This window comes from Xiphophorus couchianus, chromosome 11 (genome assembly GCF_001444195.1).
Source record: "Xiphophorus couchianus chromosome 11, X_couchianus-1.0, whole genome shotgun sequence".
NCBI lineage: Eukaryota > Metazoa > Chordata > Actinopteri > Cyprinodontiformes > Poeciliidae > Xiphophorus > Xiphophorus couchianus.
The window spans coordinates 32,049,412-32,103,751 of record NC_040238.1 but is presented as its reverse complement, the minus strand read 5'-3'; the positions used below and the strand labels follow the sequence as shown (position 1 = coordinate 32,103,751).

Sequence of the window (54,340 nt, the reverse complement as noted above, 5' to 3'; positions counted from 1 at the left end):
TAATTCCACATTTTTTATTTTAAATAGCTTTTTATTGGCCTGATGTAAAACTACTTTAAAATTGTTTTCATTACCTGTAAGTCAAAAATCATCATAATTAACAGGAATAAAGGGTTTCAAACAATCTATAACAATCTATCATAATGTTTCACTTAGCGATGTTTCTGAAATAAATGGGCTCTTCAATTATATTCCAATTTTTGTCATTTGCAAATATAAGTAGACAAGGTAATGGTAACTGTTTTTCACCTCAATTTATTGAAACAGAAGTTAATAGCAGTTAGATCTAGCAGCATAACATGTCAGTGTGTCAGTGCTTGTAGGGAACATCTATTCCAGCTTGATGACAACGTCTCATGTTACTGACAAGTGGATTTATTGCCTGCTGATGAATGATACTCCTCTCCCTTGTTAAAGGAGTTAGTCTTGCTCATGCAGGAGAACAATAAATGGATTCAAGTTGTTATTCAGATCAAATCATTTCATCACAGGTTACATGGTGCAGCAGAGCGACATCTTGTTTCTGCAAGCATGTGTGGTTCCTCCCGTGCTGAGGCGCCGGTTTCAAAAGGGCGCCTGAGCCTGTTGATACGGCCTGAGGCTGTATCAACAGCCTGTTTCTTTTATCAGTGATACCAAAAAGCAAGTTATCAACTTGGTAGGCCGCACCCTGTTTTGCAAATGTGAATACATGTGAGATCTCTTAAAATGATCTGGGGAAGTTTGCATCAGATGAAAATCCCAATTAACAAGCAAACTGCACAAAAATGTCAGGCAAAAGGCTGTTTCAATATATCAGAAAGCTTTTGCCTACCAGTCTGCTTTTTGACAGCTGACAACACATCAGGTTTTTATCTGTGTGACCACCAGCTCAGAAACCACACCCATCGTAACCACATGCTGCTTAGATACATCACTTTGGCTTATTCTCAATATAGTAACAGGAACTAATGGAAAAACCCTCAATTTACATGTACAAATCCAGAGACTTGTAAGAAAAATGCATTCATTTAAAGCTTATGTTGCCATTATCTCTCCAACCAACTTACTGAATAATCTAGATGATTACTGGAACGCTGGACTTGATTGGTAATTTCACCATGAACTTAGCTTGTAATATACCACTTGTAAAGCTTGAATGTTCTCTATAGAAACAATGATACAGAATGCCTGTTTCTTCTAATTAAATAAAAAGTAAAATACTGAGTGATTCTGCCTAAATTATATTTATGTTGAAATAATTTTTTTCTGAAGAAACTTTTCTAGAGTTTTATTCACTCCAACAAAACTTCAGTAGTACTAAGTGTTGCTGATAATAAAAAAAACTAAATTTAAAAAAAAAATCCCTTCTTGAGGGAAATGTAACAAGGAAACAAAATAAAACTGAAAGTATTTCAACAGTCTCATTCATGAACTAACTCCTTTTATTGCCACTATTTCCTATAATCTTGTGTTTCTTTTCCTCTGATGGTGCTTTGAAAATGCTGGCTCTGTAGTACTGCAGCTCCTTAATACTCTCCTTTATGTCATCTAAGGCTCTGGAAAAACAGAAAATGGGAGAGTGTAAGAGAGTTTTAAAGTGACCATTGTTTGGTAAAGTATAACTGTTACTTATACAGCTGAGAAAAACAATGATGTGGTTACCTAACTTTCTGCTTAATAGCGCATCACATTCCAACCCCATGCCTCATATTTCACCCCTTATAGTGAAGTCAGTGCGCCACTGACTGCCGTCGCTATTACTGGGCGTTCATTTTATCAGCTTCCTTCCTGTTATGATCTTGTGACAATACTGTCAGCACCTATTGCTGAATAATGTTAAAATTGATCCATAAACAGCAGAATCCATTATTAGTGCCATAAACAGAGTGCTACCGTGTGATGTCAGCATTCTTCTTTTATGCATGTGGGTTGCTTTTTCCTATCGCTAAGATTTTCAGCAGTGAGAGTTTCTTCATTTCCCTCTGCATTTGACATGTAGATGAATACAACTAATACTACACATGCAGTTAAAGAGAAAAAGGTATAAAATACATTAAATATGTCCTTAATCCTCCCGTGACCTTAAGAGACAGGGTCATTTAGGCCCCATAAGTTCTTTATCCTGTTCGCAGTCTGGCAGGATCAAATTGATCCTGTGTGCGCTTTTTTTACAAGGGTTTTTTTGTGTGTGCGTGTGTGTGTATGTGCACGGGGTTTTGGAAACCATGCGATGGTCTGACGGGACAACTCCCAACTTCCCCACTGTCTGACTGTGGTATTTGCTGCACTCCTCCTGAGCATTATGCTAACACCATGGGAGAGACAAAGAATTTATTCTAGCTTTTAACTTAAGTTTTGTTAGTGAGGGTAGCCATAATAACCACCACTCAGAAGACTATTCATCTATTTAATCTAAGCACACAGTAATACCTACTGAACTACAGCTCTATTGCATTTTATGTCACATTGATTTAATGATTGATAAAGTTGTAATTTCATGTATTTTATTTTTATTAACCTGTGGGCTGCGCTCTTATGAGGTGCCATCTTAAATTCTTCTGGGAACCACCGTCTGTAAACATTCAGAGCAGAAACAAATCACAGCATTCATTTTTTGAAATATATCAAAACAAAATAAATAATTCAAACGCAGATATTTTAATACCATAACCAGTTATGTTTTCATTCTTAGTAGTATTAGCAGAAAATATTAACATAACAGAAGTCAATTGAAAAATGTTTAAAAGAAAAACAGAATATAAATTAAGTGTTTTAAACTCAGGATTTTGCCAAAAAAATGAGGTTTTTGATCAGCGCTTAAAAGACAAAGCAAAACATCAAAACCCCACCCTGAAAAAAAATAGAAGCTACCAATATTTGTGTTGTGGACATCTCATAACATGAAAACCAGGGTTTCATGATGATTGGTTGGTTTTAATAAACACTTACACAAGTGATAAATTCTGAAGTAGTGGTGCTTTAAGTGCTTCCTCCCCCAGTAAAAGGTAAGCACAGCTACCAGACTAGATGGTGAGACTGACCAGGTCTCAGCTGCTTTTCTCTTGCACTGTAAAAGTCACTGCAAGTAAAGCGCTCTAAGGGTTCATGTCCAAGTGAACCAAGACCAACCCCAAGACCAACCCCTTCCATGCAGATCAGAAATCACATCACTGTTCAAATTAACTTTCTCACCATGCCAAACACATTGTGGTCAGTTAAGATGGACTGAACACTAATGTGGTGTGAAAGCAAACTAAAGCTGCTGAAACCTGAATGACTTCAACTACAGACCACATTTCAGTATGGGCCTTTGAATATGTTTATGTTGTACTTCTTACATTTTAACTGTTTTTTTTTATACTACAAATTCAAGTGTTGACACCTGCTGGCCTCAGGTTTGCAACCAGCTTGTGACTAAGAAACCAGTAACCTTCTCCCAGATGATGACATAAACTTGTTAGTTCCTCTGTCCATTGTAGTAGCTGATATGTTGTGAAAATCCGGTAGAAATGATGCACTAATCGAGTCATGTTTACATAGAAACAACGCGCCGCGAGGTTTTGTTTGTGAGACTTGCGGTCATGTGGGTTGGTTGTGGGCGGAGCTTGGTAAGGTCCATAGGCCTGTCACCATAACAAATTTTGCTGAGCAATTAATTGTCTCAAAAATTATTGCGATAAACGATAATACTGTCTCCTCCATGGGCTGCCACCTTATCGTGGTGGAGGGGTTTGAGTGCCCCAATGATCCTAGGAGCTATGCTGTCTGGGGCTTCATGCCCCTGGTAGGGTCACCCAAGGCAGACAGGTCCTAGGTGAGGGACCAGACAAAGTGCAGCCCGAAGACCCCAATGATGAAGGAAAACCTTGGACTTGGTGTTCCCTCGCCCGGACGCGGGTCACCGGGGCCCCACTCTGGAGCCAGGCCTGGAGGGGGGGCACGATGGCGAGCGTCTGGTGGCCGGGCTTTTACCCATGGAGCCCGGCCGGGCTCAGCCCGAAGAGGAAACATGGGCCCCCCCTCCCATGGGCCCACCACCCGTGGGAGGGGCCAAAGGGGTCGGGTGCACTGTGTGATGGGTGGCGGCCAAGGGAGGGGACCCTGGCGGTCCGATCCTCGGTTGCAGAAACTGGCTCTTGGGACGTGGAATGTCACCTCTCTGGTGGGGAAGGAGCCGGAGCTAGTGCGTGAGGTTGAGAGGTTCCGGCTAGAAATAGTCGGTCTCACCTCGACGCATGGCTCTGGTTCTGGAACCAGTCTCCTTGAGAGGGGCTGGACATACTTCCACTCTGGAGTTGCCCAGGGAGAGAGACGTCGGGCAGGAGTGGGCATACTTGTTGCTCCCCATCTCGGCGCCTGTACGTTGGGGTTTACCCCGGTGAACGAGAGGGTAGCATCCCTCCGCCTACGGGTGGGGGGACGGGTTCTGACTGTCGTTTGTGCTTACGGGCCGAACGACAGTTCAGATTACCCACCCTTTTTGGAGTCCTTAGAGGGGGTACTGGAGAGTGCTCCTCCTGGGGACTCCCTTGTTCTGCTGGGGGACTTCAACGCTCACGTGGGCAACGACAGTGAGACCTGGAGGGGCGTGGTTGGGAGGAATGGCCCACCCGACCTGAACTCGAGCGGTGTTCTGTTGCTGGACTTCTGTGCTCGCCATGGATTGTCCATAACGAACACCATGTTCAAGCATAAGGGTGTCCATATGTGCACTTGGCACCAGGACACCCTAGGCCGCAGTTCGATGATCGACTTTGTCATCGTTTCATCGGATCTGCGGCCGTATGTCTTGGACACTCGGGTGAAGAGAGGTGCGGAGCTGTCCACTGACCACTACCTGGTGGTGAGTTGGCTCCGGTGGCGGGGGCGAAAGCCGGTCAGACCTGGCAGGCCCAAACGTGTTGTGAGGGTCTGCTGGGAACGTCTGGCGGAATCCCCTGTGAGACGGAGCTTTAACTCCCATCTCCGGCAAAACTTCGAACACGTCCCGGGGGAGGTGGGGGACATGGAGTCTGAGTGGACCGTGTTCCGTGCCTCCATTGTCGAGGCGGCCGATCGGAGCTGTGGCCGCAAGGTTGTCGGTGCCTGTCGCGGCGGCAACCCTCGAACCCGTTGGTGGACACCTTCGGTGAGGGATGCCGTCAGGCTGAAGAAGGAGTCCTATCGAGCCTTTTTGGCCTGTGGGACTCCGGAAGCAGCTGATGGGTACCGGCGGGCGAAGCGGCATGCGGCTCGGGCGGTTGCTGAGGCAAAAACTCGGGTGTGGGAGGAGTTTGGAGAGGCCATGGAGAAAGACTTCCGCACGGCTTCGAGGCGATTCTGGTCCACCATCCGGCGTCTCAGGGGGGGGAAGCGGTGCAGCACCAACACTGTTTATAGTGGGGATGGTGTGCTGCTGACCTCTACTCGGGACGTTGTGGGCCGGTGGGCAGAGTACTTCGAAGACCTCCTCAATCCCACCAACATGCCTTCCACTGAGGAAGCGGAGCCTGGGGACTCTGGGTTGGGCTCTCCAATCTCTGGGGGCGAGGTCGCCGAGGTGGTTAAAAAGCTCCTCGGTGGCAAGGCCCCGGGGGTGGATGAGATCCGCCCGGAGTTCCTTAAGGCTCTGGATGTTGTAGGGTTGTGTTGGTTGACGCGACTCTGCAATTATAGAGGGGTCACACTCTTAAGCCTCCCTGGCAAGGTCTATTCAGGGGTCCTGGAGAGGAGGGTCCGTCGGATAGTCGAACCTCGGATCCAGGAAGAGCAGTGTGGTTTTCGTCCTGGTCGTGGAACACTGGACCAGCTCTACACCCTCAGCAGGGTCCTGGAGGGTGCATGGGAGTTCGCCCAACCAGTCTACATGTGTTTTGTGGACTTGGAGAAGGCGTTCGACCGTGTCCCTCGGGGAGCCCTGTGGGGGGTTCTCCGGGAGTATGGGGTACCGGGCCCTTTGATACGGGCTGTCAGGTCCCTGTATGACCGGTGTCAGAGTCTGGTCCGCATTGCCGGCAGTAAGTCGGGCTCGTTTCCGGTGAGAGTTGGACTCCGCCAGGGCTGCCCTTTGTCACCGATTCTGTTCATCACTTTCATGGACAGAATTTCTAGGCGCAGCCAAGGTGTTGAGGGGATCCGATTTGGTGGCCTCAGGATCTCATCTCTGCTTTTCGCAGACGATGTGGTCCTTTTGGCTTCATCAGATCGTGATCTGCAGCTCTCGCTGGATCGGTTCGCAGCCGAGTGTGAAGCGGCCGGGATGGGGATCAGTGCCTCCAAATCCGAGGCCATGGTCTTGAGCCGGAAAAGGGTAGAGTGCCTTCTCCGGGTCAGGGGGGGTGTCCTGCCCCAAGTGGAGGAGTTTAAGTATCTCGGGATCTTGTTCACGAATGGGGGAAGAAGGGAGCGGGAGATCGACAGGCGGATTGGCGCAGCGTCTGCTGTCAAGCGGGCGCTGTACCGGTCCGTCGTGGTGAAGAGAGAGCTGAGCCAAAAAGCGAAGCTCTCGATTTACCGGTCGATCTACGTTCCCACCCTCATCTATGGTCATGAGCTTTGGGTCATGACCGAAAGAACGAGATCGCGGATACAAGCGGCCGAAATGGGTTTTCTCCGTAGGGTGGCTGGGCTCTCCCTTAGAGATAGGGTGAGAAGCTCAGTCATCCGGGAGGGACTCAGAGTAGAGCCGCTGCTCCTTCACATCGAGAGGAGCCAGTTGAGGTGGCTTGGGCATCTGGTCAGGATGCCTCCTGGACGCCTCCCTAGTGAGGTGTTCCGGGCACGTCCCACCGGGAGGAGGCCCCGGGGAAGACCCAGGACACGCTGGAGGGACTATGTCTCTCGGCTGGCCTGGGAACGCCTCGGGATTCCCCCGGAGGAGCTGGAAGAAGTGGCTGGGGAGAGGGAAGTCTGGGCCTCCCTTCTGAAGCTGCTACCCCCGCGACCCGACCTCGGATAAGCGGAAGAAGATGGATGGATGGATGGATGGATAATACTGTCTGAAGACCTTTTTACACTGATTTAATGGAAATGACATAATAATGCATGCGATTTCCTGCCAAAGATAGATGCACTTTATTTTCAAAAGAATATTTAACACTGGAGCTGATAAACAAAATAAACAAAACAACCAAAAACAAAAATAAAATGGATTCTCAGTCTCCATTAACAAAAAATGTACTTGAATAAAACCTAAACAACATAAAGCCAAAGTGGAAATAAATACTGCTTTCAACCAAAAGAGTGCAGATTATGAAGTCTGTATATTATTTTGCCCTTCAGTAATAATTAGATTTAAATAGAGAAGATGGGCACATCGACTACGTGATGCAATAGTTCACACTACATGATTTTTTGCCCCGATTTTCCCCTTACGACAATCTTAGAGTGTTAGGCGTTCTAAGATTGTTGCTTACGATTTCGTAAGCGCTCATTCTGTAGTGTGTGGTGTGTTACGGTAGATGTTGTGGCCACTACGCAGCCTGTTGAATGTGACAGGTAGCCAATCAGAAAGCGGATTCTCCTCCAGCTTTCTGAGGGGAAATTACAGAGGGGAATCCCAAACAGCTGACACAGCGCAACCTGAAGTCCAGCGGACATTGGAGATGATATGTGGAAACAACATTAATGTTTATTCAACATTTCGTGCAAAGAATATACAGGTAAAAGCCAGTAAATTAGAATATTTTGAAAAACTTGATTTATTACAGTAATTGCATTCAAAAGGTGTAACTTGTACATTATATTTATTCATTGCACACAGACTGATGCATTCAAATGTTTATTTCATTTAATTTTGATGATTTGAAGTGGCAACAAATGAAAATCCAAAATTCCGTGTGTCACAAAATTAGAATATTACTTAAGGCTAATACAAAAAAGGGATTTTTTAGAAATGTTGGCCAACTGAAAAGTATGAAAATGAAAAATATGAGCATGTACAATACTCAATACTTGGTTGGAGCTCCTTTTGCCTCAATTACTGCATTAATGCGGCGTGGCATGGAGTCGATGAGTTTCTGGCACTGCTCAGGTGTTATGAGAGCCCAGGTTGCTCTGATGGTGGCCTTCAACTCTTCTGCGTTTTTGGGTCTGGCATTCTGCATCTTCCTTTTCACAATACCCCACAGATTTTCTATGGGGCTAAGGTCAGGGGAGTTGGCTGGCCAATTTAGAACAGAAATACCATGGTCCGTAAACCAGGCACGGGTAGATTTTGCGCTGTGTGCAGGCGCCAAGTCCTGTTGGAACCTGAAATCTCCATCTCCATAGAGCAGGTCAGCAGCAGGAAGCATGAAGTGCTCTAAAACTTGCTGGTAGACGGCTGCGTTGACCCTGGATCTCAGGAAACAGAGTGGACCGACACCAGCAGATGACATGGCACCCCAAACCATCACTGATGGTGGAAACTTTACACTAGACTTCAGGCAACGTGGATCCTGTGCCTCTCCTGTCTTCCTCCAGACTCTGGGACCTCGATTTCCAAAGGAAATGCAAAATTTGCTTTCGTCAGAAAACATGACTTTGGACCACTCAGCAGCAGTCCAGCTCTTTTTTTCCTTAGCCCAGGTGAGACGCTTTTCGCGCTGTTTCTTGGTCAACAGTGGCTTGACACGAGGTATGCGGCAGTTGAAACCCATGTCTTTCAAGCGTCTCTTGGTGGTGGATCTTGAAGCACTGACTCCAGCAGCTGTCCACTCCTTGTGAATCTCCCCCACATTTTTGAATGGGTTTTTTTTCACAATCTTGACTATGGCGCGGTGATCCCTATCGCTTGTACACTTTTTCTGACCACAGTTTTTCCTTCCCTTTGCCTCTCTATTAATGTGTTTGGACACAGAGCTCTGAGAACAGCCAGCCTCTTCAGCAATAACCTTTTGTGTCTTTCCCTTCTTGTGCAATGTGTCGATGGTCGCCTTTTGGACAGCTGTCAAATCTGAAGTCTTCCCCATGTTTGTGTAGGCTTCAGAACTGGACTGAGAGACCATTTAAAGCCCTTTGCAGGTGTTTTGAGTTAATCAGCTGATTAGTTTGTGGCACCAGGTGTCTTCAAAATTTAACCCTTACACAATATTCTAATTTTGTGACACACGGAATTTTGGATTTTCATTTGTTGCCACTTCAAATCATCAAAATTAAATGAAATAAACATTTGAATGCATCAGTCTGTGTGCAATGAATAAATATGATGTACAAGTTACACCTTTTGAATGCAATTACTGAAATAAATCAAGTTTTTCAAAATATTCTAATTTACTGGCTTTTACCTGTAGAAATGACAAGAGGAGGAGTTGGAGCTAAATTACTACCACAGTTGATAAACCCGGTAACTTTTCAGTTGTTCTTCGTTAAGGTGACGTAAATAGGTTATAATGATTTTCATTCAGTCAGGACTTTACGCTGACACTAGCCACATGCATTGCAGGTAGATTGTAGTAAAGCATTGATTAATGCCTGGTTTTAAAATTAGTTCACTGAACTTGTAGTCATTATTTTGTGGCCATTGTTGGACACCACACGGCAGGACCGAACCCGATCGAACCGTTATACCTAGGATTTCTGTCGGCTAATGTGTGGTCTGTCAGGTTTTGAAAATGGGCCGACAATCGGCCGACAGCTCTAAGATCGTGTCGTCTGCGCTGGGCTTTACACTAAGGAAATGAGGTCAGAGGTCAGTGGAGAGCACCGGAGTTGAGCCTTTTTTAATTCAGTGTCATCAACTGAAAGAGAAAAAGGTCAGAAGAGACGATAAAGCCGATAATTAAAATGAGGTTGATAGTTTTAATTTATCATACGATTAATTGATTTATCGTTTATCGCGACAGGCCTAGGAGGAAATGCAACTTTTGATGTGTGTGAACAAGACTGAATTCTGGAAGCTTCACAACTCATTGGATGATCAAATCCTTACCTGCAGAGCTCTTTGATGGTGCTGACATCAATGATTCTGTAGTGAAGATGGTACATGAATTGTGGCATGTACTTGTCCAGGAACCTTTTGTCTGCATGCACAGAGTTGCCTGGAGAAGAAATAATAAAACATGAATATTAAGGCCTTGATGCAACAACATGATAGCAAGACAAATTCTCCCTTTCATGAGGGTAAAAGGTAACACACAACAAGAGGACATTTAGCTGTGAGCTAAAGTGGTGATCTGTTTTTTAAAAGAGTTATTATTAGATGTACCCATTATTAATTTGGTCACTGGTCAGACAATTTGTGTTAAACACATTTACCATACTGAGTATGATGCTGAAATAGTTCAGTAGAATCATACTCTGTGTAGTTCTCATGCATTCTGACAAATACAGTCAGAGCTGCAAAGTTGTTCCACACCACAACACAGCACACTTGTGTATGAGTCACTTAACGCGAATGTGTTTCTATAGCTTTTCTAGACAACCTACTGTAATATTTACATGAATCTATGAATAGTTACAGTTAAAGAAAAAGTTAAACTTACCGGCAAGGGGGCATTGTCCAGGTGGAGTGTGCTGCCTGACAAAGGACAGAAATTCATACTCTGCTTGTTCCAGGGTCATTTTACTGTTTTGGACAGCCTGGATCAGCCCTGACTGATACAAACAGATAAAGTAGTAGAACAAAGCAGCAAGTATGACACCATTCATAGAAATGCCTGAATGGATGGATGAACGGATGGACTAGTTCATTAGAAAAAACACAAACCAAATGCTAACAGACACAGTTTGTGGCAGTTTTCATGGGTGTTTACCTTTCCATGATGCTCTTTACACCAGTCTGACATTCCATCCAGAAGCTCGTCTGGTTGGTTGATGATCATGGATGGTCCCTAGTAAGCAACAACAAATGAGCTTCATTTCCAAGACAAACGGAAGTCATCACACACTGAAGCACTTATTGTTTGTATTACCTCTGCTATAATGTTCAGATCAGAGTCTGTGATGATGCAGGCCATTTCAATGATTTGGTCCTTCTCAACATCTAAACCTGTCATCTTTAAAGAATAAAAATAGAACACAATAACAAGAAAAACTCAAATGTGTCATAATTTAGTCTCCGACTTTATTAAAGTTTTTAACAGAACAAATATCTTTTGAGCAGAAGTTAATGAGGGATTTTCCATGGCTTATATTAATATATAACCCATGCATGTTTGAAAGCGTCCTTTTCTGAAATGCTCTGTTTTACTTGAGATGTAACAGAACATAAACCTTCCAAAAAGCTTGCTTCTATCTCCCCAGGCTACACAACATTTTCCAGAAGTATTGGGGATCATCAAAGTGTGATGGGGCTTTATGTTCTCTTTGCTCAGTAGTTGTTATGGTCTTTCAACTCTACCATGGATCCCATCTTTGCCAACATTTTTATTGCTGAATCATAAACTCTGACCTAAAACTGGTCAGGTGAGGCCTGTAGAGCTTTAGGTCTGGTCCCAATACTTGCACTACACTCTACCCCTCTCTGTGAAGTGTGCACTCAGTCAAAGTGAACATAAGTGTTCAGGTATGCAGGTTACAAGCATGCAAAAATTTGAGAATTGGGACAGTACACCTCTGTGTCCCAACTTGGACTTTCAAAATGGCGGAAGCGGTCACCATTTTGGCACTTGTGCTGCTAAAACGTATACCTACAACAACAAGAAACTATTTTTTTAATGTACAGTATAGGTATTTTTGCTTTCGAAAGTCATTGCAGGAGATATTTGGCTGTTCAAATGTGTTTTGTTATGACTTGTTGAATACGGAGCAAAATTTGATACTATTCAGTAGAATATAGTACAGTAGAGTGAAACAAAAATGATTTCAATACTTTTGTTGATTATATTTTTGTTTCAAACACAAAATCAATTGTTTAAAAACTGATTTTTCAACAAACAGCTTGCACAGTGAACAGTGCCATATTTCCGACGGCAACTTTTTATTGTATGATGATTTTGTCAAAAAAAATTGCCTTTAATAGAGACTAAAAGGAAATTCCTCCAGCTATGATTGAGCTAATTAATGGTATGATTACACATTCGGCTGTTACTCCAAAAGAACTCTGATTATAAATGGCGGTGAATCTATAAACAAAACATTTTATAATAAATTCATAAGGAACACACTGATGTCAACTTTCTCCCCATATTCCTTGAGAAGAAAACGTTCGATTAAAAAATAGATCTCTTAAGAAAATGAATCCACTTTTTCCTACTTCCACAAAAAATAAAGAAATTCATTTCAAAATTATGTAAGTTGAACTTGTAATGACTTTCTGCAAGAGAAATTTAATATAAATACCAATTCTTGTGCGCTATGTGACGCAGATATCAAGACAGTAGAACCAATTTTTTCAATTGCAACTTCAATAATGTTTTTGGAAAGATTTTCAAAATTGAATATTGTTTAAGAGATCTATTCCTCTTTCACGTTTTGATATAATAAAAGTTGGTCTAACAGGGGATGAAGAGTCAAATTATGACATTAACAATTTAATCCTCTGGCTAAGATTTTATTCATAAATGCCACTTTCTACTTTCTCTTCGTTTTTAATTTTTTTTAAAGCGAAATATATTTAAGGACGTTTTATTTAAGGAAGTGCATAAAAGCCCAATATTCATTTGGCTTTTTAATATTTAGCTTAATTGAACATTTGAAATTCCTCATGTAACATTTTCTGCCTCACTTTCCTCATGTTGTTAGTTTGTGTGACTCATTTTTTTATTTATTCTTTTTTCTGCTCAGCTTATGTCATACTTTTCTGTTACTGGTGTGTGCCTTGTCATATTATTTTCTTAAAATTTTCAATATACCAAAAATAACCATTCCCACAAATTGAAAACGTCACATGCAGTGATGAATTGTGGTGAAATACTTTACCGAAGTCTTAATGGACACGTGTAAACAGGACGCAAAGTGGGCGGGGTTAAAGACCCATAGACCGCTCAGGTAACTACCCAGTGGTGCCCAAACACGGTCAGCTCTCAAGAACAGGTGTTCTGTTTATCTGTGCTACCCATAAATCCGTCCTACCTTGTGGTAATGCGCATGCCCACATCGATGCTACATCACATACTGCTTACTCAGCAATTTTTTTAGAAATACGTCCTACCTGTTGAAGTTTCGTTGCATGCGTTTCATTTAATCGCAGATCACAGTAAGTTTTATTTGTTTTATGCCTAGCTTTCATGAAACTGCTTTATTACTTCATGTTTTTAGTTTACATGACAGCAGCTTATAAATGGCTTTAGTTTACCGTCTGCAATGTCGTTACTACTGTAAACAAGTCATTGTTTGGCGGTTAATCAGGACACAATATGTTGTTTTGTGGGCTATTTTGTCCCTATACTTTAAAATATTTTAGTTTAATTACACTCGGGTTTTTGTTTTTTTTTTTTACTAAACCTTGCTAAATAGATGTTGGTAAAGATACTATGTGACATTGAAGCTGTGTAATAGCGGTGTAATATTAGTGTATATTAAGCCTATCCTATCATTTCAGGAGCACAGTGACCTGCGCAGTTCGGTGACACATTGTGGCTGCGCTGCATCTGATAACAGACATACAACGTATTAATGCGCAAAAAAGAGTTACGGTGATCTGGATTTGTCTGGTTTAATTTAAATCCAATATTCAGATGAAGGAAGTTATCTTCTTGTGGTTTCGTCATGTATATAAATTGTTCCAATGCTAAGCTAAGCATAACTCCTAGCTTCCACTTCAATCCTGTCACTCAAATAATGTTATCCAATATATTTAACTTCACCACAACCCGCTATAGTTTTCAGCTTGTAAACATGACAGTAGCAGTTTTGGACGCGTAGCACTGACAGACAGACTTAGCCATCTATCCGTGCTACAGTAAGAAAATCTGACAAGGTCGCACTGATAGTCTATTCTGTTCGCGTGTCGGGAGCGCGCACTGCAGCCAGAGAGGCGGATCTGACCATTTTCACGGCGCTTCTGATCAATTTCTCAGTAAAACAACTCGTATGATCATGTCAAGGTTGCAACATTCAGTTTAATCAGCAGCTGTTGTTTCAAAAAGAAGCAATAACAAAATTGTAAAATAAATAAACCAGGTATTTTTACGCTGTTTTGTGTTATTATTCTAAACGCCAAGACAATCGGTCTCTTTTCAACTTTTGTCACTTAAGCCTGACAAATAAAAGTAAGTAGCCAAACACAGTTTTCCAACACGTAGTGTGTAATTTTTCATTGCTGATATAAGAGGAGGGAAACTGGCTAATAGCAGGGCACAAAAATGAAAACTTTGTGAAAAGATGAGAGTGTAGACTTTCTGGTAAATCCCGTTCTATATGTAAAATATGACAATTACTGGATTAAGGACATTTGTAGTATACTATATGCTATCACACATAACAATTTTTGAGAATTTGGAAACAGTTGCTGTTTATTTCCCAAAGTTATGGGGGGAGGAGAGAAGAGAATGGATATTTCAGCTGCCTGAAATAATCTGTTTCCCCTTCATAAAATGGGAACAAATTAATTTACCAACAAGTCTTTAACTCTGTTTATTCCTCTCTTCATCAACAACAAATCCTGTGGATTTGGTGACATTTCATCATTATTATTTATTATTATCTTTTCATTCCTGCTACTCCCTCTAGTGGCGTGAGGGTGGTAACACAACTAATGTAATTGGATTACAAAGTTTTTATTATTTATTAATTTTCTTAAGGATGTAGAGCTAATTAAATGACCTAAACAAGACCTCAAGGTGGTTCCAGTTTCTCTCAATGGCCAATTTGTTGAAATTGTGACAAATTGTAAATACCTTGGGTCATTCCTGGACAGTCAGCTCAACTTTGCTGAAAACACTGACTATATTTCTAAGAACTGTTCTCAGAGACTATATATCTATATTTTAAGAAGACCTAGTGATCTTGGGGTTACCCAACTAGAGGTTGTGTACAAGACAATGTTGAGTGTTTTAACTTTTCATCTTCTCTGCAGGTTTGGTCACATGAGCTGCAGAATGACAGACAAACTTTTAAGAATACTTTCAATGGCAACTAAAATAGCAGGAAAATAGCAGTGAAACCCAAAACAACTCTGTCTCAACTGTTTGCTGAAAGAACATTTCAGCAGATAGCATCCATCCTCTTTATTAATCAGTTTGAATCTCTGAGCTCCCGTTTCCCTTGGGTACCTAAGAACATTGATTAGAAGTCATTTATTGACAGTGCAATAATCATGTTTAACCAAACTGAATGATAACATTTAACTATGGCATCCAAAGGTTTTTACTCGATGCATAAATTGTTGATATTGTGGTTCTATGAATGTGTTTTATTTTATCATTTTAGAGAATTTCCATCTTGATAGACTAAATAGTTTCATCTTATTTTTTCTTATATGTAAGACTCTACCAACTAAAATATCTCAGAATAATATACGTGGCACCATACAAGCAAAAACGTGAATTTTTGCTTGTATCTGTTTAACAACACTGTAAACATAATTCATTTGTTCCTTATTGACTTTTGCTCAATTAAGTTTCTTATGTATACGTTGTAACTGGAATTTTTATCATAGTTGGTCATGTTGCTTCTAATGTCGCCTTATTTTTTTTATTTCTCCTATAATTGATGGAGATATATAGATATTATTTATAATATATAAAGGTCTTGTGTCATTTAATTAGCTCTACATCCTTAAGAAAATGAAAAAATATTTTGTTTTATAAGATAATTTATCTTGTACGGTGCCAGTAATGCCGGAATTAATAGCAAATAAATATTTAGCAATATAATTATATTAGTTGTGTTACCACCCCCACGCCACTAGAGGCAATAGTAGACCCGAAAAGATGCAACGAAAGAGCAGATTCAGAAGTACAGTCTACAGAATTTACGAACTCTGAGCTGCGCTGAAGTAAATAAAGGAGAGAAGTTCAAATACATACTGAGAATGAAACTTCTTCCTAAAGCTGAAGATCACAGATTTAAAAAGAAAATAAAAACTGAAGACCGCGGATAACAGGAAATAGCGACCCTTTCTGTTTGCTGCAGCGAGGTGCACAAGTACGAAATACAAGTTTGTATTTTCTATAGAATCTACTGAAATCCACCTCCATATTTGAGCTTTTAAGTATACATGTCATTTTATGTGAGCCTTTTTACATAAGCAGTTTCTAAAGCCTGACCACATAAATGCCATGAGCAACAGACTTGCCTCCAGGTCCACCCACACCATCCTGTGTGACATTGACTTGGAACACATCCTGTCCAACTGAACAGCTGAAACGCAGCCAAGTGATGAAAACCGTCTGAAAGCAGCTTCTGGATAAACAAAGGCCTTTAGGACAGCTCCAGCGTGCTGCTGCGATCCTTTACTGCGGTGTGAACAACAGTGTCTGGAAAAGAACGAAGACAAAAACGGTTTCTTCCCGCATCCCAGTTTGAACCTAGCTAAAGTCCACGCGATGTTCTGTGACAGAGTGGTCATGCTAGAAAGTTCTTCTTCTTCTTTCCGGTTAAGACAGACGGAAAGCGCACCGCTGGAGTACTGCTGCCACCCTCTGTTCCGACAGAGGGTGGCAGCAGAGGCATTCTTCATAGAGGCTGTCTAATTCTGCAATCAAGTTTGAATATTACCTCTGATTTTTCTTAAGCTCTCCGCTGATTTCATATAATATGTCGTGTACGTTGAATCAGAAACGTTTAGGAGCTAAAGCTTTGACTATTTTCCTTATATGAGGGTACAAACTTGAAAACAAAGTTTGTACCCTACTTTTAATATAAAATACCTGCTTGGTACAAACTACCAAGTCAGCCCAGTAGTTGGCAGTAGAGCATCTGCTGGATACAGTGGTGGAATAACTATAACTATAAATTCATAATTCATCATGTCACTGTTATTCTATGTAAGCAAACACGTGTACTATCAAGGTACCAGCTAAAACTTTTAGCCTGTTCAGTAAAACGTTATGACCAGTGGTGTTCTATTTCATGTGTGTCAGCATGACCATTGGTATGTTTTGATTCTCATCTTAACAGCTATCTATCTAGATAGATAGATAGATAGATAGATAGATCATCACGAACCATACTCCTTACCAGTAAGTGGCGGTAATGCTACTAACAGTTTGTTGCCAACCGCCAGTAAAACCAACAAGAAGAAGAAGACGTCACCTGCTAATAAACACTAGAAGAAGAGAGTAGGCGGACTCCGCTTCGCTTCGTTTCAAGGTTATGGTGATAGAACTCTGTTTCTGTGGGCTTAGAGACAGTAGATTTGGATTGATATCATTGCAGGGAATCAATATGACAGCAAAACTTAATAGAAAAGCGGCGCATGGTGGATAAAATGTTAATAACTCTGTGCTATGTCTATATGTGGGTCCGTTTTCACAAGTGTTACTCGGTGCTGATCCGCAACAGTCTGTCCAGGCTGAGGAGCAGGAAGAACAGCCTCTGTCTCAGCTTCTGTTCCGGCTCCAGCTCGGTCTCTGCGCCCCCCACAGCTCCGCCCCCAGGACTCCACACAGCCGCTCCACATTTCCAGCAGCCGTTTCCTCCCGAGGACAATCTTTTCCTCCAGCTCGGAGACAAGGCCGTCTATGTCACGGAGGCTCAGGTTAGACATGTGAGCTTAGCTGGAGCACAGGTCGCTTTCTGCCTACTTCATGTTCTTGCGAGGAGGAGGGAACGCGCAATAATCTTCTGCTTTCATGGAGAACACAGCAGGTGGAGAAAGTAAAGTGTGTTTTCCAGAGGAGTATGGGTCACAAGATTAGCCCAGAAACATTCAGTACTTCAAAATTTAAACCTATAAGTTGACCAAACTTTTTACAGAGCAAATCAATGTCTTCTTAATGCTCAGGTTATTTGGTAATCGTCAGTTAAAGGCTTACAGATTGTGCTGAAATTTGCTCCGAAAAATCCAAGCGCATTATTTGCATTGATTATTGGTATTTGTTTTTATATTTCTGTGAACACTGATGGCTCAGTGACCATGAAAAACCCCGAGTCACTTCAGACATATTTGTTGCTTTATATACATAAAAAACTGCTGGAATGCTTGTTTTCAGAGTTTTCTGCTTTTTATCTGTAATTAGATGTTCACATACACCACATTCAGATCTGTCTTCTACACGTTTCATATAGATATTAATGTCTTGATTATTTGCTTAAACCCCTGTCACTCTGCATGCTCGCTCAGAGGCCATGAATTTGATTGTGAGGTTAATTAGTCACAAGTCTAAGTGGTAGTGTGTGTGTGTGTGTGTGTGTGTGTGGGCTTGCATGTTTGTTTGTTCTGGGCCCACACTTGCATGTTATTACAAAAACCTATTGTGGAAATGACTAGAGAAAAGTAGAAGTAATTATGGTGAATTTTGCTTTATTTTGTTAGAAGCAGAGAATAGGAAAATATCACAGGCACCTTTTCTTCACTGTTTTAATACTATTTTAGGCTTTTGGCTTCAGTTAAATCCTAAACATTGATGGAGTGGTTATTGTTTCATCTTTACAAAAAAAGATCACTTATGAAGAATAATTGTTCCATTGTAGCATGCATTCATAATCCAATTTTTATCATTTGGACTTAACTTTAAAAACTTTTCCATTTTTGTAATCTGATTCAAAGGCTATTAGACTGTTACATATACCTTAAGAAGACTTAAACCAGTCCACTATAAACCATCCAGCTAGCTGTGTAGAGAGGCTAGCTGGATGGACAAGTTGATACAGCTGCCATGTAAAACACATTAATACTCCACTTGAAATTTAGTTGACATTTATAAATGTAGTAAATGTATTTGTTTTTAACACCTGGTTGTCACAAGCTACAGTGTCTTTACAAAGCTATTCACATTTGAGGGTTTTTTTTCAAAACCCCGATTCATTTTTATTCCTCTTCTGTTGGGAGCCACTTTGTTGTTGGTGTGTAAACATTAATACATTGTAGGTTGTACTTGTAACATCACAAACTCTGATGATTTAACGGATGTGAGCCAAAATTCTGGAATAATCCTCCTTATTCCTTCCTGTGATGTTCCCCCAGGCGTGTGATGACCTCAGCCAATGGACTGTTCTTGGATCCTCTTTAATTGATGCTCAACGAATAGATAATATTTCATTCATAATAGAAGCTGCAGAGAACCAAGTGGGATATCCTCCTGCAACAAATAAGCAAGTAAGCGCCACATCTTTCAAATTTAAAAGTTACATGACAAGAACATGTGGATAAGTAGGTTACCTGAAAAATGAATTCAAAGGGTTAAGAAACAAAGTCAAAATGATGAGGGAAAAAAAAGAAAAAAAATCATCTACTACCAAAAGAACAATAAAATGCAAAGATAATGAGATTTTATTAAATAAGAAAGGATGCTACTCTGCCCGACTTTCTAACCAATATGGCCAAACAGATTTGCAAAAGCAAAGGAGGTGGATTAGCAGTGCTTGCCAATAACTGATGATGGCCCCCAGGACAGGTTATTGTGGAATATTCTCTCTGCTTTCCCAAAATTCAGCTGTTAACATGTTATGACAGTTGTGAGACTGTCGTAGTCTTCAGTCAGAGGCCTCTTCTGATTTGCTGCAAGATTGACTGCTACTAGAGATCTTTCCAGTCTACAGCATCACCAACTGCTCGAAGATTCTTTGATGATATGAGTTATAACATTTAATTTCCCCTTTGTGATAAATAAAGTATTTATGATTTGATTTAAATTGTAGATTTTTGTGTTGGAAAACAATTCAATTAGATGTTATTGTGTATGAAGGAGTAATAGGAGTAATTCATGTTTTTTTTCTTCTTTTTTTATGCAGGTGCTGAAGTGGTCTGACTACTGTTTCCCCCTGGCCTTCAGCCCAGGCCAGCCATTCAGGGCAGTGGCACAGACTAGTCTAGATAACTTCAGCCGTCTTGGGGTCGCTTTTATTGAAGATCGCCTTCAACTGGACAGTGGACTGGTGCCTTCAAAGATAGTCCGTATGTTGCCCTTCACTGCATTTTGTCATTAGCCACTAGTTGCAGAAGAGAATTACCACATGAAAAAATAAGCTGTTATGAGTGTTGTCTGTGCAACATGTGCAATACTTGATTGGCTTACTGGTGGGATTGTTCAAGGTAGGTCAGTAACCATAGTTTTTATCAGGTGTATTGGGGATATTAATTGTTAACGTGGTGTGAAAAATAACTAGTTTTCACTTACTCAGCTTGTCAGCCCCAACTTACCTTTATGAGTATGAAGATGTTTATTCTATAAAATCTAACTTGGTTGTTTATGACCTGCAAATTTTGGTTGTTTTATGACCAGTAAAAATGTCACATGTCAAAGTGTTTCCCATTAGTCTGGCAGAAGGAAACTGAACTTATGCTTCAATGTTTGGTTCAGAATGTTACAGCTTTGGGACAACCATAATGCTGCTTAGACTAGCACACTAAACCCAAGTTCGATTAAAGATTGAGGCGCAACTAAACTCCTTACTGAAAATTCACATTAAGGTGAGAGTTGGGATGTTTTAAAGTAAGATTTTCTTGAACGCTTATGACCTGCCAGTAACTTAGTAACCAGCAGTATTAAGTTATTGCAGTAACCAGCTGCAGTATATTACTGCAGCTGGTAAGTCAATATACAGATTGATTGACTCAACCAGAAAAAGTATTGTTTAATCCCGTTTTTTAACAATAACATTCTAGTTAATAAATCCTTGTCAGTCAAACACTTTTATTAGGCATATGCCAATGAGGGTATCGTGTATTGATTGTTTTAGACTGTACCCTCTGGGGTCAGCATATCACATCAGGGTTGTGTGTTGGATGTTGCTCAACTTTATATAAACTGGGTAAGGTTGTGCTCGGCTTGCCTATTCAATCCTAGTTGTACCTTCATTATATCACAAGATGTCGCTGGTCTTTGACCCAGTTGCTACAAATGTAAACAGCAACACTCTGCATTTATAGGACTCTGTGAGAAATATTTTACTATTTAAAGCCTTTGTGTACACAGAATGAAAACTTTATGTAGTAGTGGGTTCATCTTTTAAAATCATTTAAGTGGTTTTATCATGTCAGTGGCATTTTAATGGGTTCTGCAGTGGGTTCAGATTTTTATCGGTAATGACACTAACTCACATTGATTTTGTTTGTAAATGACCACAGAGTTTTGTGTCAGTAGCATTCTCATTTTATCCTGATCTTGGCTTAAAGAATCGTCTGCCTGAAGGGCTGTTATTTTACTGACTTGTTCAACATCTTGTTGGCTGGAAAGCTAATTTCTGTTTGCTGATCCTTAGGCGGTTAAAAAGAAAACAAGTGAAAAAGACTTTCACACATTTTTTTACTCACTTTGTTTGTATTTCTGCTGAAAGAACCTAAATATTGTTTTAGGAAGCATCCATGTTTGAAATCTAACCTGATGATAAAAAGAAAATATATTTTCTGTCATACCTTTAAATGTCCCCATGTTAATTTATTCTATTGAATATCAATATGTCATATGACTGACTATGATTGATGCATTTTGGCTTTTTTTATGTAGCTGTTTTGCTCCAAGACAGCACTTTCAGTAAGGTGTTGGAACTGCAGTGTCTTGAGAGGCCACAGCCTGTGGGGGCGCTCTTACTTTCGTCCACTACTCCTGAGGAGGGTCTTTGTGAGTCAATCTCTCAGCTGTTGCCTGCTGACCAGCAGAACCTGCACTTCCGTAAAGGTAGTCTCCTGTTACCCCCTGAGGCAAAGAAGAGGCTGCAGGAACGGCGGGGATCAGAGCCTCTGCCCAACTCTCAAACTGTTCATTTGGAATCCCATCATCACCACATGGAGGGCTATGGACACCACCTTCATCTCTCCAGCTGCCATGAATGTTTAGAGCTGGAGAACAGCACCATCCTTTCTGTCAAATATGCCTCGGCTGAGAACATTCCAGATCTACCTGATGACACCTCTGTGGGGGTGGATAGTGTGGATGGGTGTCTGGCTGAACTAGAACATGATTCTTCAGGGTTTTTTGGAAAAGCACCAAACATTCTTGTGTACACAGGTGGATGTGAGGAACGTTTCCAAGCAATTTATCAGCTTTTGTTAGACTGCATAAATGTGGAAAACAACACTATTTATCCCCTCCTGCAAGAACAAGTGCTAAGTGACCCATGGCTGGACAACACCAGGCTTCTGGTTTTGGCAGAAGAGGAATCATTGACTGCTGAGCTTCAGACCCGCTTTCTTACTTACTTAAGTAAGGGTGGGAAGGTGCTAGGGTTGGGCTCCGCTTTGTGCCCAGCAGGTCTCCATCTGGAAGTTAAGGAAGAACAATGCCTCCAGTGTAAGAAGTTGATCTTCACCAGAGAAGACAGCACAGAGCTGGAAGCAACCATTCTGGCAAGTGGAAAGGTCTACATTCGGGATCCTCAGGGAGGAGGGGAAGTGGAGCTCTGGGGGGAGCTGAGAAGTGACGTCGCCAACCAGAGAGAAATGGTTATTGTAAGGCTAACCCATGGAGCTGACGGTGGGGAAGCTGTCTTCTGTCAGGTAAAGATATTATACATAAGGAGTGCAAATGTTAATGGTACAAATTTTAACATCAGGACAACAGTTGCATGTTTTCAGGTTTTATGCTGCTGGGTTGGAACCAGGTTGGAAGTGGACCTTCAAAATGCAAAATGTTTCAAAATGTAAAAGACAAGCTCCCAAAGCTCCTGTTCACAATCCCCGTTCGACACTTTTAGGAGAATCACATTCATTCTAAAGGTGTTTAAGATGGATGGGAGTGGATATTTACGAGCCAGGCAGGGATTGTGAAGTGCAGCGTTGTTCTGTTAAACAACCCACTCTTTGCTAAATAGGAGACAATCCTCAGTCTAGAATGATATTGCTGCTAGGTGTCCATGTCCTCAGCAGAATTAAATTAAAATAATGGTCTTGCTGTATCCAATTTAGCTTTGCTTTGCACCTCAAAAACAGAAAACAGTTTTACATTTTGCATTTGCATTTGATTTTGACTTTTTAAAACTACAGAGTTAAACTTTTGATCAGCTGTTTGCTCCTGTGTTTTTTTTTGTTTTTTGACATTTTACATTTTGAAATTTAAGTTACAAGCAAGCTGGTTATGATTCACCAGTGAACCTGATTCGGTAACTTCTCTGGTGCTAAGGTTTTGATCAGGAGAGTTTTTGATTTGCTAAGATGCATGTAATTGTAAAGGTTTGTTAGGTGTTGTATCTCAGATCATCTGCTCTTATTTTTGCTACCCTTCAGATGCTGTAGCAGTAGGCAATGAATTCTAGTAATAACTGGTACAATGATCATAGAGCCACACAAATCAGACCAAAAAACACAAATATCAGACAGTAGGGAAGTTACTTTAAATGTATGCTCCATACCATAAACACATCTTCAGAAAGCCTTCCCTTTATTCCTACAAAAGTGTGACATAGAGCTGTTAGTACAAATTTAGTGAAACATTCCTGCTTTACTTTGACTGGTTTTGTTTGCATCTGATAAACTAGGAGAAAATTCATTGTGCATTTGCGAGTTTATTGCATTTTATTGAAATACAACTTGAATGCTCTTTTCAATTGTCAAGACATTGACAATTTTACCCATTATGTAGCCATAATTTCCAGCAAATATGACCAGAAATTTATTTATTTTTACTTTATTATTCAGTCTGGATCATGTGGCAAGGGTTCACATACAGGAAATAAGCCCTGGCTGGAGTTTGGTGCATTTATGGTGTTCAAGATAATAATGTATATTTTAAGCAAATAAAATAAATCACATAAAATGAAATAATTAAAGCAGACTAAGGAGGCAATCATCCTGGAAGGAAGGGTTCTAAACCCAGATGGAGGAAAAGAATATCACACCAGCTGTTTCAGTGTCACTAAGACATCAAGGGAACTAAATGTGTCAATTTTTCCAAACTCTCAATATTAACTCTCTTCTGAATTTTTTGATTTTGCAGCCCTATTTTCTACTTGATCTGTTGGACTGTCTGTTAAAAGATCATTTTAATCGTGATATGTGTATGTATGTTTCTTTAGGTTCATTTTGACATTGCGTCCTACTCAAAGAAAATGGATTCAAAAGATTTCGATGAGCTGAAGGTCAGCAATGCACTGCGATATGAAATTTTGACAGAAGTCCTTAATTCCTTGGGAGTCAGCTGTGAACCAAGCCAGACTCCTGCCCCAAGTCCTGTCTACCTGCTGGCCACCTCCCAGGTATGTGACAAGTGAAAATTTTCCTCACTGTGAAAAAGTGTCCCACATCATTATACTATGGTATAATGAATTTTTGCCAGCAAAGGAACTAAGCTTGGGATTCAGAGTTTTTCTGGCTTCTATGTTCGAGTCCATGTGCATTCAGAATGTGAGCAGTTATGTTTATGGACACTGTGAACAGGAGTGTTTCAAATGCAGATCACACTGTAATTGGAAGATTGTTAAAAAATCTAAAATAATTAAAAAATCAGAGAAGATAATTACTTTTGCTACTTTTTATTACATTACTATATTTTTGTTCTCCTCCATTCCCATCTTCAAGTACAACTAGTGGTTAATTTATTCTTCTGATATTTTTCATAGTACACAGATGGAAACAATCTGACTCACTAAGTCCATGCAAAAATCTGAGCAAATCTGCAGAGGAGTGACAGCAGGCCTGTCTACAGAAGGCTTGTATAAACATGAGAGGGCAGTGAGCTAAAGTGTCATCAGCCATTTTAAACATACATTTCCTTCCTGTTCAGTTTAGATAATTGGTCTTAGCTCCTTCTAGTTTTTTTTCCTTTTTTTAACCTTTAACCTGAATATTGTGCATATCATTGAATGCAAATGATTTATGGGCAATACCCTGAAGTTTTTTCTCTATTAAAATTATTCCTCTAAATAATTTATCTCCACAAACTCTGCTTATATTGCTCCTTCCTACTTAACCGCCACTATCTAACTAAACCTAGACACATTCACATTCCACTCAGGATGCCAAGGAAAGTTTTCTGAAGTTCCTGGACACATGGGCGGATGAAGATGCTATTGTTCGATTCTCCAAAGCCTCCTTCAGGGTAGGCCCTGAACCACATGAAGGTCCCTCGGACTTTCTGTCCTTGGTCACAGAATCCCAAGAGATGACCCAATTTGTTATGGAGACTTACTGCAAAAATCTGAAGACCAACCATCTGGGAAACACCCTGCTCTACACTGAGGTTACCACTTCTACCATGAACCTGCTGGAAGGGTAACATCAATTTTACAATGCTTTTTAACACCTGAAATGTCTGTTCAGACCAGGATCTGTTGTTTCATAAAGGCAGTGATTTTAATTTATTGAGTAAAATTCTTTCAAAGCTACGGTTTATTAACTGATCAGAGCCAGACTGTAGCAAACCATTGAGTCTGAAAAGAAGATCATTAAGGCTCAGCTTTCCCTTCATTGGGACTTGTGCAGTTCTGGGGTCAGGGAAAGCACACTTAACCTCTCTGCAGACCCCAGAGCATGGTATGACTCGAGTCGGTGCAGCTTTTAATGATAAATATGAATACATTTTCTAACAGTTTGCTGTGAGTTAGGGCCCAAACAAAGCTGTCAGCTAATCCCCTGGTAATCATTACTGACTTGAAATTGAGAATTTAATTTTATTTCATTTCAGACAATGAGAGAAAAAAATATTTTTATATATAAATAAATCTAAATGTCTGTTTTCAGATGTGCTTCAGCATTTGATACACAAAGCAAATACATTTAATAATATGGCAGCACAACCTTACTTCATAAGTTCAGGAGGTGTGAGCAGTTTGCATGTTTTTTTTCCCATCATATCGCAGATGTTTTTACTACATGGTCTTATTATGACTTCAGGTATCAAATATTTTACAAATTAAGTACTATTGTAAATAATCCATCGATTTATTTATTTTTTCTTCTTGATTATTCAGTCATAGGTGTTTGAGGAAAAATACAAAGATGACATCAACACGCTCAATTGCACAGATTAATATTAGGGATGTACAATATTAGGAAAATAAGCAACATGTTACAGTGAGGGTATAGTTTCTTAATGCCCTTGTAAAACATTTTTAATGCATTAAAAGATCTGAAAACATGATGTCATATTCAATAAAACAGTATACTATTAAACTGTTAATCTATTTCAGTAACTCAGTTCACCAACTCATTATATAGATTAATTACACACAGACTGATATTTTAAAGTCTTTATTTCTGTTAACTATAATTATTTTCTGTTTACATATAATGCAACCCAATATATAAGCTTATAATATTTTGTCAAACCAATTTAAAAGCACATTTTTTTAAAACAAAAATGTGGTTTTAATAAAATATATGTTTTATACTTTCTTAAAGGATTTTATTTCAAGAAGGTACTTTTAATCTGATAAGAGAAACTTATTGGATGGTACATTCTAATTCATTGAATTTCAATATTACTGCAGTCCAGAATGTTGATTATGTTGATCAACTTGTGTTTAGAAATCAGGGCTACACAATTCATTGTGTAGCCCTGATTCACAGACAGTTGATGTTTGAAAGGGACCTTTATGTTTTTAGAATGGTGCTGATGTTTTTCACTTTACCAGACTTACTGATCATGTATAATGACACACCCTTTCCTCCCTCTGTTGTTTTTCTCTTTAACTGTGTATGTTCTTTCATACACTGCTAAAGGGATAGGCAGGCTGGAACTAATTTATTGCCTCAGTGACCTTTCCACAGCAAATGGACGTTGCTTCTAGCCTCCTTTGTTTGCATCCACACACATGGGTAGGGGTGGTGTCTTGAGTGGGTCAGTCGGGATGCAGGTGGCATCAATTAAAACTGTCAGAAAGTTTGAAAAATGGGCTCTGGAGCGGCATTGAGTTGATTGGAACAGACATAGTTGTCATTAAGGTTATAGGGAAACTAAAGCTGGGTGAATGAGTACAGCAAATAACCCCAGATCTGCTGCTGCAGTTTGATTTCACTGACAGGGCTACAGATTCCAGATGCCCCTCTCAAGCAACCCTTGATTAATGTTATTATTAAGAATCTTTGTTTCATGTCTTCCAGTATTTGCATTGATGTATTGATAATACTGGATATTTTCAGGCAAGCCCTCTTTTTTGGCACATATACAGTTTTGAAAAGAGCTAAGCTGGACTCGCAATGTCAAATTGAGCTAAATGTAGCATTTAGCCAGTAGTGTTGTTCGAATAAATATTTAGGTAAAGACTAAATTAACAACCTGTGAAAAATCTGCCATCCTGTAGAAAACCTTTTAAAAATGAAACTCCTTATATAGAGGCTGGCAATTTTTCAGATGGCTGTAAAATATATTGCATGACTGTGTTGTCCAACAAGAAATATAAAGTTTTGAGTGGTGACTTCTGCATTATAGGAAATTATTAAACCTTCAGATAAAAATACTCCTGCTCTCATGGTGCATTGTGTCTTTGTTTAAGGAGAGGAGTAAACCACAAGACATTTAATAAAGATTAAATTAAAAATCCTCCAGCTGCAGCTGATCCAGAATGCTGCTGCTGGCGTTCTCACTAAAACCAGGAAGATAGAGCACATAACACCAGTTTTAAAGTTCCTACACTGGCTCCCTGTAGCTCAAAGAGTAGACTTTAAAATACTGTTGTTATAGTTTACAAATCACTGAACGGCTTAGCACCACAATACATTAAAGATCTGCTGTTGTTGTATCAACCTTCCAGACCTCTCAGGTCTTCTGGTTCTGGTTCTGCTCTGCATCCCCAGAACCAGAACCAAACGAGGAGAAGCAGCTTTCAGCATCTATGCACCACAAATTTGGAACAAACTTCCAGAAAACTGTAAAACAGCTGAAACACTGACTTCTTTTAAATCCCAACTAAAAACCCACTTGTTTAGAATTGTATTTGAAATGTAATCAATTACAAATTTATTGATGGAACTTGATTGCATTGTGTTTCTGTGTTTGTTATGATGTAAAGCACTTTGAAATGCCTTGCTACTGAAATGTGCTATACAAATAAAATTTGATTGATTGATTAATTGATTGACACTATGTATCTGGGAAAAAAACAGTACCGGTTTTATCATCTAGAATTGGTTAAGACTTTAGAGAGATGATGCATGCAGCTACAAAATATCTCTTAACTCTTGACCACAACATCTATTGCACAACATTACTTTGCTCTTCACTGTTACATGAAGAATGTTTAAGCCAATGATGTCATTGGACCAAAAATTCAGTTTATTTTCTTTGAAAAGGTGAGACTTGTTAAAAAAAAAAATGGATATAGTGCAACTTCTAGCAGCAAACATTTTAGCCAAAGCTGTATAACCTTAATGTCCACACAGTAGTTTTATTTTTCTAGTTGAGTTTAGTGTCACAAACATCAGGTAGAACATAAGTGTTTTTCATAGCAACGACTTGACTTTGGTAAATGTGTCTCACTAGTAAACTGAATGTTCACAGTAACATGAGTGTTTAATTCATCTGTCATATAAAACCTTTGAAACCATCATTCTTGATTAGGGATGCAAACAATTAATCGACTTATTATTAGTTGCCTAGTAATTGATTATTAGATTAAAATTGCTTCTAATGGATTAACTAATAACATCCGCTTAGACCTTCTATCATCATTGTAGATTGGTTGCCATCCAGCAGACACTCTTTAGGGAAGGTTTTCTCTAGTGGGGTTCTCACTTATGTTTGTTGACGTCCCAAAGTCTTAAGAATGCCTTGTAACCCTTTCCAAACAGATAGATGTCTATTACTATTACTAATTTTATCTATTACTAATTTTTCTTTCAATTTTGACATTTTTTAGATGATATGTGACTTTTTAATTTCTGTCATCAGATAGCTTTTTTTGAGAAGCCTTGTTATATCTGCAGATGAGATGATTGTATTGTGATAGAATGAGTTGTACTGATTTGACTCCATTTTAGACGAAATATAAAACATGCAGGACCCGTATTCTCAAAGAATCCTAAGACTAAATCCAGCTCCTAATCATGTCATTATAGGAAAAATCTTAAGAATTTATGGAATTCTACAAGAATTTTACATAAATAAGATAAGTTATGTGTATTGTTTAGGGCCTTCAAGAAAAAGCTTTAACGTGCATCTCGTGCATTACAGTGCATTACAGATGTAATGGTATTTGTATGAGTTACCAACAAAAGTTGATGCTTTTATAGAATTAGCATGTTTAATGTCTTTCTGCACTGACATGTCTGGTGCACTTCATTGAGCTCAATCTCTGCCCCAATGGTCTCTGCACAATAAAGATTACATTAGTAATAAGTACATAGTGGTAATGTGTTGGTTGATTTGGCCTATTTATCTCATTAAGGTTCTGTGACGATGGACACCTTTTAGACAATGAACAGGTTATTTCTACAATGCTCACAAATTGACATGAGCATCTTTAGGCCGTTATCGAGACAAAAATACTGTTCAAATAAGTGTAATAAGTAAGTATTACACTTCAACAGACCATCTGATTTGTCAATTAGCACCAGAGCTCCTAGGTTTTTTAGCATTTTTTTAACATTAAGAAGCTTGACATGCCAGCCAGCTAGTTGTAGCTTCAGCATGTCTCTAATTGGCAGCTTACTTTATATACTTTATAACAAATATGTGGTTTTATGGCGATTATGCCTTGTCTTTATAAAGTGTTTCATTAATATGCTTTGTTTTTTTATTTGTGATATGGATTGAAAACTAAAGTTATGTAGTTGTTGAAAAAATGTAAAATATTTTCTGCAATAAATAGATGCTGCTGGTACTGAGTTGAAGTAGAAATATTTATTTAGCAGAGAGTGCACTTGGCACATCCACAAAGTATAATGATTCTTTTCCTGCTCTGCTAAATTTGATCCTTATGCCTGGAGCAACACTTGCACTGCTGACTTCTACTCAAACTGCTAAGAAATCAATGAGGCCCCTTTTACAAATCTGTTTTGTATATGATCTACGCAAAAACTGACCGACATTTTTTAGGCAGGATTGCTTATTTTGAGAACACATCTTGTGTTTAAAAGCTATGTTTTCTATCAACATGGCTTTTAAACAGTTTAATCGTGAAACAGAAAGGTTTTGTTTTAACACAAAATGTTTGTTTTTTTCTTTGTTTGTGTTGTTTTCTTAAAGGTTTCCATAAAGAATTTTGATTCCTTAACTGTAGCAACTTGTGTAGCATCTTTGGTCAATCAGTTCTGGCCATCTTGGAGCTTTGCTTAAAGGGGCCTTGCTTTTTATGGAAGGTCACCTCTAGGCTGTCTAGTGGTCTCCACTGGCACTGGCCTTCGATTGAATGTCTTTGGTGATCCCCTCACTTGGACTCCTGAACTAAATTGTAAGCAATTAAACAAAATTCTAGAAGATTAAAGATTGGCCAGTAGGAGAATCTCATGGTAAAAAGCCACAGTTTCACAATATTAACCCCAAGATAACGTAATTAACTTGTTTTTATTGAACACAAAAGGACCAAATATTTCCATTGTTCCTGCTAAAATAATTTTATTACAGAGACAGTATTATTGTTAATTAAAAGCACCTAGATTAGACTTTTTGCAATCAGCTGTTTCATTTAACCATAAGAATAGATTACCATTAAGTGTTTTTCTTTTAAAGATTCTTAGAAAAAGCAGGAGTTTGGGGGCAAAATTTGGGTACAATTTGAGCTGAGTCGTTGCTGTTTATGCATAAAAAGTGGGCCAAAATAATTTCAACAACAAAAATCTTTCAATCTGCACAATACCCAGAATCAGAATGAAAATATTTTTTAAAAAAGAGTTTTCTTTTCAGAAGATGTTTTATGCAAAACCTTTATGCAGCTTTTTTTTGTTTTTTTGCAGCGCTAGTGGCTCGTATTTTTTTGACAGTAGGCAGACAGGAAGGAGGGTGAGGAGATGGGGGAAGGCATGCGGCAAAGGTCGTCGGGACCGGGAATCGAACCCGCGACGTCTGCGTCGAGGACTAAGGCCTCCAAACGTGGGGCGTGCTAACCAACTGCGCCACCACAGCACGCCCCTATGCAGCTTTTTACCTGCTGTGAAAATGTGTGGCAGCCACTCAAATTTTCTCTGTGGAAAATAAGAAATTACACAGCACCAGAACTCACCATAGTACACTGACATTTGACTCTGTGCAGTGTTGTTTAATTTGAGCATCAAGCTCAATGTTTTTCATGATTTTAATCTTATTGTTTAAACTTCAACAATGAAATTGAACCACATTTATTCCCATACAATAAAGTAACACACAAAATAAATAAATATAACAAAACTAAAATGAGGGGGAAATTGCCATTGGATGTAAACAGTACATTTCCTCAGTTTTTGTCACATGTAGACATAAATGTGATCAGTCTGTGTACAGCAGGGGTCTCAAACTCGCGGCCCGCAGGCCAACTGCGGCCCTCGGGACGATAGTTTGTGGCCCCCGCCTTAATATGAAAGTTTAATGTTAGTGTGGCCTGCGAGTTTGATATCATTGGCACTTTTCAGTGTTGTGTGCAGAGCTGAACGAACTTACCAATCACGGTGGAGTATATTGCTCTTGGGGGCGGGACATCGGCCGGGCCTATTTGCATTTTCTATTTGTCATTATTTGCATGCGGTACATGCGCAATTTCCGCGGCCGCTCCCGCTTCACGTGCTTCAGCATCCAGTCTAGACCCGGAAGTTGCTGATCAGTGTAACGTAATTAAGGTTAGGCGCTGTAACGCTTGGGTTGTGTTTAAGGGAGGAGAGGAGGCGGCAGATTCGTCAGGACGGTCAAAAACTCACAACCACACTGGTACTGGGAATTCCACAGTGTTGTCCTTTAATAAATACGCTCTTCACCAACCTTACAAAGCCCGGCTGAACAGCTGCTATATTATCAGACATGAAAATTAAGCAGCGTCCAAACAACCCGTAACATTACTAAAAAGTTAGGGAGCTAACATGTCCGTCTAGCACGTTTCTCCCACGCTCTCTACAGAGAAGCCGTGGCGCATACTTGTGACGTCATTAGCAATACTAGAGTATCTTAAAGAGACACTACACAATTACGGCTGTTACAGCACCTGACTATGGCCAAATATGGTAATAGGCAATCAGAAAGGTTCGGCTGAGGAGACCGTGTGTGTGAATGCGGCCCAGCCTCACCCAGACTGTACCTCCAGCGGACCCCGAGTAAATTGAGTTTGAGACCCCTGGTGTACAGAAAATGCATGTAAATATTTCATTCTCACTGAAAAAGAAAATGGGATGGGATCAGTAGATTAACTCTAAATAGGTCAGAATTGATTCCTAAGGTGGAGAAAACGTAGAGAATCACACATGTCCATAAATAGCTGCACAAAGGAATTCCTCAGTTATTCCAGCTTTGGGCATGTGTCTTTATGAATAGAAGGCATCTGCATTCTGTAAATGCGCAACTTATATGTGAAAAAAACTCCCGTTTAGCCAGTTAAACTATGCTTTTCAAGTTGGAGTTCCACCATTCAGTTTGAATTCTATGTATCTTTTTGTTTGGTGTGATAAAAAACTTTGAGGCACACATTGCATTTCAGTGGGTGATATTGCATTATAGTCCACTGCCATGCAAGGTGTATTCGTATATCCAAAAGAACTGAAGGCCATTTATCAGTAGTGGTAGTGGAGCAGCCATCGCCCACAGATCACTTCCATTAGAAAATTCTAATTTTAGCTGTTCCTCAGTAAACAGGATTATTTTATTTAATCACATTTGTGGATTAGATTGTTCTTTATTGATCTGAATAATCAATGTAAATGTGCTTATGAAAAGAAATCTTGTTTTAAGGTATTTTCTGATGAAAAAGCAATCATCTTAAATTGAAAGTTAGACCTTTGGCAGTGTCCGAAATGTGGAAGCAGTTGCTAGAGAATGAACTCCTTGCTGCATTTAAACCGAGCTTAAACTCACTAAAATCCCACAGATATAACGATTCTAAAGAGGAGCTATTTTAAACCCTCAGACTAATTTCTGCTTTCACTTTTTCATCTTCCTTCCTCCTGCAGCTGTGTTCAGCTTACCACCCCACCCCCACAACCCTTGCAGGCCACGCCACCTTCAATTCAAACAACACTTCTGTGTCAAAACACTTTATTTCTTCTTGTGAATATACCATTGACGTATGCTTTTTTGCTTTCAATGGACTGTTGGCTAATCTTACTGCATATAGTATAGATAATGTCATGGCATTTTAATGAATTATTTGACCTGCAGTTAAGTATAATGATAACTTCTTACCCTCTACTCTAAATTTATTGGTCTATATATGTTCCAAGTACAGACACAAACATGAACATTTCCTGTTTTCTGAAGTTTTGTCATAGAAAGGTTATACTCTATAGGCGGCATCTGGTCTTTTGAGTAGACTTATCTGCGAAGTGAGCTTTACTTGGACCAGTCTTAAACTGATCAACCAACCTAATCATCATAATGACCTAAAAGGCTATGGCTCTCTTGGTCTTTGCTCACCAATAAATTGCATTTGCCTTAATCCCATTTGGAAATGTGAGATTGTACTAACATTTTTTTTTAATTTGATAAGCTCTGCACATTAGTGAGGTTAAATCTGCAGTTCAGCATCAGCCTCTTGTGTATTTTTTTGTTGTTGGTGACAATTCTTCAGTAGCTACAAAGCAACTACTCACCTTCATTGTATGTTTATTATTATACAAATCAAAATTAAAAATAGTGTTAAGTTTTGTTATAATAGAAATTCAATTTCCAACATGTCTTCAAAATAAAGCAAAACAAAAGAAGCACAAAGAGTTAATTGAAGGTGTCATGAAGTCAGATGTCCTAATAACCACAACTATTCACTGGTTTCTCACAGGATGGTGCAGCACTTACCTAAGAACACTGGTTTGATAGCAGTAGCTGCTCGACAAACACAAGGAAGAGGTTAGTGCTAAACATGCAAAAACATCTTTTACACGTAGTGTTTTGAAATACGTTTATTTTCTTGCTTTTTCAGGCCGAGGCAGAAATGCTTGGCTCAGCCCACTAGGCTGTGCAATGTTCACAGTTGGGGTCCAAGTTGAGCTGAACTCCAAGCTTGGTCAAAGAATTCCTTTCCTGCAACATTTGGCTGCTTTAGCCATCGTGGAAGCTGTTCGCACACTTCCTGGATATCAGGTATAAGCTCAGCCCATCTCTTCTAACACTTACATTAATGGATTGCTGTACAGCGTGAAGTTCTGTTTGACTACCTGTTTGATACCTCTGCAAACCACAATGAGCTCAAAAAAATGTTTTTTTACATGAATAACATAATGCGTAGCATGGTAACAGCAATAGTCACACTTTGACTTTATTTAAAAAGGGACAATGTACACCAAATGACTTAACTATTTAACATGAGCAGACCGCTGGCACTTCAAGATGAGAATAGAAATCTTAAGAACATTTAAGAGTCAAAATAAGTAATAATCAATAAAATACACAAAGGAAAACTTAATCCAACAATATCATCACATACAGACATATGATATTATACAAGGTATGTTCAAGCTATGTCGTAAGGCAAAAAGCTGAATTGAGACAATTTTGATGGCAAAAATAACAGTGGGGCATAATTTAACGAAGTTATCAAATTAATCAAAGATTTTATAATAAATTAATCATAGTTGATCATATTTTATCTAATGTTAATATTTGACACAATAAAGTTTCCTAATTCTAAAAAATTTTGCACAATGACGGAATCAGCAAATAAGCACAATTTCTATCTCAGTTCAGTGGAAACTGTAATGTTACTTTACTTCCATGGCTTGCCTTCATCCAGCTGTACAATGGCAAATGCAGTTACATTCAAAATGTCATGGCTTGTAAGTGGACAGTTTAAAACTTCATATTGATACTAAATCATGCAACAGTGTTGGGTGAAAAACTAATGGTAAATAGTAAATTGACTGTATTTGCATAACCCTTTACATGGTTTCCCCCAGAAAACTTGCTAAGCCCAGTGGTCAGGGCGCCGAGGCTGTCCACCATGTTTTTCTATTAAAAGATGTTATGTTGACAGGAAATGTAAAAATATTACTGGGTAATTATATGTTACGGGAAAACATCGCCAGTAAAACAATAGTTAAACCCACAACTAGTCTTAAAAACAACACATCAAAAAAATACAATTAAAATGAATATCAATTATTTGCACTTTTGTTTAATCCAAATTAAGTCAGAGGCTCCATCAGGCCCCCCAAGGCTTCAGGGGCCCATAAATGCTAATATTTTTACACAGACCACAGATATATAAATGTAACGTTTATTTATTGAGATTATCAATGCTGATAAATTTGATTTAATGGTTTCAGAATACATAAATTAAAATATTTTAAATTGTTTAACATTTAAATGTAAGATTTTAAGAAGCTGGCAAGTTTACTTCGTAAAAGTTCAAAGAACAATATTCATAGTTAAATTGTTTTGTTACCATAGCTGCAGTCTGATGCTATGAGTTTAATCTTTGAGTTTGAGCTCTTATCCTAACCCATGGAATTGATCTTATCCATATATCAACTGAATTGTTGATGTTCTCCTTCATTAAATACATTATTATAGTAATAGAGTAGGTTAGCCAGGAAATTGACTTAAAACATCATTTAAACTGGCAACTTGATTTTTTTTTTTGTATGTTTTTGTTTTGTTGGGTACTCTTTTATTAACTTTAACCATGTTTTAATGTTCATCAGGAAATAGATGTGAGAGTGAAGTGGCCCAATGATATCTACTACAGTAACCTGATGAAGCTTGGAGGAGTTCTGGTAACATCGACTTTTGTAGGATCAACTTTTCATCTGCTTATAGGTAACAACCCAGGGCCGTTAGCAACATTGTCTATGGCTATCGTAATACACAGACATCATAACAAACTACTTCCCTCCTCTCCTTTTTTTCCCTTTTTCCTCTTTAACATTTTGCCTCTAGGATGTGGCTTTAATGTGACAAACAGCAACCCCACAGTATGCATTAATGACCTGATCCAGCAGTACAACACACAGAACGGCTGCAGCCTGGAGCCCCTCAGCTGCTCTCAGTTCATCGCTCTCACTCTGAATTGCCTCCAAACTCTCATCACCAGTTTCCAGCAAAGAGGCCCAGACGCTGTTCTGCCTACTTACTATAAAAGATGGCTTCACAGGTGTGTGCTGCAAACTACTGCCTCTACTGCTTTATTCTCAGTATTCCTTACTGAGAAAAATTAGATAGCCATCATACATGAGCTGCTTCCCAAAACTTCTTTCCGATGAACTGTACTATTTTGCCTGGAACATCTCCAAGCAAAACCCCAGCTCCTTTCAATGTTTAAAAATTTATGGAGGGGGAGAGAGGAGAGAAAGATGTGCAAGTGTGAGCATCGTTCTAGAAACTCCTCTGATGCAGATATTATCGAGCAGAACAAGATATAACCTTTTCAAACACACTCTAGACCACAGGTCTCAAACTCCAGTCCTCGAGGGCCGCAGTCCTGCAACTTTTAGATGTGCCTCTGCTGCACCACACCTGAATAGAATAATTAGGTCATTAGCAAGGCTGGGAGAACTGATCTACACAAGGAGGAGGTAATTAAGCCATTTCATTCCAGGGTTTTGTACCTGTGACACATCTAAAAACTGCAGGACAGCGGACTGGAGTTTGACATCCCTGCTCTAGACGTATGTAAAAAAAAATCTGATAATCTTTCTGAAGAAAAAAGAATTATGCTAGTTTGTGCCGGAAGCAATACTGTCAAACAATAACATTTATTTAAATCCACTTCACTCTACACAGGATCATTAGCAGTAGCTCATTTATTGGCAACAAAAGAATAAATATGATAGAATTCAGTGTTCCCAGTTAATAAAATAAGTATTAAACCATATCATACTTCTGAAATCTACTGGTTGCAGTAAGGTGTATCTTTTGTATTGACTCACCTTAAAACAGTTGATCAAGTGCTGTTTCCTGTGTTCTTGTTGAAATCAATCAGTGTTGAAATGTTATTGATCCTGCATTTTTAAGTAAAACTGATTACTTTGAAAACATGAAATTCAGACATAGTTTGATTAGGATTTTGGAACCTGAAAAGAACATGCTGACTTTAAACTGTCTTTGTTTTGGCCACAGTGGGACTCAGGTCCGTCTGTGGAGTGAGGAAGGACCAGAAGCGCAGGTGGTTGGTCTGGATGACAACGGCTTTCTCCAAGTGTGCAGTAAAGAGGAAGGAATGGTCTCTGTGGAGCCTGATGGAAACTCGTTTGACATGTTGAAGAACCTTGTGGTCATGAAGCAGCACTAGGATAAGCTGCTTTTATTCCTAATAACTTTCTACTCACTGAATCAACACCATCATTCAGTGTGAAAGAGGTTTGGTCGAGTAATATTTGGAAGCCAACAGGTTTTTTTAGACATCTGACAAAATCCATATATGCTCCAGTTATATAATGAATTTGCTAAACCTTATTACATTTGCTTCCTGTTTGGAAGGACTACTTTGTAAACTGTTTTTGTTTTTAAAGTGACCAAAAATAGTTGGACCATAACATGAACTTTTTATGGATAGTTGTGGTGGTTTATTTTTGTGTTTTTAGTATTTCATCAGCTGAAACCTGCAGAAAGAAATTGGCTTTAACTGACACTGAACAAAAGCATTTCAAAAAGTTGGATTTTGAGCAACCTAAAAATACTGGAAGTGTTTGAGAACCACAAACACTTCCAGGTTTTGGGGAAGGAGGATGGGTCGTCAAATTGGATGTAATTTTGTGAGAAGTAAAAATTCTGCCTGCACTTTTTGTGCAATGTAGCAACCTGCAAGAGACGCAATAAAAACAATCTCTGTTTCTGATCCAATCACATATCCCCTGAAATGAAACAGAGTGAATGGTTGCTAAAAATACTTTTATTTTACCCAAAAACTGTTGCTACTCCTTAAAGTACAGGAACAAGCAGCTTTATACAGCACTCTCCACAATTACAGGCACCACTGGTAAAGTTTTGAAAGAAAGGTTAAAATGAAATGTTATTTACGGTGCCGTGTTGATCCTTGTTCTGATCTCTATTATTACTCTTTCTGTAGAAAAGTACTTCAGCTAAGCTGCTCCTCTCTTACAGTCACTGCCTGCACTATGATTATCAGCACACGTCTGTGCATGAGTTTTCCATTTCCATTTTTTAAAACAAAAGTGAGCACTTTTCTTCCTCGTCATGGGAACACGAAGTAATGGATTACTTATTAAAACATTTTAGATATTTAGATCAACTTACAAAAAGTAAAGAATACCTACAAAACTGTCACATTTATATCTTTAAAAACTATGCCACTAATTGTGGGTATTTTGTTAAAATGGTTATTTCTAAATACTTTTTCCTTTGAACAAAATAAAGACAATTAAATGACATGTTTATTTGGGGTCCCAGTCATTTATTGGAACTGTGTATTGTCTGGGTCACTGTTGTTTCGAATTTTTTATTTTACCAGGTAAAACCAACAAATGTAGCCAGTCTGTTATTTTGCAGTAAATTCTGGAAGAAGAAGCCTCCTTCTCTGAAATGGGTTGATTTTCGTCTGTTACTGTTGCACAGTAACAATAAATAATGCAGCATGTGCTGTGATGACCAAAAGCTAAATAAAGTTTTTTTAGACAATTGTGTGTCCTAAATTTTCTTTTAGGAGAACTTCTAGACACATACCTGATCTCAGTAGTTTTCACAGCTCTCAATAGAAAACAGCATCAGATATTTAACCCCAGATGTTTTAGTCATTTGAGAAAACGGGAGATCCATTTTTGACCACTGACCCCTGATGGGCGTACTTAAAACCCAGTCTTCCAATTTAAAGCAAATCCTTTTATCACTCACCCAATCAGGTCTATGGATGTTGTGGCAGCAGTTTTTGAACAGGATTTACTGTCATCTCCTTTTTGCTTAAATGAAAAGGAAGAGCTCAGCAGAAGAAAGGGGAATATTATTAGAGTAATAGTAAAACATGCTACTTGTTGTTTTGTTTTTTTGTTAACAGTTTTGGCTTTAGTTGCAGTCATAAATTGTCCTTTGCTTCTTACACTTAAAGACCCTGAAGAATTGCACTGACATGGTGGCAGAATCAACATGAAACCTTCATGTTGATTCTTTTTTCCTCCATGTCCGGATGTGTCCGTGCTATTGACTATTGTAGAAAATAATCTCAATAAAACATTTATTCTACATATTTTTGAAGTCTATTCAGAAACTTTTATTTTGAACCCTGAACATCAAAAGGAAAACAAACCTTTAAAGACTTGGGTAAATATTTATTATACAGCAGCCAGAGAATATCATAATCAAACAACCTACTTCAATCGTGTAATATTTTGACATACAAGCATGAACATTGTATTATATAAGTTGCCTGGCAAAATAACACTTATTCCAAAATAGGTGAAGATTCTTTTAACTTAATAAGGTGACTTTATTTTTTGGATCAACACACCCAGGTAACCTGTTTGCAAGGTGTAAAATGTGAGGTTTAAAATAATTCATGGTGTGTTTTTTTTGTTTGTTTTTTGGAATGTCAAAAAACTGACCCAAAGATGGGGACATGACAGTCTCCTCTGTGGAACTACTTTGCGACTCCACCAGGGTGTACTTTGACCTGTGTGTTATTCCTCACACTTAGCTTAGCCTTTTTGCTTTCAGTAACCTTTTAGTAATTAGCGCTGTAACTCCTAGCACTTTATTGCATTGCAGCCTTAGTCAAACCTGAACATGATCCCGGTGCTTAACCAGCTGTTCAACTGAAGTATTGGAGTAGAGCTGATTCCTTTTTAGCTTTTAGGGTTTTATATTCATATTTTGCTCTTTTTAACTAAATGCCATGTAATTGTTTTTAGATTCTGTACTTTGCTTGTATTCTGTACATTTTCATCTTGCCTTTTACTTGCAGTGTATTGGACTATAAAGTAGTAATTTATTTAAAGAAAGATGATGTACTAACATGCTAAACACTAAAATATTCTCACTACCCACTTATACCAGCATGCCCTGAACTAAAACAAAGATGTCTTATTTAAGAGCTATTTATTCTTGATCAACACGTAGACAGATATGTATAGACCCTGCATTTTATTTGCCTTGAAACCCAAGAAATTAAATAAATGTAAAAATTAATTCCACAGTTTATACACACTGTTTTGAAGAATTACAAAATGACCATCCACCCTGGTGGATCATTTCTGATAATGGCAGATGAACCGATGTGTTCTTTTTCCATTGCTGGCTGTAGAGCACTTCCTTTTGTACAGAACAGTTTTTCTCCAGCACCACGGAAACTGATTCAATACAATGCTTATTTGATACCAGACTTCACGCTGAGATAAAAGCAGCTTTTGGGTCAGACCATCTCAAAGTCCACTATTCTATTTGACTCTGAGCCTTAAATTCTTTGTTTTCTCGATAAATGGAGTCAGTGGCGTAGACCAGACCCCTCCATGGACTGCAGAGGAGTCTGAAAAGACTCTTTAACTTGTCCTTCACACAGCTGAGAGCAGGCTGATTACCTACTGAGGTAATCTTCTAACCTGCTGACGACCCAGGTTCTGAAAAAAAAAAAAAAAAAAAAATGAAAGATTAAAAAATACAGGCAGCGACTTGGTAGAGAATTATGTGTTAAGGACAATACGTGTACAGCATGTAAGTGTTCATTTAGGATCCTTAAACATTAACAGGCTAAAAATGACAGAAGACAACACCAACACTAGCTCCAGTCATATTTCTATAGCTGTTCTTTAAGTGAAATTTTGCAAGAATTTTTGTATGATTATCATTATTTAGGACGAATTAGTTGGAAAAGATTGCCAGCAGTGTCTCTCAAACTTCCTCCAATTAACTAACTTAACTCTGTATAAATAGACTGAATTGAATTTTGGACACCAATACATTGAATTGAAGAAAGGTCAGTTTCTGTTTGGCCTGTATTAAATTATTTCTTCCTTGTTGTGTCTTGTGATAATACCAAAAGAAAATATATTGGAAGGTGGGTCTGGATTTTAAAGCCCGTATACAAAATTATTAGTACTTCTAAGGACTCTTTAAATCTGTGAACATCACCTGTATGTCTGTTGGAGGCTGCAGAGTTCTCAGTATTATACTCACTAGGCATTTTAAAGCCCAAAGAGCTTATGAGTGGATGAGGCAGTTGAGAAGAGGGAACTGAATGAGGAAGTCGGCAATGGGAATTCACATGTAGGTGTTTGTAGGAATATTGGACATTCAGACTGTATTTAGGGCTGCAGGAAACTTGATCTGCTTCATTTGTCAAAGCAGATCTTTTCTTTCTGTAGACTGTATCAATTATATTCTTGACTCTCTCCTTCCAGAGCCTCTTCCATGGGGAGAAACTGGAGACAGCTGGCTGGAGAAGCCTAGTGACCGCCTGCTAGACATCAACAAACCCATGTTAGCAAATTATTTAGTTGGGTTTTGTAATTTCATCTTTAGCTATGTTGCTCTGATGTGAGACTTTTCTTCAACAACAATAATATTTATTGAACAACAGATTTTTCTCTATTTGCACAAATAAATATAAATGTAAGACACTGCCTTCCTACATTACTCCAGTTTTATTTCCCTAAGCTTGTCTCATAATAAAAAAAAGTTACAACCTTCTTTAACATTAGAATCACTATTTTAAATTAGTCACAATCTTATTAGGATTTAGTCACAAAATAAATAAAAATGTAAGAGGTTCATCTGGTCACTTAAGTTGGTAAAAAAAATAGGCAGAAAAACAAATGATTAAAAAAAACAGAAAAGCCACCTGGGTGTAAGGAGCTGATCTGAGTTTGGTCCTCTGCTTGACGTCTTTAGTTCTCAGCTGTTTGTGGTTGTCCTGACTCAAGACAAACTGTGAAGTAAGCTTGGCAACTTGGATCTGGTCTTCAGATAACTGCAGTTCCTTGCACTCAGTGTCTCTGTGGGGAAAAAAAATACAGACGGTTAGGCTTTAAACTGGCTTATCATTTATTCTTCATGGAGAATATCTGATAAGCTACTAAGACACAAACTCACGTGAGAACGTAGTTCACACTGACCACGCAGTGAGGTCTGGAAGAGCGGCTGTTGTGGACAATGGTTGCATAGCTTTGCACCCACACCCAGCCTCCATGTTTTACTAACATGCGGTAATACTTTGTTGTCACTTGTCCTTTAATAAGCACTAAAAGAACACAAAGACCATAATCAGACAAAAGTAGTAAAACCTTTCAGGGTCTGGGGGACCTTCCATGTTTTACTTCTGTTAACTAGCTCTAGTTAATACAGCACTTTGGTGCAACTGGGAACCAATTAGCTAAGTAAGTTTAGAAACTTGGATCAGGTCCTCAGATAACTATCATTGGTATACTAGTGGAAACTGACTGCTACTATGTTACTATAAACCTAGAAGTCAGTTTCAAAAATCACTTTGTTGATAAGCAAGAGTGGCTGGGTTTGAACTTTAACGTTCAAAAATACTAATCACTTGTACAATATGCAATGTAAAGGATTTTAAACTGAGAGACAACCACAAAATAAAAGTTAGACTATTCAACCTGTTTTGGTACCAGGTTGTCTTAAAGGCTGTGAAACTTAGGCATTCTGTGGGGTAAAGGAAACTGTTTGCAGTGGAATCACCACTTGTTGTCCATTTTATTTTTAGAGTTCCAATATTTGTCTTTTCATATTCCTTAGTTATTCCTTAATTGCAAATCAACTGAAAATATTCCCAGAGATTTAGAAAACTCACATAAATGGTGTGCATAGCGTAGGTGTAGAACGTCACATGTGTGAACATGGTGGTAGAGGGTCTTCTCAATCAGATCTTGAGGCTCAAAGCCTGTCAGCTCAGCAACGCTGGCTCCAGCACAGCACAGGACACAAGTTAGACACTTATCTCAAAAGCAAAGGGCTGCAGTAAAGTGGTTAGCAACAGACTAGTTCAAAGCCAATATTTGAAAACAGCTATATAAAGAACATATTTTTACATGATTGGGTGAGATTCTTCAGGAAGCAGCAAATGTGTCTCCTACCTCATGTCCAAAAAGATGAGTTTTAAGTCCAGGTTTGCCCGAAACATAAACATGTTGCTGTGAAGTTTGATTTCAGTGATCCCACTCGGGGGCAGGGAATGGCCGACTCCCACCAAACCCACAATCTGATAACAGCATTCGTACAATGTCATCTCAGTCCTGTGTAGACTGAGTTTTAGGTAGCCACTGCAATGGATCACCTAGAAAACAGCATGACAGTTCTACTGTCCCATGGTACTTCATATACAGTACACACAAGGACAAAGTTGTTGGAAAGTCTCTTAACAACTAAAAAGCCTACAATGATCTTCAACCTCTTGGAAGACCATTGTGGTCTACCAGACATGTGACTGGAACCGAGCTTTCTGACATTAACAGTAGTACATTTCTCTCCAGAATGCCTTGATAGTCTTGCAATTTCATCATACTCTGCACAGATTCGAGGCACCCTGTACAAGATGCAGTAAAGCAGCCTCCGAACCAAACTGAGCGTCCTCCATTTTTCACAGTGGAAACGGTGTTCTTTTCTCAATAACTCCTGGCCACATAGTGCTGATGTGCCTCGTCAGAATGCTCTAGTTTTGTCTCATGACTTTATGTTAATAGTGGATAAAAAAATAAATGCAGAAATGTAGATTTAATTAAAAGCATATTTAATACCTTTCAATTGTTATGCATTCTGGGATTAACATTTACTATATGAGTCTTTGTGTCCCCTAAACAGGACCCTAACCCTAAGTCCGTCATGACTGGGTTCCAAAGGTAAACTGGTGCTATCAGGTCTGTCTGATAATTTTATGGTTGCCGATGGACGGAATCTAAAGGAGTAATAGTGAAACGATGAGTATCTGGCTGGAGAACTTCCAGATATTTGCTTTTTGCAAATGAAGCAGCTGGAGTGAGATTGGGGCTATAGCACTCAAACAAACAGAATCTGTAAACAGAACCTCCAGATTGTGGGTAAGTATCAGCTTCAGGCAGAATAGTCTTAACTTCTCCACAGGTGTGGCTTGGCTGATAGGTTTTTTCCCAGTCATCCCCAGCCAGATTTGTCTCCATGTACAGATCCTGCATGGTTTCTCCCGTTTTTCTTTTTTCTTTTTTGGCTGATACAAGCCATACATGCACAGAAGTGATTTGATTGGTAGAATCTGCTACGAAACCATATTAGTAGCAAATCCATAATTCCGTTGTCAAATCTTAAGAGCCAAACCTTTTTATCAATTACGGCAGAAGAGCGCATACAGTGTCAACGGGGCAGCGTGCATCAAACCACTATGCCAAGAGATTTCAGAGAAACTGGACACCTAAAGTACATCATCAAATGACATCATCGCAGTGTCAACAGACACACTCACAGCCCACCCATGGACTGTGGAGTGTAATACATGCTCATGATGGACTTTTGGCATAAGACTTTTGGCATATGTTTGGCATAACATATAGGCAACAATTTGAATTCACTACGAACGTTTACACGATCCACATTCACATTGATCCTTGGCATCTTGCGGCACAGCTGTGGGAGCCGCAGGCATCCTGTCGCACTCTGTCACCATTGTGGCCAGGGATACAGTGCTAGCGTATTTATCAATACATTAAAATTAATTAATTTCAATAATTTATGCTCAGTTCATTCAATGGCTCTTCCTCAACCTTTCTGCACCTTATACATACACATAGTGCAATGTAAGACATTGTTTCCATGTGAAGTAAATGCAGTCACATTGTATTCCAGATCATAAGATCTGGAATACAATACAAACACTATAATGTTTATTACATAACAACCAATAAAATCACAATTTGAAAGTAATTATTAATTAACAGGCAATAGTTATTTACTAGTTTAATTATTATATCAACCTCTTGGTAACTGAATTGTGCTCGTGAGGAGTGTAAGACATTTTTGTGGTGGACTATTGGCATAAATTTGATGCCATTGGACTTAACCTGTAGATGGAAGTAATTTAGATACTCACTTTAGGATTCTACGGTGGCCCTGAGGTGCAAACCACTTCAGCAAATTGAAAGCACAATTACAAATTACAAAAGCACTACAACATTAACAGAAGAACTACAACATTAATGGAAGAACTACAACATTAATGGAAGAACTACAACATTAATGGAAGAACTACAACATTAACAGAAGAACTACAACATTAATGGAAGAACTACAACATTAATGGAAGAACTACAACATTAACGGAAGAACTACAACATTAATGGAAGAACTACAACATTAATGGAAGAACTACAACATTAATGGAAGAACTACAACATTAACGGAAGAACTACAACATTAACAGAAGAACTACAACATTAATGGAAGAACTACAACATTAATGGAAGAACTACAACATTAACGGAAGAACTACAACATTAATGGAAGAACTACAACATTAACGGAAGAACTACAACATTAATGGAAGAACTACAACATTAACAGAAGAACTACAACATTAATGGAAGAACTACAACATTAATGGAAGAACTACAACATTAATGGAAGAACTACAACATTAATGGAAGAACTACAACATTAACGGAAGAACTACAACATTAACGGAAGAACTACAACATTAACGGAAGAACTACAACATTAATGGAAGAACTACAATATTAACGGAAGAACTACAACATTAATGGAAGAACTACAACATTAACAGAAGAACTACAACATTAATGGAAGAACTACAACATTAATGGAAGAACTACAACATTAACGGAAGAACTACAACATTAATGAAAGAACTACAATATTAACGGAAGAACTACAACATTAATGGAAGAACTACAACATTAATGGAAGAACTACAACATTAACAGAAGAACTACAACATTAATGGAAGAACTACAACATTAATGGAAGAACTACAACATTAATGGAAGAACTACAACATTAATGGAAGAACTACAATATTAACGGAAGAACTACAATATTAATGGAAGAACTACAACATTAATGGAAGAACTACAACATTAATGAAAGAACTACAATATTAACGGAAGAACTACAATATTAATGGAAGAACTACAACATTAATGGAAGAACTACAACATTAATGAAAGAACTACAATATTAACGGAAGAACTACAACATTAATGAAAGAACTACAATATTAACGGAAGAACTACAATATTAATGGAAGAACTACAACATTAATGGAAGAACTACAACATTAATGGAAGAACTACAACATTAATGGAAGAACTACAATATTAACGGAAGAACTACAACATTAACGGAAGAACTACAACATTAATGGAAGAACTACAATATTAACGGAAGAACTACAACATTAATGAAACGGAAAGGGTATGTCCCAGTTGGAGATCGCTGATTGGACGACAGTGCTTTTGAACCCGAAGTTATCGCTTGAGCGGGTCGGCCCGTTGTTGCGATACGTTATAGTGTCCACCATATTGAAAGTGTCTTATCTACCAGCAAGCTAATACAGGTAAATGGACTGAACTTTGTAAAGTGCCGTTCTGCAAAATATTTTAAGTTAATGAATGCCACAGACACAAACTCTCACACATTATTATATATAGGAATGAAAAAAAAAAACAAAGGACAATGTTTCAAACTTTTTGATGTGATTATTTAAATGTTTTCTGGCACAAGAATTACTTGTGGTACAGCTGATTCTGATAAATCGTTTTTATTGATGAACACATACAGTACATGTGTGAATACATCACCTTTACAGTGATGTATTCATGAACATAGTAACACAATTCCATAATTCAATGTGAATTTGCTATTTCAAGATATGAATTAAAAAACTTAACATAAAGGCATTGGCTCCACTTTGTACAGTAAAACCGTTGAAGTCCACGCAGCATGTTTTCTCCACTGCCACTGTCAAGATGGCGGTGACGTAAGTAGGACTCAGCGTATAAGTATTCATACTTATTGTCCAATCAGCGATTTCTTAGGTCTCCAACTGGGACATACCCTTTCTGTTTCGTTAATGTTGTAGTGCTTTTGTAATTTGTAATTGTGCTTTCAATTTGCTGAAGTGGTTTGCACCTCAGAGCCACCGTAGGATTCACTTTTCCCAGGCTGCCTGAACTTGGTTACTTACAGAATCCCTCTGTACTTTGACCCTTTCATACCACAGACAGTGCAGCTTTTTGTTTAGTCTCTTCTGCTTTTCTGGACATACAATATTTGAATACTCAACTTTTGAAAATATGAACATAACAAACTGATTGGAGTTTTCCACACATCATTCATTTGATTTTTAAAAAATACTTTTATTGGTTGTGTTGAAACTGGTGTCTCTCCTCTTTTGCCGTGGGATTATTAGGTTCCCTGAGCTTTATGCACAGTTTACAGGTCAGAGCGCTAGATAATGTTGAAGTTATCAGTGCTGTAAGAAATCTCAAATTAGAATTAAAAAACCATGCTGCACATACCTTATAGCCCCCACATGTCAATCCTGCATTCCTTTTGGCAAGAACACATTTCATCCTCAAAAAGAAGGATCGTTCAACTTTGTATTCTGGAGCATAGAAACCAAAGCATTGAGTCACATGTTGTACAGACAATATTACCTTTATATTCTTTATTGTTTTTCAGCAACATGGTGTAGAAGGCGCTCTAGCTTAATGTAAATATAGAAAACAACAAACACACAAGGCAAACCTATTCCACCTATTAGACACAGGTCTAATAGGTGGTGTGTCGCCCCACACTCAGCAGATTGAAAGGATTTTCCATTTTGATTTCTTTCATCTAGTTTAAATGATCATACACATTAAAATTAGAACATTAAAAACACTTTAGAACAACCTAAATTGTGAGAGCTTGAGGTACCTGTACAGAAGTGATGGTGAGGTGGCTGTTGAAAACTTAGTACTGTCGTCATCTCGTCATGGTCTGATGGGTGGATGTATTCAAATATACTGTTTCCTGTTAGTTCAACCTGCAACGTGCACATTTGCAGCAGCTAATATTTTTTCCAGGCTATATAGTGTTCATTGTCACAACTAAACACTAACAGATCAATCCAAATCACATGCTTACAGACCCAAAAGGTAAGCTACTTATAGTAATACTTATAAATATATTAAAATATATATCAAATAGATGATATACCATAATATATAAAATATATTCATGGGGAAACTGTGTTTGAAATTGTTTGTCCCATCGATCTCAATGGGACAAACCTGGCAAAAAACAGTTATTTAAAAAAAAAATGAATGAATTGTATCATACAAGAAAAAGCCCACAGATCTGAGCTGGAGTCCTACCTGGGACAAGCCAAGGTGGACAGATGCTGTTTCGGAGATGTACATGATTTTCCCATCAGATGCAACAACAAACAGAAAGCCATCTAGAGTCTGAAAAGCAACAAGGTCGGTGCCATTTTCCATCAGCAAGAAAGATTTATAGTTTTGCTTTTGAGAAAAAGCAAAACTATAACTATTTAGCAAAATGCAAAAGGCATTTTGCTAAAATGCCAGCAAAAGGTTCTCCAGACATTTTAGAATATCTGTATGAACACAGCTTATACTACATGGGCTGTATATATATATGGAATTACATTTAAGTCAATAGTCCCACAGTGCAGTACAGTAGTCTCTACCCATGAAATCCTACTATATCACACAGCAGTTTTCACTTCAGTGTAATCCTATTCATATTGTGAGAATGAGATGTCTGCTGTTTTTGCTTTTTTCCCAAGGTTTTTGTTTCAAATCATCACACACATTTTAATTCCAGAAAAACATAGCTATGCAGATAAAATAAGCACGTTTCAAATAATTATTTCATTTTCACGGGAAGATGATTATCTGAACCAACTTGTGTGAAAAATAATTGCCTCCTAAACTTACAACAACTGTCATCTGCTGTTAGAGATAACTGTCATTGTGTGAGGGAATTTTGGTTCTCTTTTTTGCAGAACAGCTTTAATTCAACCACGTTGTTAGTTTTGAAGTATGCGTTACTAGTTTGCAGTTCTGCCACAGCACCTCAATCAAATTTAAGTCTGAATGCCTTCTGTTTTTTTGAGCCATACAGAAATATGTTTGTAGGGTGTGTTGATCATTGCATGACCCAAACACATTTTTTGGGATGACGAGTAGAGCAAAGGTTATATTCATTTCTTTCAAACTTGGCAGTTTGTTAGTTCAACTTAATAATAGATATTTATTTTGTTAGAAACGATATACTGCCCTGTGGAAAGCATTAAAACTGATTGAGTACAAAGCATTACTTTAATTGAAAACACTGCAACATGTCATATTCAAACAACAGCAGGAGAAAATGAAAGACAATGTACTTACTTGTAAAAGGTGGGAGCTCAACATGTTCAGACCCAAACTTGGCAAATTGCTCCATCCACCCATACCTACAATGATGTAACGATAATTCAAATTATATATTTACCTGTGTATATGAATATGTATAGTTGCATAATTAAACAAGTGTTATGAAATACATTACTAGCATTGAGAGCTTTAATATCTGATACAGCTAAATAGCTAATAGCTACTGTTGTCCAAGCAGTACTTTGCTACCAGTACATCCACTAAATATTGTGCAGGTTTATTACTAACATTTTCCACAAATAAAAACTCTCAATCTGTTAATGTAACAGCAACCCAGACTTGCATGGCCAGATTTGCTGAGCACTGACCAAATTTCTCTACTATAAACACAAAGACTATCTCAGTCTTTTTATTTTACCTTTGAAATCACACACTTTTCAACTGACCACACCTATAAACCAGCCGATGATATAAATTCAACAGTTGTTGCTAAAAGGATGATTAAAATAAAGAATGAAGGAGATTTTCTGTTTGGGGTGAAGAGCTGAATATGAGGGAGTTCTGAAAGTAAGTCCTTGACCTTGAAATAATAAAGAAGGATCCATTTATAATGTAAAGGTACAGATTAGTATACAAAGATGGACTATACAATTCCAGGCTTCAAAATTAAACAAACTTCAGAAATGAATGGGAAATCTGTATTAAAAAAAAGGCAAATACAAACCTCATGATACACATTTGTAAGCCTTTATGGTTTAGAAATTTGCTTCTGTAAGCATCCTGAAAAAATATTGCATAAATCTCTTGTAAATTCTGACAAGGCAGTAGTCGTTGTCTTTGGACCAGAACTTCTAAAACAGAAACTGCTTCATCAATCACTTAATATGGATATAATTGGATGGTGCAAGTCTGGACATGTGACCATTAGGTCATGTATCTTCTTTCCAAACACTGAACTGCCTGCTGTGAATATTCACCTTCATTACATCCCCACAGAGTTTATGAACGCCCATCAGCTGATTGGGCTGCTACATATGATATGATCCAAACAGGTGTTACCAGACTCCAGAATAAATATGCATAAACTTTTTTATTCTCTAGAATAGCGCCAATGAGCTAAATAATGTCTTTAAGAGACTCAAACCTAAGAACTGCAGGACAAGAAGGTCCACTACCAACAGCTAAAAAACGAGTTCATTCATTTTTTACTGACCACCCAGTTCAGCCAATGATCAATCAGTTTTGTGAAATTAACTGAAGGTGCATCTCATGAGCCATCAACTGGTAAATATGTAATGTATAAAACTGGAGAACACCACAATGTTACATTTCTGACAGTGAAAGGATTAAAAGAAGAGTGAGACTGTGACGGAGGAGTTAGGGAGTAAAGCAGAGGAAGAGGAGAAGAGGCCAAGGACATAATAATGCGGTCATAATGTCTCCACTGATCCAACACCATCAGGTAATAGTTTGCAACCCACAACAAGATTCTGATGGAGTTCCTCTCATCCTACTCCTCATTCCTTAATCACATCGAAGAATTTTTCTCAGCATGTAAAGAAAGACAGGACAGTAATTCCTACAGCACATTGTCTCACATGTGTCCCTATTCCTACCTTAGCTTTTTTTTCTTTGTGCTCTGCTTTCTGTGTCACAAACTGCAATAAAAGCATAAATGTGAATCTTGTCCAGTCTCTTGCCATTGATCTCCCACCATTGCAATTTACAATTTTTGTCATCAAAATTTTAGCCATAGTTTACCTCATGATATTCCTCCAGAGTACTATATTGACAACATGACTAATCTATTTGACTGTCTTACACGACATAGAAAATAATCCTACATCACTTCATCTGTTTCCTCTTGTACATTCTGCTCTGTCTTCTCAAACTCCCAGTCACTCGTGATGGCTAAGTTTTTTCTTTCCATTGTCACTACTGAATATGTACTGTATGCTCGGTATGAGGGATTGCTGGAAAGTCAACGATTCAATACAATCTGCTATGTTTCCTTAGAGAGAAACTTTTTATGATGAACTGAGCTAAATGCTCAGTTATTGATAACTAGAATTAAATGGAATATATGTGAGATTGAATTGAAAAGACTTCTTTTTCCAAAGTGCCTCGAAAGGAAATTCATTGTTAATTGGTGCTATAAGAAATAAGCTGAATTTAAATGAATCTGTAAGATATGATCAGTTACCTTACACATCAATGGAAAGTTAATGAATTAACAACACAAATCAAACATGACACATGGCACAATAATGCTGTAGGTACAATGAGCAGGCAAACAACGTAACTGTCATCTCCAAATCCTTACATGTCAGAAGTAGGTTCATGAAAGATTAATAAAAAAAATCGGTTTTATATATAGAGAGAGAGTGAAAAAAGAGAGAGAAAGAGATGAAGACAATTTTATTTGACTGCTATGGGGAAAATCTTCTGCCATAATTCAAGAGCACACATTTTCATTTTGAAAATTCATTCTTCTCAAAACTTGTAATGTTTATTCAAACCTTTCTCACCGCTCTCTTGCAGAACTCTCTACTTGTTTACATTCTCTGCTTTCTTTTGTCTTCTGGCAACCTCTCAGCCAATAGAATCAAAGTGTTGTACAGGGTTCATTTGTTTCCTTTTAGCGGCTGTGCCTGTGTGTCTATCCATTGGATGTAGGGATGTTGGGTGAACAAACTCCTGCCTAATATCAGAAAGATGTTAGTGATCAGTAGCACACTGCTAGTGGATGTTTAGAGTAACATGGAACAGAAAGCTGAGGCTGTTGTTTCTCCCTACATCCAGTGAGTGGCGCAGGTTGCTACAATCGATAGTAGCCACACAGGCACACCCGCTAGAAGGAAACAAACAAACCCAGTAAAACACTTTCATTCTATTGGCTGAGAGGTCACCAGCGCATTTTGTTCCAGAAGCAAGCAGTTTCCTACAGGAGCAGAGAGTCCGACCAGAGACTATGGCTCTACAAGTTTTGAGAAGAAAGACATGAAGTCTTGCTTTCAAAACAAAAATGTAAGCAAAAGTATTAAAAGTTTTGAGAACAAAAGACATGAAGTCCTACTTTCAGACTGAAAATATGTGCTCTTGGAATGTGGCAGAAAAGTTCCCCTATAAAACTTTGTTTGTTTTTTTCTTGTTTGTTTAATTATTTCTCTGTTTCTGTTGTTTGACAATCGTTCAAGCAGAATCAAGGTACTGCAGCAGGTGGGTTCTATCACAGGACCGTTTGAAAATTTAGTGAAACTCTTGAGTTCTGTGGAAACATATCCTGGGTTTTCACTTTCAACTCTGTGTGTCACATTAACTCTTTGCTGTAGCAAGATTCCTATTCTTTGTTTTCTACATTTTTTCGTTGTTGTTGTTGTTTGTTTTGATAATGTCCTTATTCCATCACTAAATTTCTAATTACATTGACAAGAAATTTGCACTTTTTCAGGGTTCTATTTCTCTTCCGTTGCCATGGTGAAACGTGTTATCTGTCTAGGGTTGATGACATGATTAGGTTTATTCAGAGTATCTGCCTTCTACTCAGAGCTTGTTAATCCCGTTTTCTGAACGGGCCCCCAGGAGATCCACAAGAACCAGATCAAATTTCAGACTGTGAGCTTTTGGTACCAACGAACACTTCACATCAGAAGACCCAAAAGTAATCAAGACTTTAACAACTCACTTATTCAATCTCCGTTAACACCTTTCAAAAACTGCACTGCGATCAGAATCAATTATTCTTAAGCCTAAAGAAACAGGAAAGCATATCCAGCATTCAGGAGACATAATAATAATAATAATAACAACAATAACAACAATAATAATAATTTAACCCTAGCTCTTATTATTATTGTTAATATTAATATTATTAATTGTAATGCGTTTATTATTATTATTGATGTTATTATAGTTTCTATTATTATTAATATTAGTTAAAAAAAAAACATACTAGAAGTAGTAAACTAGCCTAAAATGGAAGTTAAACATAATTTAATTTGCATAGAATTATAAAAGACTAATAAATATTCAATTAAAATAATTGTGCAAAAGTCATAAAACTCGAGTTTATGTTAGTATTACTGCATTATGAAATACAATCGGTGATGCAGATGCATAAAAGAATTAGAGCAGTTTTTAATGATCTTCATGCATATAAAGAACCGCAAAGCGACCTTGTCTAGTTCGAGTAAAATGAACGTTTTTAGCGTTTATTATTATTAATAATTATTATTATTATTATTATAGTTCTTTTGAGATTTTTGGGGGAGAAAGAATAGATACTTCCTGCTTTGAACTGACTTTGACTGTAAAGGCCTTTCATAGTTCCTGAATTGACAGAAATCTCTTACCGTGTGTGAAGAAAGCTCTCATCCTCAGGTAGCTGCTGGTCAGCCGGATGATGGAGGCCTTGTCCAGCTGGGAGGTGATGGCCGCCGGCAGAGGAAGCAGTTTTGCCAGCTCATAAAACTCCCCATTCTCTCTTTCTCTCCGCGTCTTTGCAGCGTTTCTAGATTTTTCTTTCATTTCTAGGACGGAATTTCGCACAAAAGAAAAAAACCGCCTGCTAGCCTCTTTCACGAGCTGTTCCCAGAAAACCGCGCGCGAACAACATGCATTGGAGCATCATGATGACGGTCTCTAACCTTGAAATGATGGACGCCAAGTCATTTTCATGCAAAAAAAAAAAAAAAAAAAAGCCCTTTCGGGATTCCGGGTTAGTTTGCGGTTACTTCCTCTGTAACCGCAAACTAACCTGTTTAAAACTTTAACAGGGTATCAACCTTCTCTGGTTCACTTCAACGCAATGTGTGAAAAATAAAGATGCAGAATCATAACCCAACATGCTGAGCCGAGGGAGAGTCTGAGGAAGGTTCTTAACACTTCAGCTGCGTCTCTCTCTTTCTCTCTCTCTCTGTGTGTGTGTGTGTGGGGGGGGGGGGGGGGGGGGGGGGTAAAGTCTGCCCTGAGTCAGAAATCTTTCTCACATTTATAAGGAAAAATGCTGCAGCATCCTTCCTCAAAAATCATTTTTTGTTTCACATAACTATGGATTAAACATGGTTCTTCTGTAAATTCCATGCTGGGCCTTCAATTTAAGAACAGTTCTTC

The 54,340-nt window shown here is 38.5% G+C and overlaps 3 protein-coding genes across 4 annotated transcripts; 1 reads left to right on the top strand and 2 right to left on the bottom strand.

Annotated features, from left to right (window-relative positions):
* Nucleotides 1-235: 235 nt before the first annotated feature.
* On the bottom strand, nt 236-16,519 carry smfn (small fragment nuclease). The gene is made up of 7 exons (XM_028032518.1): nt 16,121-16,519; nt 10,854-10,937; nt 10,695-10,772; nt 10,425-10,536; nt 9,872-9,980; nt 2,501-2,554; nt 236-1,538 (listed from the first exon to the last, which is right to left on the bottom strand). Exons 1-7 carry the CDS (start codon nt 16,502-16,504, stop codon nt 1,415-1,417), a joined length of 945 nt encoding a protein of 314 aa, XP_027888319.1. The 5' UTR covers nt 16,505-16,519; the 3' UTR covers nt 236-1,414.
* Nucleotides 16,520-17,079: 560 nt separating this feature from the next.
* hlcs (holocarboxylase synthetase (biotin-(proprionyl-CoA-carboxylase (ATP-hydrolysing)) ligase)) lies at nt 17,080-38,540 on the top strand. 2 transcript variants are annotated; one of them, XM_028032493.1, is made up of 11 exons: nt 17,080-17,524; nt 18,953-19,084; nt 19,720-19,882; nt 21,435-22,423; nt 23,938-24,117; nt 24,876-25,132; nt 33,748-33,815; nt 33,889-34,049; nt 35,609-35,723; nt 35,844-36,057; nt 37,023-38,540. In XM_028032493.1, the coding sequence occupies exons 1-11, from the start codon at nt 17,243-17,245 to the stop codon at nt 37,192-37,194; spliced, it is 2,733 nt and encodes a 910-aa protein (XP_027888294.1). In that variant the 5' UTR covers nt 17,080-17,242; the 3' UTR covers nt 37,195-38,540. The 2 variants fall into 2 exon arrangements, with proteins under 2 accessions (XP_027888294.1, XP_027888295.1); XM_028032494.1 differs by lacking the exons at nt 17,080-17,524; nt 18,953-19,084 and having other exon boundaries at nt 19,749-20,020.
* A 623-nt stretch (nt 38,541-39,163) lies between these two features.
* On the bottom strand, nt 39,164-54,084 carry LOC114153750 (single-minded homolog 2-like). The gene is made up of 10 exons (XM_028032507.1): nt 53,581-54,084; nt 49,244-49,308; nt 48,206-48,295; nt 47,766-47,874; nt 47,366-47,451; nt 42,938-43,137; nt 42,655-42,761; nt 41,940-42,087; nt 41,689-41,842; nt 39,164-40,468 (listed from the first exon to the last, which is right to left on the bottom strand). Exons 1-10 carry the CDS (start codon nt 53,753-53,755, stop codon nt 40,430-40,432), a joined length of 1,173 nt encoding a protein of 390 aa, XP_027888308.1. The 5' UTR covers nt 53,756-54,084; the 3' UTR covers nt 39,164-40,429.
* Nucleotides 54,085-54,340: the final 256 nt, after the last annotated feature.

Coding starts and splice junctions, on each gene's coding strand:
- LOC114153750 (XM_028032507.1), bottom strand. CDS start 53,755: ATGAAAGAAAAATCTAGAAACGCTGCAAAGACGCGGAGAGAAAGAGAG. Junction 47,875..48,205: donor TCCACCTTGGCTTGTCCCAG/GTAGGACTCCAG, acceptor TGCACGTTGCAG/GTTGAACTAACAGGAAACAG. Junction 42,762..42,937: donor CTCATCTTTTTGGACATGAG/GTAGGAGACACA, acceptor TGCTGGAGCCAG/CGTTGCTGAGCTGACAGGCT.
- hlcs (XM_028032493.1), top strand. CDS start 17,243: ATGGTGGATAAAATGTTAATAACTCTGTGCTATGTCTATATGTGGGTC. Junction 25,133..33,747: donor ACCATGAACCTGCTGGAAGG/GTAACATCAATT, acceptor GGTTTCTCACAG/GATGGTGCAGCACTTACCTA. Junction 34,050..35,608: donor GCACACTTCCTGGATATCAG/GTATAAGCTCAG, acceptor AATGTTCATCAG/GAAATAGATGTGAGAGTGAA.
- smfn (XM_028032518.1), bottom strand. CDS start 16,504: ATGAAGAATGCCTCTGCTGCCACCCTCTGTCGGAACAGAGGGTGGCAG. Junction 2,555..9,871: donor ACCATCAAAGAGCTCTGCAG/GTAAGGATTTGA, acceptor GAATGTTTACAG/ACGGTGGTTCCCAGAAGAAT. Junction 1,539..2,500: donor CATAAGAGCGCAGCCCACAG/GTTAATAAAAAT, acceptor CTGTTTTTCCAG/AGCCTTAGATGACATAAAGG.